Source organism: Eublepharis macularius, chromosome 15, assembly GCF_028583425.1.
Source record: "Eublepharis macularius isolate TG4126 chromosome 15, MPM_Emac_v1.0, whole genome shotgun sequence".
Classification (NCBI taxonomy): domain Eukaryota; kingdom Metazoa; phylum Chordata; class Lepidosauria; order Squamata; family Eublepharidae; genus Eublepharis; species Eublepharis macularius.
Window position 1 is genome coordinate 33,570,882 of NC_072804.1, and position 72,089 is coordinate 33,642,970.

Sequence of the window (72,089 nt, forward strand, 5' to 3'; positions counted from 1 at the left end):
TTAGTCTTTAAGGTGCCACTAGTTTTTCATTTTGTTTTGCTACAACAGACTAACATGGCTACTCCTTTGCAGACAGAAGCACAGACTTCCACTTGGTGGCCGCGGAGAGTAGTTTCCTAGCTGCAATCTGTCTGGTATGGTTGAAGGATTGGATCACATTGAAAAATCGCAAACTGCTGGCCTTAGAGGGATACAAAAAATTATTTGGATGGCATGCATACCTATGGTATGATAAAGTAAAAGCAGATTCTATGTTCCTGCATCACTATATTCGGAGAAGCCTCTTCACAATTTGGAAGAAGTACAAAGAATACCTACAAGAAGGAATTCCCTCCTGGGTGGTTCCATATGAAGTAATAGATCCAAGAACGGTCGATAATGAACAACAGTGTTTAACGTATAAGGAGATAACTCAAATAGAATCCTTTAAAATAAGAATAAGAACGCAACAAGAGATGTCTCCAAACTACGACTGGTTTCAATATAGACAAGTTAGAGATCTTTATTACTCAGACTGTGCGAAGGGAGGGATAAGGATGGAAGACTCAGAATTAGAGAAAGTAATTTTACAAGAAGACCAAAAGGAAATTTCTAAGGTCTACAAAGTGTTGTTAAAATGGTATACTGAAGATGAGACAGTTAAAGTGCAAATGGTGAAGTGGGCTATAAACTTTAACAAAGAAATAACAATGGAGGCGTGGGAATACTTGTGGAAACATACATTGAAAATCACGACATGTACCAATATTAAAGAGAATATTTACAAAATGATTTACCGTTGGTATCTGACGCCAAAGAAGATTGCGCTAGGGAACTCGAATATGTCTAATAAATGCTGGAAATGTAAAAAACATGAGGGATCAATGTATCATATGTGGTGGACTTGCGAGGTAGCTAGGCAGTACTGGGGGGAAATAATAAGAGTAATGAGTGAGATTTTACAATTTCAAGTTAACAAGAACCCAGAACTCCTGCTACTGAACTTGGGAATGGAAGACATCCCAGCACAACATAGGACATTGATATTCTATATGACGGCAGCAGCCAGACTTTTGTATGCGCAGAAGTGGAAAGTACAAGAAGTGCCAACTACTGAGGACTGGATTTACAAATTGCTGTACATGGCGGAGATGGACAAAATGACAAGAAAACTGAGAGACCTTGATCCAGGGCAGTTTAACACGGACTGGGGAAAGCTGAAACAATATTTGGTGAAAAAATGGGAGGTGGGAGGAGAACTGTGGCAGTTTGAAAATTATTGAGGTACACAGGAGGAGAGAAGTGACTATACCGAGGGGGTGGAGAGTTAATGGAAAAATTCTAAGCAACTTTATATGATTTTTAAGTATTATATTAAGTAGCAATAGCGTTGATACTATGAGAATTAATGGGATAGAAATTAACTAATCTATATTTTTTGGAAAGATAACCGTATAACATAGAGTGAATATATACATACATACGTAAATTCAAAGATAGGTCTAATTGATAGACTTAATGGTATATGTATAGATAAAGAAAAAACATATAGAACAGAAGCCTAAGCAAATGACAATAAGTGTGTATAATAAGTATGTGTATAGAAGTATTGGAATTGATGTATAAAGGGGGGCAAATTGTTTGTCCCATATTGAAGAGAATAGAAGGAGTAAGATAAAACACAGGTTATCAAAATGAATATTATTAGTAGTTTTAATGAAGAAGATAGATTAAGAGGATTTTATTTATATGACAATTTATATGACAATTTATATGTGAAAGGAAGTGGAAATAGTGCTTAGAAGAATCTGAAAGTATATTATAATAAACAAATAAAATAAATATGAAGGAGTAGAGCGAAAGTGGATAGGGGGTTGGAAAACTGTTGGAAGTCAATAAAAGGGGGGAAAGGGAGGGGGTTAGAATTAGAAAAAATTAAAGAATGTGATTATAATTGTTATTATATGTTTCTAATCCAATAAAAATTCTTAAAAAAAAAAAGAGAGTAGTTTCCTAGCAAGGAGAGACTGGGGCAGATGTCTGGTGCTCAAAACCTGCTCCTCTCTCCCACTAGGTAAGATGGGGAAAGGGTCGTGAAGGGTGCCATTTCCCCCACTTAAGTCATTTTTATTATTTATGTCATTTATGGTCCGCCTTTCTCACTGAGACTCAGGGTGGATTACACAGTGTGAGATTAGTACAGTCAGTATCAAGGGCAATTTCATAAACTTTCCCCAGGTCTCTTATGGATGCCTTGACTTTTCGACACATGTATTTTAATATTTGAGTCCAGTATCACCTAAAGGACCAACAAGATTTCCAGGATATATGCTCTCAAGAATCAAAGCTCCCTTCGTCAGATACAAGATGAAGGGATGTTCGACAAAGGGTGCTTTAACTTATGAAAGCTTATACCCTGGACATCTTGTAGGGCTTTAAGGTGCTGCTCAAATCGAGCTCTTCTACTTCTACTTGCTCTTCTGCAACACAACGACCCACCTGAGATGAAAGCTAATACCCTGGAAGTTTAGTTGGTTGTTAAGGTGCTACTGGACCTGAATCTTGCTCTTACGCATTTCAATGTATCAGACAGCGCAATGACAGGGCACATTTCCTCTCCGCATAGAATCAAGTGGTTAAGGCAGCCTATCCAGACAGTAAACACGGTTGAATGTGTTTGTATGATGCACCGTGGCCAACTAACTAAATGAAGCAATTACTATCTAATAAATATCAATGAAAGACGTCTCATATAGTTAATCAGTATCTTCAATTTCATATATTCATTTTACGTACACAATGACTGCCAAAGTAACAATACAGAATTCAGAGGATGTCACATACAATCAATCAATAAAAGCAATATAGGTCACAAGAAGATCACAATAGTAAAGTGGAATACTGCAATAAAGACGCTCGTGTGCAATAAATAACAATAAATAACAGTAAGAAAGTGACCCGTGCTTATAGATGTAAAGTGACAGTGCCACAAAGTAGTCAAATAATCCTGTTATGCCATTTTTGCAAAATTCATTTAAAAAGTTTACTCAATCCAAGAGGGGATATTATTCCAGATATGATGTGTAACTGCAACATGTGCACTAGCATTCATGTCCTGTTTCTGATATCCTTCTTCCATGCAGTTATCAGAATGAAAGTTTACAATGCATAGCATGTATAAGGCATACTCTTTAGGCAGCCTAAAAAGTATGCCTGATACTGTTATTTATTGTAATTTATTGCATGTCCTCCATCAGGGTTTTTTTTTCTGGGAAAAGAGGAACTCTCAAGAGGGAAATGAGGAAGAAACAAATGGGATTCTTTGAAATAATATTGTTTTCATGCACTATTGCCGAGTATTTTCAAGAGGTGCCGGAACTCTGCTCCACCACGTTCCCGCTGAAAAAAAGCCCTGTCCTCCATTGATATTTATTAGATACTAATTACTTCATTTAATGTGTTGGTCACAGAGCATTGTGCTTTCTCCTCCTGATTCTTCCATAATTCTCTTTTGTCTGCTTGTGTTTGCATGACAGCTACTAGGTAAGCAAAGCTAGCTACACTGTGAAGGAAACTAACACAGCCTGTTCTAACACACCCTGCTTCAGAAGCCAATCCAGGGCAGAACTGCTGCAGAATAGAGGAAAAACCCCTCCAATAAGGCATAATGGTTAGAAAAGGTTTACTTGGACACATTTTTTTTAAAAAAATAGGGATGTTACAAAGAGCACCCCCATTTTCACATGTGGAACGTTGGAGGGTGGAGAATGGGGGTGCAACAGAAACTGGAAGGGGCTATACCGAGGCTAGGAGAAGTATATCAGTCTGTTGCCCGGCAACAGACACACATTACTGTATCTTGCAGAAGATGGTACTCTGCAGGGAGCTATGGAAGAAACAGGAAGTGGGCAGTGGCTGTGAAGGAAGCAGGTGTTGGTTGGGAGAGAGCGCTTAAAATCTGGAGGTAGCAGGTGAAGGAGGATTCCTTCGTGGGTTGCCTAACAAATTGTGCTGGGGGCAGTGTCATCTTCATCATTGTCATCATTTTACTTCATTTACACCCTGCCTTTCTGCCCTGCTTATATTATTCTCTACTTCTCCGTTTTATCCTCACAACAGCCCTGTGAAGTAGGTTAGGCTGAGCATGTGTGATTGGCCCAAGTTTTCATGGCAGAGTGGGGAATTGAACCTGGGTCTCCTAGATCCTAGTTTGGCACTCTAACCACTAGACCACACTGGATTTCACAAGCTAGTCTGAGAATCCTATGCTACTGTTAAGATTCTGCTACACTTGTATACACAGAACTTTGTCAGTCCTGAGATACCTGCCCTGAGATAATATCTAAAGCTTGAATATATGAATACAATCCTTTCCGACCGATCTTCCTAACTGGGAAGGGCAGAAAATCTGCTTTTCATGTAGAAGGTCCCAGATTTTTATTCATTTATATTTATATTTATTTACTTAGGAAATGTGATGCTACCTCTCCAGAGTTCTGCCAGAGGTGACTAACAATGAAAAACAATACTATAAAATCACCATAAATTAGCCATGTAAAAATAAAACGAGCCATTCAAAACGAGCCATTAAAAATTCATTATCCCTAGCACATGCAATTAAAAAGATCAGCTAGTAGTAGGCTACATAGCATCATAGGGTTGGAAGGGGTCCTCCAGGGTCATCTAGTCCAACCTCCTGCACAATGTATGAAATTCACAACTACCTCCCCTTCCACCCCACACACCCAGTGACCCTTGCCCCATGCCCAAAAGATGGTAAAACACTGTCAGGATCCCTAGCTGAACCAGCCTGGGGGAAAATTGCTTCCTGACCCCAAGGTGGTGTTTGGCGTTACCCAGGGCATGTGAGAAGGGGCCACAAGAACTAAGCACCGGTGTAACCTTCCTTGCCTTCCCTCTGACGATCTGCCTGGGTTCACAGAACCAGCATTGCTGTCAGATGGCCATCTAGCCTCTGCTTAAAATCCTCCAAAGAAAGACATCCTGAGATCATGGAGTGCCACTGCCAGTCAGAGATCTGACCTTGAGAGATCAATAGGTCTGACTCAGCAGAAGGCAGCTTGATTTAGGGCCCAGCGGCGGAGCATCTGCTTTGCGTGCAGAAGGTCCCAGGTTCCCCTCCTGGCATATGCAATTAAAGGGGTCAGGTGGTCGTAGATCACATGAAAGATCCTTCATGCCTGAGATGCCTGAGACTTTGGAAAGCTGTTGCCAGTCTGTATAAATAATACTTACCTTTATGGATTCACGAGAAGGCAGTTACCTTTCGTGGCAGAGCATCTACCTTGCATGCGGAAGGTCCCAGGTTGAAGCTCCAGTATCTTTAGTTAAAAAGATCAGATAGTAAATGGTATAAAAGTCCTTCACCTGAGACCCTGGGGAGCCACTGCCAACTGGAGTAGATAAAACTACCTTCATGGACTGCGGGTCTGGTTCAGTATAAGGCAAGTTTGTATGATCACGCGTCCTGACCTTGGACTTCCCTTCTGTTCTATGAATGCACTTGAAATGCCTGCTATTAATGTGAACATACAGCAACACCTTCTAGAAAAGAAGCAGGCCCAGCTTAGAATTCTTTCAATGTTTGAACGTGCAGGTGGAGACCAAGGCTTTCTTTTTCTCACCTATTCCCCAACCTCCCAGCCCAGCTCCCAAATTAAAACACGAAAAAGTCAAGCACTCAAGCCAACTCAACTGTCCTTCCGCATTCTGCTGATGAAGCCAAAGCCTCAGAGAGCCTGTGTGTCTGATTGCCAAAAGCTTATTTTTAATTCTGTGCTTCTTCTAGGCATCGCATCTACTATCCATTGGCAGCACGATAAATAATGGCACCCCTCACCTCCTCTAAAACACATTCTCATCTGCAGCTCACATATTCCTGGTGATTAAATTAAGAGGCTTTAATTCTGAGCTGGCAACTGGATGCTTTCCACTCCGCTTTATTCTGCAGTGACCCCACCTCCATTAGGGGCTGCCGCACTGCCTGGCTCGCTCTGATTTGTGAAACTCCTCTTTCGAGGAAAATGAAACATTTACTCGCAACCTCTTAGCAATTCCTACACATCAACTTGGTTGTCACAAGGATGACTGAGAAAGTCTTGGCTTCCTGCCAGCAAGAGGAACCAGGCACAGACAAATCATGGTATGGAAAGATGTCTGCTGGGAACCTTTCTAGTTGGACGCTCCCCATGACAGGTTGCACATTCAGGTAGCACACTCAAGCAGGTCTACTCAAAGTGAAGTCCCATTTTATTCAGTGGGCTTACTCCCAGGAAAGGGCTTATAGCGTTGCAGCCTTTTGAGACTCAATGATTTTCCGTGCGGACTAATGATGCATCCCCAATCCATCCAACACACTGCAAGAGAAGGCCCAAAAAAAAAGCAATCATATTGATCCCTAGCAAAATCCAAAATACTGATCCAAAACCAAAACCTACATATCTTTTACTACTATATAAAGGGTGAGCCGTATTGGCGACGACTCACCTTTTATGTTGGTCAGGCGCAGTCCTCCCTAGCCTCTGCAGCCTCAGAAGGGCCTGCAGCAGGCTGGCTCCCGATGGGGCTGGGGACAGGGCAGGAAGCATGAGCCTGCCACCTCCACCCTCCCCAGCCATGTTCAGGCTGGGGACAGGGCAGGAAGGCCGATTCACCTGGGCTGGGGAAGGGGTGGGAAGGGCGAGTTGCCCACACAACCCTTCCCAGCCATGATCCTGCCAGGGCCAGTGGCAGGAAGGGCAGGCCCACTGTCAGAGCCCTTTCCAGCTGTGATCTGGCTGGAGTGGGAAGGGCGAGCCGCCAATGCTGGGGAAGTGGTGGGGTGAGCCGCCCACACAGCCCTTCCCAGCTGTGATCCTGTCAGGGCCAGTGGCAGGAAGGGTGGGCTTGCTGTCAGAGCCCTTCCCAGCCACGATCTGGCCAGGGAAGGGGTGGGATGGGTGAGCTTGCTGCCTCCACCCTTCCCAGTCGTGCTCAGGCTGAGGTGGGAAGGACTGGCCTTCCTGTGCAGCCCTTCCTAGTGCCAATTGGGCCAGGCTCTGGAGCGCTCCTCTGCTCCACACAAGCCAGATTTCTGCCTGCAGCAGAGCGCAGGAGTGCTGCTGGAGCGGCACCACAAGCCCTGGAGTGCTCCTGCCCTCGAAGGAGGGCTGTTTTCTAGAGCCTGTTTTTTTTAAAAACGGGCTTTGTTGCTAGCATGCTGGGGGCCGTATGTGAGATCTCTGAAGTTTGCCAGTGATTGCTTCAGGTCCTTCCCCAGCTTTCTTGCTGTCTGATCCTGGTTTTGGTATGGCACTGGCTATGGCTTCAAAGGGAGGGTGGAATTAGAGGGTGGAATAATTTCTGTGATTTATGTTGGTCATTGGATTATTAGAAATAACGCTAAAGTAATACTTTATACAAAGACCAACCAAAGTTTCACAACATATTATGCAAGTTTCTGAGAGCTCAGATTTTTTAAAAAGTAGCATGGGGGCACATCTTCCAGGCCATAATGTTCAAGCCTCTTTGTCTACATCCCAGCATCCCAGGGGAACAATCCGATAGCATCTAGAAACACTCTGTGCACACTGAATTCAGATAAACATTCAACATAGGATGAACACATGAAGCTTCCTTATACTGAGCCAAACTTTTGGTCCATCAAGGTCCATCTTATCTTCACAGACTGCTGGCAGCTCTCCAGGGTCTCATTCTTTCACATCACCTACTAAAAGATCCCCTAAATTGGAGTTTCTGGGGATTGAACCTGGGACCTTCTGTATGCCAAGCGGATCCTCTACCATTGAGCCACACACAGCCTCTTCCTTAATGTAGACAAGGAAGCCTTAATCCCAGTCCAGTCTCTTACACAGAGAATCCCGCCTGATGGCATCTATGATGTCATTCAGACCAAGGTTCTCTCTACCCGCAACTCCTCCTTTCCCCCCTCTTCCCTTCTGTAATGTTTTTATAAAAATGAGGAAAATTATGTCCTCTTCACAGCATCTGAAGAAGGGAGCTCTGACTCATGAACTCTTATGCTGGAATAAATGTTGTCACTATTTAACCTGCCGCAGGACTTCTGCTTTCCTGAACACCATAGCAAGAAGAATGTGCTCTTCTCCCCCTCTACTTTTCGTGTTTTAACATCTAGCTTTATGAAAAGTCCTGGAGAACTCAGAAGCTTGCACAACATGTCATGCTCTCGGGGTTGGTCTCCCTAAAAGGTATTACATGGATTTTATTTTAAGAGAAGATGTCACATCTGCTCTTCCAACTAGCTAAGCATTCAGTACCCAGGACAAAATAGAAAAGAGTCCAGTAGCCCCTTTAAGACTAACCGACTTTACTGTAGCATAAATTTTTGAGAACCACAGCATCTGACGAAGAATGTGGTTCTTGAAAGCTTACAGTAAAGTTGGTTAGTCTTAAAGGTGCTACTGGACCTATTTTGCTCCTGAAGACTGACACGGCTAACTCCTCTGGATCAGTACCCAGGACAGCTACACAGTATATCCTCTTTCCAAGCGGTCTGTCCTTGTGCCTGGCTATCAGTGCAATCAAAGGATACATACAGTGCAAAATTTAGTAGAAAGCAAACACGGAGTATATTTTTTCTCCCAATAAGACAAATACACAAGTTTTCTTTTCATACCTGCTGAGGATTCAGGGGCTGGAAACTAACTTTAGACTTTGCATCTGACAGCTAACCCAGAGAGTGACAGTGAGACTGACAGTGTATACTCAGGCCTTGAAGACATCTACAGCTCTTTTGATTGGCTAATAGTATGAAGCCCCTGGATTGGCCAAATATGGGATGAATATTACAAACGTGGCCTTCTGACATCATCTTGTCAACAGAGTCGTACCTTCATAAGAATATAAGAAGAACGCTGCTGGATCAGTCTGGTGGTCCATCTAGTTCAGCATCCAGTTTTACATAATGGCCCTTGTCCCAGAGGGCCACTCAACAGGGCATGCAGGGCAAGACTTTTCCCTGATGTTGCTTTCTAGAACGATACCATTCAAGGGCTGACTGCCTCTGGAAGTGGAGGTTCTCTTTAGCCGTCATGCCTCATATCCATAGGGAATGTAAGACAAGCCCTGCTGGATGAGACCAGGAGTCTATCTAGCCCAGGATCCAGTTCCATGCAGTGACCAACAAACAGGGCACAGAGGCCTTCCCCTGATTTACCTCCGAATTTGGGTATTCAGAGGTTTGCTGCCTCACTATACGGAGGCTGCCTTTACTCACCATTGATAGACCTCTCCTCCTCCTCCTCCTCCTCCTCCTCCTCCGTGAATCTGTCTCATCACTTTTAAAGGCATCTGTGCGCATGGCCACTCCCTCCACTGGCAGCGAATTCCACAATTTGATTACCCACTGAGTAAAGGAGGATTTACAATCCCCATATCTCTAGGTTCACGTGCTAATCCTTGGGCCTGGTTCAGCATGGTCCAGTGGGGCAAAACGAGACGCCAATTAACACCAGCAGCTGATCTCTGGGATCCTGAGCCCGCCCGTGCCTCTGGCAGTATTGCAGCGTGTTGCAGAAAGATATTTCCCCTTGTTATGTGGGAGGAAGGATGTGCAACGCAGATGAGGTTGAACCCACTTGCCACGAAGCACAGAGGGACGTTTCTACAGTTGCTGAATTCAACCTGTTCTTTTCACCAGATGAGTGGAAGCCGACCCATACGATCTTTAACATGCTCCCTTGGAAATGCATTCCATAGACATCGAGAAGACTTGTTTCCTGGCATCTGTGCTGCACGGAAGTCAGAAGTCATTACAGAAGTTGCCGTTTCACAGGTGGGGAGATACAGCACTATCCCCTACTTTCTACTCTCCCACATGCTTTTTTCAGGCCCACCTGCAGTTGTTGGTCCCACAATCTGCTTGAGATGGGAGAAAGGAGGTCATGTCCATTGCCAAGACAACTGGGCTGAGGCTTCTTCACATTGGGATGTGCATTCAAAGGCGCACCTTCCTGAAAAGAATGTCGCACCTAAGAACGGCATCAGCATCGAGATATCCATTTGGGGAAAACTTCATGAACAATTTGCCATGTTGGTTCACCGCTCATGCCCATCATTGTCTAGGGAGGCTAAACATAATCTGAGATCTATCACCTGTTCTGACCCTTCATAGTAACTAGTTGGCCAGTGTGTGAGACAGGATGGAGTAGATGGACCACTGATGCTGGAGTAGATGGACCACTGATGGTCCATCTACTCCAGGATGCTGGAGTAGATGGACCACTGGTCTGATCTAGCAGGGCTCTTCTTATGCTTTTATATCCAGCAGTAGACAAACTGAGCTTTGTGACAGAAAGCTAATATAAAATAAGGATAATGGATGGAAGACTCCAATCCAAAGATTCATTCCCATTATTGAGTCTTCTAATTCAATTTTAACAGACTTCAAATATTCATGAGCGATGCTGACTTTGTTAACTTTGATTAGTTCCGTTCCTAACAAAGCAGATGAATGAGTTTGATTAGGTCTCATGATTTTGATCAGCCAGCATGTGAAAGCCAGAGCGGTTAAGATCCAATTTTCCCCGCCGGGAGAGGGGCCAGCCAATTGGAGGTGACGGGATTATGGAGATGTGATGGTATAAAAACAGTGTGCGATCATGCTTGTAGATTCAAAAAACGAAGGAAATCCGTTTGGAAAGAACGGCACAAGGGCTATTTGGGATAAAAAAGGTGGACAGATGCACAGATAAGAAGTGGGGGTGGGAGGGAATGGAGTACAAAAGAACCAGTAGCATCTTGGTATCCCTAATCCAGGCTAAATTTTCTAATAGCTGAATATAACTTGCCTGCCTTCCCCCCTCTCACTGACCTCCATGAAATGCCACTCCTGGGGGACAGGGGACCCTAAGGAATGACATGAGAGGGGTTTGAAGTGGGAAGAAGGAATCAGCAGAAATTTCCCATTCAGTCGGGATCTAATCCAAGACAAGAAGAAGCCCCACCCCTCCACAGACAGCAGCACCCATAAATGGCAAAGGAGAAACTGGCTTTTGGATCTCTCCAAGGCGACAGGCAGTGGCACCAGTATTAGTTTTAAAGCCATATGTGGTAACTTGGCACCTGGATTTTTGCACCTCTCCAAGTGTGTTTCACTGGTTAGACAAAAGAGATTTATGAATGAATAGAAAGATATATTAGGATGCTGTTTTGTCCACTCCATTGATGTTTTTGCAAAAAATCAAAACCATGAAAAACATTCCTATTCTGTTCTAAATTCTAAGCATACCAGGATCTAACATATTCAGGTTACAGTGCAACAAAGTCAAAATAAAAATAAAAACGAATTTTCTAGTCTCATCTTGCCCTTACCTAACCCTATGTCATGTCTGTCCCAAATGGAGCCAAGGAATGTTAAACAACACAATGCAAGGAATGTTAAACAACCAATCGCCAGTATTCAATGTTGCCACCTTCCACTAAAAATGCCACTGTTTGGGGTACAAGGTTTGATAGTGAGAAGGTAAGGAGTGAACATTATCGGGAGAGAGAATAATTACCGAGCAGTTTGCAAAAGGGTCAGTTGAAGCCATTTGGGTGGCTTGTATGGAGAATTCAAGCGGATCCTTCCTTACCCCCACCCCCACCTCAGTCCTGGTGCTGAAACTGTAGCAATAAATTAAATATACAGCCCAAGTGCTTTCCACCTGAAATGTCTGCCTCACTTTCCTTCATTCTAGGGCTGGTATCAATCTGAGGATGGATATAGCTAGATGGGCGGATGGATAGTTAAGACAGACAAGCATGAAAACGCAGATGTGGGGAGAGTGCTAAAAGACAGAAATATGCAACTGGGGAAGACCATGTTCTGCATTGTTTAACCGTATCATGTTTAATACTTTACGCCATGCTACAGATTCCTGTAATCTTATATTGACTGCATTGCTTACACTGTGAAATCTGCTTGGAGTCTCAGGGAGAAAGGAGGACTATAAATAAAGTAAGTAAATAAATAAGGTGAGGAATAATTTAATTGCTGGGAATGTCCTGTATTCACGGGATATGCAACTGTGTGCTTAACGACTGTCCAAGGCCAGACCCTGTCCCATACCCATGTCCCCAGCCCCACCTTCAGGCTGCCAACAGCTCCTATGGCCACCCAGATGACAAGAGGGTCAGCATCGCCTAGCCAGGCAATGCTCCTTGGTGCTCCTATACAGCACCAAGTGGCTGCTTTAAGGAGCTGCCGGCAGCAGCTGCAGTTGGACCAGACCCCCCAGGCTCAGGCAAGCAGGGAACGGGTGAGAAGTCAGAGAAGGCTGATGGGCATGCACACGATTAAGCCTGACCCATATAAAGGGCCAAATGCTAGGCCAGGAAGGGGGCTCTAGGCTGTAGAGGAGGAACTTGGAAAGCAAGGAACAGGAAAAGGATGTGGTTAACCCCCTCGCCTCTCCGCAACAGAAGCCTTTGCTGCCTGGGTTCTAGGCTGGAACTACAGAGGTGGACAGGGCGGAACAAGCCACTGTAGACCCCTCTGGATCCCCGCCATGATAATGCATGAGTGTATGGTTAGTAAGTCTGAACCTTATTAGACAGACAGACAGATATCTGAAGAAGAGAACTTACGAAAGTTCATTTTTAATAAAGGTTAATTTTAAGGAAAAACAAAAGCCCAGTGGCACCTTAAAGATTGGCAACTTTTAATACAATAGGAGATTTCATGAGTTACAGCACATTTTATCAAGTAGATATAAAATGGAACAATGTACTGAGGAATTTTTATGGGGACGGTTGTGTGGGAGGGAGTTAAGGGTTGGTGTGAATCTCAGTGGAAGGGGGAAAGTGAAACGTTCATGTAGAAAGGTGACGTATCCCACTGGATCTTTGTTCTCTTTTGCTATAACAGACTAACGTGGCTACCCCTTTGCAAAGAGACAGGCCGGCCGGCTGTGGCCCATTGGAAGAGCCTCTGCTTTGCAAGCAAAAGGTCCCAGCTTCAGTCCTCCAATTTTCCACTTAAAAAGGTCCCAGCTTCAATCCTCCAATTTTCCACTTAAAAGGACCAGGTGGTAGATGATGTGAAAGGCCTTTGCATGAAACCCTGGAGACCCCTTTGCCAGCCACAGCAGACAAGACTAGCCTTGGTAGACAAGGGGTCGGACTCTATGTAAGGTAGCGAGGGAGTGGTGGTGTTTCCATGGCAGAGTGTCTGCTTTGCATGCAGAAGGTCCAGATTCAGCCCCTGGGGATCTCAGCAGAGCTGGTAAAGCTATGGAGGGTCAGTGGTTTGAGCTGTGGAAGGCAGGTTCATATATTCACTTGTACATATTATATTGTGGAGAGTTTGATAGCTCTGTGGTAGAGAATAGGGTCTGCATGCAGAAGATTGCAGGTTATGTTGCAGGAACCTTCAGAGTCTCAGAGCCAAGCTACAAGTGAAGCCTGACACAGGTTGGACACTTGTCAGCTTCCCTCAGGTTTTGATGGGAAATGTAGGCATCCTGGTCTTGCAACTGTAATGGAGAGCCAAGCTGTAAAACCAGGATGCCTACATTTCCCATCAAAACTTGAGGTAAGCTGACAAGTGTCCAACCTGCGTAAGGCGTCACTTGTAGCTTGGCTCTGATAGGAGCTGTTAGGAATAGCCTTTTTATTCCCAAGACCCTCAATAGTTGATGCCATTAATCAGAGTAGTCTGCCTTGGGCTAGATACAGCAACAGACTAGCTGGTACATACATTTGCTCCCATAGCCCTGCCAAATGTTGTTGGGTTATATTTTCTATGAAGTGAAGCCATGCAGTTGGAAACACCAATGACTGTCTTATCACTCAGCTCAGCCAAGATCCTCTAAGAGAACAGAATCTTTAGAGGCTCTTAGATTGGACAGGGGGAAAGTTTCAAACAGCTGTACGGGCCCACACATATCCACACCAAGACCCAAATCCATGTAATGCGGTCCAACCAATATGAGACAAAATACTTTGCAAGCTTTCGAGTTGATCAGAACTCTTCATCAGGCAGGTAATATCTCTCTGATGAAGAGTTCTGTTGGACTCAAAAGCCTGCACAATATTTTTGTGCTGTGTTGATTGGTCCTCATAAAATGATATTACATGGATTTGGTTTCTTAGGCAGGAGAAAAACTTCAAATTCGGTTGAGTGGAGGGGTAGGATACAGGTTCTCTGCTCCGTACACTGTACACACTGCCAAACATACAAATAGTAACCCCCCCCCCTTAACCCCTTTCACCTCTCCTTATAGACATCATTGCTCAGACTTTTTAAAAAGCAAATACCTTTGCTCCCCTTCCCTGTCCAATCTCCTGGTTCCCATTAGAGCGAGACGCTCCAGCAAGCAAATAATGATCAGTTCCATTTTCCTCCCCAAGGACTGGAGGTCACTTCAGGGTCGCCTCTTTGAAGTCTCAATCTGTGGACCGGCTGGAATTGGCTGCTATCCCAAGGGAGATTTCATTCACCCAGCAAGTGAGGCAGCTTAACTCCAAACGGAGAGCCCAGCCTTTCCTGGTGCCAAACCATTTCTCATAGCTCCCTGGCTCTCCCCCATTCCTCTTATTGCTTTCCAGCCAGACAATGCTGAGATGAACGGAGAAGATGGGAAAGCAGGGGCGGAGTCTTTAAAGCAGGGGCGGAGTCTTTCAGTGTGCCCAGGCAAACCCTATGCAGTTGCAGGAGACGAGCAGACACAATTTCGTCTTAATTTTGCTCCGAGAAATTCTCTCTCAATCCTAGCCAGTACCTTTTCTATTAAGCTTTTTGGTATCTGGTTGCCCTATATAAAAATCCCACCATTTGCTGTATTCTACTGCTGTAGCATAGTGGTTAAGCAGTTGAGCTGTGAATCAGCATTCTGCTGGTTCAAATCCCACTACTGCCAGGAACTAAGCAGGTGGCCTTGGGTAAGCCACTCCTCTCAGCCTCAGCTTTCCAGCTGTACTGTGGGGATAATAATAACACTGACTTTGGCCACTATTCTGAGTGGGGCACTATGTCTAAAAAACCGGTAAATAAGCACTATTATTATCATTATTTATTGTGCAGTAAAGAAATCTGCATGAAGCACGTGTCTCTTTCAGACTCACCTAAGAGCAGTTTGGGATCTGACTTCAGGAGAGACAATGTGGTTTCCGAGTGAGTGATTTTGTATCTGATTTTACGATGATACCAACATCATGTGGTAGAGCAGCAAGTGTCCAGCGGAGACATGAGAGACCACAATTCAGATTACTGTTTAGCTATGACGCTCACTGGGTAATCTTGGACTAGCCACTCTTCCTCATAGCCAACCTTACAGGGTTGTTGTAAGGATCAACTAGGAGGGAGAAAAAAATCCTGCGCTCTTTGGAGAAAAGGCAGGGTAAAATAAAAGACACAATAATAGGATAATGTAGATATAGTCTGGGTATCCCACCATGCCTTTACCACCTTTTTCAGCTTATCTTTACAACCACTCTGAGGTCTGACAAAAAGAGCTTGACTCTTGGAAGCTTAAACCCTGGAAATCATGTTGGTCGGTGCTACTGGACAAGAGTTTTGCTCTTCTACTGCTACCCTCCTGAAAACAACCCTCAGATCTGGAAATCAACTCTCTCTAAAGAAAGCGAATCTGGCAGACGCAACACAACCAATGGGGAAAGCTGCCCACAACCTTCCCATTTTTCCAGATCTCTTCTTTTTTTCTTATTTTAAGTCCCTAGCTCAAAGCTCAGCTCCCTCAAGCCTCCGCTATCAATTGCAACATCCCGTTTTCTTCTCTTTGGTTGTAAAAATTCAGCAATCCATTTTAAAGAGTTGGGGAACCATTTCTGTCCCTGAAGACCCACCTGACCATACCTGGATCTGAAAGCCTACAACACTTACCGATTTATTTGATTTATTTGTTCATACATTTTGATGATGGCAACAGCATGAGAGGGTCTTGAGATCATGATGAGTGAAAAAAACCTCCTTTCCCCCTCTTTTTATTGGCCTGATGAAGAGTTCTGAGGAACTCTAAAGGCTTTCACACTGTTATGTGTGTGCCATTGGGTTGGTCTCTGGAAAGGCTGTCACGTGGATTGTGTTCTTGGCTTTTTGGATCTTATTTTTGGAACAACACTGCTGTAAACAACTTATTTATTCATAGCCTACTCTTCCAAAAGGCTCAGAGTGGCTAACATCATATGGTAAAAACAAAATAACTCAATAATGATATTTTCATACACAAATAAAAATTCACCACTTGATAAAAGAAAGAATAGAGATCCATCACCCCGGCAGAGAGCTTAGCAATGTACAGATTTTACTGTCCAAACAAACAGTTGTGCTATTTCCATGATTCAGTAACTCTTAGCAGAAGGCCATCTGGAACAGGCAAGTTCTGCAGGCTTTTCTGGAATCTCAGAGAGTAAAGACGTGGCATATTACTTCAGGGAGCCTGTTTCTTAACTAGGGTGAGGCAGTCACAGAAGATGCTGACGCCAGCCCTACCAGCTGAAAAGAAGAGTAATTAGGAGCGATCATTGACTTGACCTAAGGATACACAGTTCCATATGGGGAGAGGGAGCCCTCACATCCATGGGCCCATGCCCTAGGGTTTTGATGTAACAACCAGCACTTTAAATTGAGCCCAGGAACAAACTGAAATCAAGGCAATTGTTTCAGAAATAGTGTTGAAACACATGCGGGACTGAATTTTCTTTTGCAAAGGAAGAACCCTCAATGCCTAGAAAATAAGCATGTAAGGGAGGCCAATTAGGCTAAACCTCTTTTTTCTGATCTCTGGTATTCTAAATGCAAGGAACTGTGCTGGGAGGAGCTTTCAATCACGTGACCCCTTAGTCTCAAGTGCTAAACAGCAGACGCAGTTTGACCAGCCCTTGGGGAGAACTGTTCCCAATGGACTTCCCTTCAGAGACTTGATCTTTCCCTAGAGAAGGAGGATGTGACATCTTGCAGTGGTGATGGACTTGCTGATCTCAGCCATCCGATTGGCTAACCATCACCTCCCCGTATCTTTTCCACCCAACGTGATGGAGAGAGAAAGGAGCTGGCACTTCAGTGCACCCTGCCCTGTGGGTGACCCTTCACTGAGTCTGGAACCTTTGCTTGACGTCTCTGTTGATTAATTAGGAGTCATCCCATAATCTGCAATTCAAGCCTGAGTTGATGAATCACACCGACGGATCCATTAAAGCTTGCAATTCTAACATGAAAGCACACAACAGTGAAACACAGGGATAAGAGCTACCTAGTTGGAGGCAGGCAGCTCTCTCTCTCTGTGCATGCCTACTCATGTGCTGAGGAGAGTCACTTCCCTCCCTCCTTAAGCTGACAATCAGTAATTCAGCATGTGTGATTCTTGCCCTATAAAGAACTCCCAGCCTCTTGCCTTGTGAATTGCAGTCCTAAGGATAAAGGCTGAGCGGATTAGAGAGAGAGAGAGAATGAAGGAGTGAACAAGCATCTTTCAAAAGGCAGATTAAGGACCGGAAAGGTGAGGTGCTAAAGTATCTCTTTCACAGGAGCCACCTTTGACTTTTGGCTGTTTACCCAAGCCAATACCCTTGTCCAGGACTTTTTTCTGGGAAAAGAGGTGGCGGAACTCAGTGAGTTGCCCTCGGAGAAAATAGTCACATGGCTGGTGGCCCCGCCCCCTGATCTCCAGACAAGGGGGAGTTTAGATTGTCGCGGAGGGCAATCTAAACTCCCCTCTGTCTGGAGATCAGGGGGCGGGGCCACCAGCCATGCGACCATTTTCAAGAGGTTCTGGAACTCCATTCCACCGCGTTCCTGCTGAAAAAAAGCCCTGCCCTTGTCCCTATGGACTTCATGGCCTGGGAAGAATATTTTGAGCTCATGCTCTCTGCAAATTTCAGTCTGGAAGGAGGGACTAGGAATTATTCCCCCCTCCCAGCCTGTACTGTTGTATGTGGTAGAACCATCCAACCTAGGGATGGTTCTAACGGGACACAAAATGTCCCATAGAAGTTAATAAATGGGGATATGGTTAGCCTTGTAGGCACCCAGTTAATTACTCACTGGGTTCCTACAAGGCTAACCATACCCTACAAGGTTAACCATTCACTGGGTTGCCAATTCCAGCTTAGAAAATTCCTGGAGATTTGGGGATGATTGGGGAGAGAAGAGATTGAGGAGGGAACTTGGCAGGGGTGTGATGCCATAGAGTTTGCCCTCTGACATTTTCTCCAGGGTTCTGGTTTCTGTAGTCTGGAGATCAGCTGCAAATTCAGGAGAACTCCAGGCCCTCCCTTGAGGTTGGTAAGCCTCATGACAGAGTGGTGACTTAAACCTGAATGTCCCAGATCCTACTCCAACCACTACACTATGTTGGCTGTCTTGACTGCCTTGATCTCTGAATCTTAATTCTTATAATACATCTCACACTCCCATAGAATTGCTGGACAAAATAATTCAGAATCAGCTTTCTTTTTATACAAAAAGCAGTATTATAGTCCCCACAATTTCAGACCAATGCTTAGAAGCTTCTTTCCTTTGTCACGGAAGCAACAGGGAGCAGAATAAAATGAGAAGTGGTGTATGCAAATGTGTTCTATTTTCATAATGTATTCTGACAGGACAATTTGGATTTCTTCATTGTAGGATCTGGGTTATTTTCTGGGAAGCGACATGCACTGGGGGTTGAGGAGCTATCCTTGGTCCTGATCGCAGCAAGGATGGGCAATGCTTTCCAGATTTCACTTCAACTTCTTACGCTTTGATTTTTCAACACAGGAGACTGTTAATTTGACCAGAAAACGTAGCTCCCCATGGCAAACACAACACCAAGGCTCACTGTTATTGAGGCATTGTCTGCGCTTTGCTGCTGAGTCACACGTGTGGATTACATTATGAGATAGAGGACAATGCTTGCATTGTAGCATCACAAAGGAAGCCAAGGTAACTCCAGGGGAATACAACATTACACCAGACATGAAGGGGAATCCAAATTTCAAGCATGGGTCCACTGATAGGCGGAAAGTCCTATTCCTCAAGGATGTAGACCTAACCCAGATTCCACGGAGAACTGAGCATCAAGATGGAGTTCACGTTAGACAAGAATCAAAGACATGCATTCTCTGATCAAAGGTAAGGATTCCCATCTCTTAAGACAACCTAGACAGAAAGACCTAGAGATGGGGAATCCCATGGCAAGAGAATATCTAAGCAGAAAACTTAGTACCAGAAACCGAGCTGTTAGCTCAGCCTTCTGTCATGTACAACTTGCACTTCTGCTCTAAACCTCCACTTTTTGGAACAGAATTATTTCCCTCCAATAAAAAGATTTCTTGGGCTTGAAATTGGTGAGGACCTTTACACATGTAGTCGTTTTGCACCTAACCTAAAAAGGGGGAAACCCCAAATCTTAGCAAGCGTAAAGACAGTAAAGAAATGAATATGCTTTTGAGGCTAATTTCAAGCATTATTTCTAATTGGGCATCAGAAAGAATAACATTGAGAAAGGCTCAGAAGCAATAGTCCTGCTGTGGAATGAGCGATTCTGAAACTCAGAACAGACCAATTTGGCTCTGAGGGATCCATCTGATCTATGCAGAGGGATGAAGCTCTCTTCTACTGAGTCAGACCATTGGTGTCTCTGGGTCAGTACTATCTACTCAGACTGGCAGCAGCACTTTGGGGTCTCAAGTGAAGGTCTTCCATTTCATCTGCTACCTGGTCCTTTTAACTGGAGATGCAAGGGATTGACCCTGAGATCTTCTGCATGCCAAGCAGATTCTCTACCCCCGAGCCACAGGTTCTCCCTTATGGACTGGATGACTATGTCAGAGCTGAGCTGTACTCCCTGCCCCCCCCCCACATATCCGCAATGTAATCACCAAGTTCTATGGCTGGACTGCAGCATCCAAGGATGCATCTAAGACCCTGAAGGGGCTTCATATGCTGGTCCCAGCAGCAGCCCCTGCAACAGCTACTATCATTGCCGCTCTGGAATCCATATGGCACATCAGGTAACAAAATGCTGACTGTTATGATGGGGTACATTTGAGTACGTGTGTGCAGGAGTTCTTATTTATAGTATGGTCCCTGGTGGGAAGAGAGTGTATGTTTCAGAAACACACTGCCCCCTCCCTCTAGGATTTCTTGTTGGTGGAAGTTAGGCTACTCAGTGTCAGGACTGAAGGAGCCTGTGTTTAGATTTCACTACCACACTGTCATCAGCAGAAGGACTTTAATAGTAACAACAACATTTGGTTTATATACCGCCCTTCAGGACAACTTAACACGCACTCAGAGCATTTTACAAAGTGTGTTATTATTATTCCCACAACAATCACCCTGTGAGGTGGTGGGGCTGAGAGAGCTCTGAAAAAGCTGTGACTGACTCAAGGTCACCCAGCTGGCTTCAAGCAGAGGAGTGGGGAATCAAACTCGGCTCTCCAGATTACAGTCCTGCCGCTCTTAACCACTACACCAAACTGACATACTTTTTCCATTTGGAGTTCAGGACAGCCTAGTATCCATGACAGCAAGCCACTCATATGGGAGGCAGTAAAAGGGTGTTTGGAAGGGTTCAGATGTGGTGGTGGATAGACCTGGTGATCTCATTGCATGGAATGAGGAGCTGGTTTTGACCCATATTTTACCTCTTTTACTTCCTCCCATAGAATTTAATGGGGACTACTGAGAACCAAGGCGTAAGGTACATACATGCACTCATCTACAGAGCCGCATTCTGGGTACTATTCCTTCATCACGCTAGTATGTGATAAAGGAACGGAATCCAGGCATTTTCCCTATCTTTCCATCCAATAAATCTACCTAGCACTTTTTCACAACATTCTTTGCTGTGACATCCTGTTTGCCTTTCCAGAAACTCTCCCATGTAGATTACATGAAGGGAGGTGAAGATGGATCATCTCTGAGGCCACCTTCTGATTTCATGGTCAAACGGAGTCTCCCACATCCAACCAGGTGTGTTTTCTACTGCACCACACAGCTGACATAGGCCAGGATGCTGATCTAATAGTATTAGTTCATTCCAATTTAAAAATGGCTGCTCCCTGCCTCATGTGTTTGAGATAGGGACTTAACCTATGGGGGCAGCTGGGTCTGTGTGTGCTCAGACCCCAGTGGTCAGGAACGACAGTGTAGAACATCACCCCCTCCCAACCGATAGGCAATGCAAAGCTTCTGGCTTAGGCAAGCACAGTATAAATCTGCCCTAGTCTGGCTAACAGAGTCACATATTCTGTGTGATGCATTTTAGTCCCCCCTTCAAATTCAAACAATGGGCTGCGTAAATCCCTCCACCTTGGGTCTGATTTGGGAAAACGGTGAGCCACAGCTGTAGCCCCAGAGGAAGTTTTCCACTCTTTCTCTCAACCGCGTCTGCTCCCACAGCGGATCTCCAGACCTCAGGATCTCAGCACAATCCTGCCTGCTGATGGAAAACTCTAAGACAACCTTTTTGCAAACCCATATTTCATGCATGACACAGCCAGTCTTACTGGGTTGGTAGCAAGAAAGGAGGAGGTAGGGGAAGAGCTGGAGGCTACGCAAAGGTTCAGTTCCACCTTTTTAAAAGGGGGCTTTGATCCCAAGTTATTTTTTGTTTACTTGCGACACAGCATCATAAATACATCCTAGCTGGGTAATTATAAAGTCCGGACGCATTCCTTAGCCTCCATAAAATATCGGCTGCTTCAATTTGCCTAATTTAATGAGATTGGAGTGTGATAAGGTGATATAAAAACTAGAGAGAGATGATTGCAAAGTACCTTCCCATTTATTCATGCCCTCACTAAAAGCTCTCCTTGCCCCTCCCCCCGACCCCATCACCATAAATTCATCAGGTGTCAATTTCCATTGCCGGCAAAGGACCGGAAAGGGAGATTTTTATTTTTGGCTTCTCTGGGGGTTTTGATTCAGCAAAAGGGTGCACCTATTAAATATTTAGACTTTTTTTTTGTTTCATTAAAAGTGTGTGTGTGTGTATGCTCACATGTGAGAACAACACACACACACACCAGTTTTTGTCGGCTGTGTATTTCATGCTGTGCTAGGCATATAGGGCGAAGTCAGGTTTATCTTTGGTTTGCCTCATTAAAACTCAACATGCTCAGCAGAGTCTCTGAAGCAGAGAGCCCCGGCCCAGCCAGCTTGGAAAGTGGCAGATTAAAGACTTCTGCTGCTTTCCCCTCCAGCTCTTCCCTTTCTCAGTGGCTTCAAGGAAAAGGATGCTAAGTCAGCAGTGAGCGGCATGTGCATAGGAAGGCAGGAAGGCAGGGGCATAAAGGATCCACAGCAGGATCGGAGGCATGTGGCCTCTCTCTTAAAAACGTTTGAATCCCACCCTTCTGCTAAGCAAGTCAAAACAATGCAGAAGGTTTTTCTTTCCCACATTTTATCTTAAATGGAGCTCCACCCATCATGGTCCTATGCTTACTATGGTGCTAAAAACATATTTTCTTCCAGCTAAACCTATCTTACTACATAATTGGGTAAGCGTGTTCAGGATGACTCACTTTTTATCCCTGCGCAGGTGCACTCATGGGGATAAAAAGTGAGTCTCGGCAGCACGTCTTGCCTTCCTGCTGCCATGGCAGCATCCTCAGAGGCCACTAGGAGTGTCGATGCTCCCTGCGCTCCTCTCCAACAGCTGGGAGCCAAGTGGGCATCCTTGGAAGGATGGAAGGCTGAGTCAACCCTGAGCCAGCTACCTGACCCTGGCTTCTGCCAGGATCGAACTCAGGTCGTGAGCAGAGCTCGGGCTGCAGTACTGCAGCTTACCACTCTGCACCACGAGGCTCTTTCCCAGATCCTAGTCTGACCCTTTAAGCACTACACATGATTGCCTCTCCTTGTGAGAGAGTGCCCCATTCTACTGTGCATGAGGAAAATGTAAGGCGGGGTGGGGGGGAGAGCTGCTGATGGGAGAAAGTGACTCAGTGTGTGTTGTGACGGCTTGGAAGCATACTCCAGACACGCTGCTTGGGAGACCGTAGCTGCATAACAGGATGGTCCCATGCCAGTGAGGGAAGAACAAGTCAACATTTTTCTCCCTGCTCTCTCTGGCTCTGGGTACTTCATTTATTTTGATGAAGAACAGCCTAAACAATCATATCTGGATCACACACACAAAACACTCACTCGGGCGGCGCATGATTGAAGTACTCCCACCGCCACCGAGTCCTCTTTCCAAACATATTGGAGTGCACTCCCACGGGCTACAGTTGGCGGAGAGGAAATGTGGAAGGGACATGTGCACCTGATTCTTAGGTTTATAAGTAACAGGAGAAGATATTGGTGCCGGGCTGTAGGCTGGCCTTGTTGAGAAGCTTCAGAAAAGCCATGGGTCAGGAAATCAAGATGTTGTGCAGAAAGGACACCACAAAGCAGAGATATTCAACAGTTGGCAAAGCAATCAGTCCAAAGGGAGCAAGATGCAGGGAAATTGCAGATTGGCAAGGGAGGCTGTAGGGTGACGCAGGGCTAGCCTATCCATTATGCACAACTAGGAGATCATGTGAGGCACCCAAACGAACTCTGTCACCATACACCTGCCCGCAGCGTCAGGGTCTGCTGTGGCAATTGGAAGCCCCAGGTGGCACCTTCAGCCCTAGTGGGTAGCCCTGCTCCTTCCATCCCTCCATCAGAGCCCTCTAGGGTTGCCCAGCTGCAGCTGGCAACCCCTGGGAGTAAAATGGGGTGGGACACCATGCCATCATGGCAAGTCACAGTCCTGGTGGAAGTGGGAGCAGCTTTCTCACGGTGTGTGTGAGGGGATGAGCATGGCCCCACAGTAATTCGCCCAGGGCATCAAAGATGTTGGGCAGACCCTGGGGTGACTGCTTCAGGGGGTGGTGGCGCACCAGAAAACGTTCTGTTGCATTTGTTGAACAACAGTGTCCAAAGTCCATACCCATTACTACTTACTGTTAGAGATGCCAACCTCCAGGTGCGGCCTGGAGACCTTCTGGAATTACAAGTGATCTCCAGATGACACAGATCAGTTCCCTGGGGGGTGGGGAATGGCACCTTTGGAGGGTGACATGCATGGCATCACATCCCGTCTAAGCCCCCTCCCCAAGCCCTGCCCTCCCCGGGCTCCACCCCAAATCTCCTGGAATTTCCCATCCTAGAGTTGGCAGCCCTACCTGTTACAAGAACAAACCTCTGCAATACTTTTCATTAGGACAAACCAAACTGGTACAAATCCGGCTTGCTGTTTTGTGCCTATTTGATCAGTCCTAATAAAAGGAATGACATGGATTTTTTTTTCTTGCTTGTTTATTTTGTATGGATCACTATGGCGGTAAAACTTTTCCTGTGCCTGCTGACATGGCTAGGCTACCATCATGTTTGGGCTGATTCATAAAACTCTGGAGAAAACAGGCTGAGCTCAGGGTCCTCACCCTATGTAACAATCACATGCGATGTGCAAGTTCTCCTCATCTGCATCCGTGGTGCCGTATTTGGATCTTGGGTGTCACATACATGGAAAAGGAGCTTCTCCCTTATCTGCCCCCCTCAATGCCTTCTTCCACACCCGCAACACTTCTGGGAACAACCCATTGGGAAAACATAAGTGTATGCTTGTGACTTTCCTCAACAGACCAAATAGCACTTCCACGGGACTGTATCATGCCAGGAAAATGGGGAAGGCAGAAGCCTCCACTCATTCCATAGCACAATCCTCATCAGGCATCACTTGCATGGGAACTGAGAAGACCCCACAATTAATGTGTGATTGTGTATTATACAGGACACAGGGTGGCGAGACCAGACCCGACCTGCCTTCTCCTCCTTTCTCTCTGCAAGATGGCCAATGTGGTGTGGTGGTCAGAGTGCCCAACTAGAGTCTGAGAGACCCAGGACTGAGTCCCCATTCCACTGTGGAAAGAGTGCTGCTGGGTCATTTGAATTTGCTGCTGTGTCATTTGAATTGGGACAGTGCACATTAGACTGAAAGATCGGGATTCAGCTGGAGTTATCAAGCAAAGTTGGGAATGCAGCTTTTGGAAGAGGGCACAACTGTCACTCTTTGAAAATCAGCTGCAAGATTAGTGGATCCCTTGAAGGACCCTTTTTGCTTCTTCCAGGATCTGGTAGTATATTTCAAGGTAGGCAGGAATGACTATATCCAGTGCATTTTCAGTCAAACCTATTTCTAGGGAACTTCCCGCACAATAACCCTGTGAGGTAGGCAAGAGTAAGAGTCAGAGAATGACAGGCCCAAGGTCACCCTGTGTGAAATAGGAGATTTGAAGCTGGTTTATCCCAGATCCCAGAGTGATTCCATAACCAATACACCTCACTGCGTTTCTGTTGTTTAAGTCTCCAGTGATCTCTCTCCCTCATTGCAGGGAATTAGACACTGGAAAGAGAAAACCCACTCAAGAGAACTGGTAGGTGAGCCCCCTTTTTGTAGTAATATCATGATGACCTGATGCGTGTTGATGGGGGGGACGGGGACAGAGACGCAAGAGGAGGAAGGCATCCATCTTAATACAGGTGGTGACACTCACAAATAACGTCTGTGTTAAACTGAACAGCGGTTAGACTTACTGTGGCTGGCATATGGAGCCAGCAGCTCTCGGGGTGTGGGGAGGATAAATACAGCACAGCAGGAGAGCGGTTCAGTTTCTATGGAAATGGATGTCATATAAGCACTGGGGCCTGATCTATTCTCCCCGTCTCCCTTTCCAATACATTTCAGAGGCTGCACACATACAAGGTGCCACGGAAGCTCATAGATCATCTCATTGTGCAAAAGGCAGCTCAGACACAGAGCTTCCCTCGAAAATATTCCGAGCGGGTTGATGGGGGGGAGGACATGCAAAATAAAAGAACTATATTTGTTTTAATTAACTAATTAATCACTTTCAAACATCCCGCCTTGTTCCAATCAAACCCCAAGTACAGAAAGAAACAACGTGTCCACAAATACAAAACTAGAATGACTTTTTCAACCCAATCAAAAGTGCTCAGAAACAGCGGAGTTAGCCGTGTTAGTCTGTAGTTGCAGAATAGTAAAGAGTCCAGGAGCACCTTTAAGACTTACCAACGTATCAGTAGCATAAGCATCTGACAAAGAGAGCTGTGGTTCTCGAAAGCTTATGCTACTAATAAGTTGGTAAGTCTTAAAGGTGCTACTGGACTCTTTACTATTCTGCTCAGAAACAGGCATAGCCACAAGCCTTCCTAAAGACAGGCAATGATTAAGGGTGGATTTCCCTGGCCTAGGACCTCTAAATGTCCATAGGCCTCAGTCCAATGACCAAGTACACCTCCTTGGCTCAAACAGAGAGAGAGACACAGTTTTGTTCACAGAATCATTGGCCATTGCAATAGAAACATCACCCATCCATTGTAAGAGACCTAGTAACGGGGTTTAACACAACCAAATTATATTTGGGATCAAAGCATCACCAGGATCACCAAGCATTGCAACCTGCCACTGAAATGTCCCAGATTTCATTCTGATGACATGAGCTCTTTGACATGAGACGCAATCTCAACATATTTCTATCTGAATACGGGGGCCACAGAAGCAAACAGGGGGACCCTGAAGGTCAAACTTTTCATGCTCTAATAAAAAGTGAGCAGATTTTACCAAAAATTCTGTTGAGAAAGTCTGGGGAGAATACCCTGCAAGAACCCTTCTCCTAGGATTAAAATACAACGAGCAACATCCAGCATTAAATGGGACAGATCTTGTCAAGGGGTGTGTTTGTGAGTGCTCATTTACCAGCGTCTGGCAGGTGCTCAGGGCATACAACAGTGATGATCACAGTTTCCGTGCTAAATCTAGGCCACACACACGCACACATGGAGCATTCTGTGCATGCAATTCAGAGGTGTGTGTAATCCGCTCTCTCTCTCTCTCTCTCTCTCTCTCTCACACACACACACACACACACACACACACACACACCGAAGCTCTGTTCAAAGTAACTCCAATGCAAATATATTTTGCACATTTCGCTAATTAGCATTCATTTTGCTTTCTTGCTTTTCAAATAATATGAAACGCAGGCACAAAGAACTGGGGGTGCTGCAAGAGGGAAATATGGTGATGGGAATTGTGGGGGGGGGGTATGACAGGCAGGGTCCAGAATTTTTATTCTACCCTGTCCTTTCGGCTCTTCACAGATGACTGCCCAGAAAGCTTATTAGAGGTACCCAGGGGTTTTTTTCAGCTGGAACGTGGTGGAATGGAGTTCTGGAACCTCTTGAAAATGGTCACGTGGCTGGTGGCCCCGCCCCCTGATCTCCAGACAGAGGGGAGTCTAGATTGCCCTCTGCGCTGCAGCGTGGAGGGCAATCTAAACTCCCCTCTGTCTGGAGATCAGGGGGCGGGGCCACCAGCCATGTGACCATTTTCTCTGAGGACAACCCACTGAATTTCACCACCTCTTTTCCCCGAAAAAAAGCCCTGGAGGTACCACACTGCTTCCACATGGATGTATTGCTCAGTGTTGGTCCCAATCTGAAGTGCTGCTTTTGGGGCTTCCGTGTCATCCTCTGTCACGTTCCAGCCTTTCCTCTGCTTTGTCTGCATCTATGCCTTCCATAAAGATCTCCTTGCAAGTGTTTACAGGCTGCATAGACAAGAAGGGGAGCATTTTTGAAGGCTCTACCCACCCTGGCTCCGTTTTCTTTGCATCAGCCCCCTTGAGGCTGCCATTTCCCCCTCCTGCACCAATCAGAGGACTTTTTTAAAAAAAATTGGTTATACTGTTATAGTTTTAAAATGATCATTTTTTTTAAAAAGCCTGCAAAAGCCTTCGGTTGGCACTGAGGAGGGGGGGCAGATGCAAATAAAATGCACTGAAAAGTTTTGTGCGGATGCTGTTGCTATTGAGAATGCCTCTGCATTCGCAGCAGCAATGACAACTACGTGGAGAATCGTAGCCACGTGGATGCAGCCCTTTATTAAAAAATGAAGGGGAAAAAAATTCCCTAGCAATATCATTAATAACCCCGAAAAACATGTTAAAACATCCCACACATTAAAAAGGAAGTTCTTTTTCACACCGTGCACTAGAGCTTGTGAGATTAATTGCCATAAGATACGACAGCAACCCACACAGACAGCTTCGTGTTGTTAGATAAATGCATGGAGGATTGGGTCTGTCAATGGCTACTAGCCAAAGAAGGCTGAAATGGAGCCTCCATGTTCAGAAGCAGCGGCTGAAAGCAGTGGCAGAGCATCTGCTTGGCATGCAGATGGACATACATTCAATCCACGAAATCTCCATTTAAAAGGACGAGGTAGTGCGTAGGTGAAAGACTTCAACCTCTGCCTGAGATCCTGGCAAGTTGCTGCCAGGTGCAATAGACAATGGTGACCTTGGCCGTTTTCACACTACTAACCTGCTTCTGCAATGTTGTGCAAAAACCGCGGAAGATAGCGTCTTCTTGTGAGAGTTTTGCACAATGTCGTGCAAAACTCTCGCAAGAAGATGCTATCTTCCGCGTTTTTTGCGCAATGTTGCACAACGTTACGGAAGCAGGTTAGTAGTGTGAAAATGGCCCTTGACAGACTCTGTAGAGGGCAGCTAGGAAGGGGGCATGGCTCAGCCTCTGGTTAGCATGTAGAAGGTCCCAAGTTCAATCCTCACCAGTTCCAGTTTAAAGAATTGGGTATAGGTGATGCAGCAGACCTCTGCCTGGAGACCCTGGGAGAGCTGCTGCTAGTCAGAGTGGATAATACTGACCTTAGTATGCCAAGGGTCTGACTCTGCTTCGTGCATTAATGTTCATGTGCAGAGGCCATGGCTCAATGCTGCTTTGAATGCAGGGTCCCTGCTGCAATCCCCGGTGTCTCAAGCTACAAGCAACAGGTAATAAGGGGCATGAAAGACATCTACTGGAGACCAGACAGCCGCTGCCAGTCAGAGTAGACAATTCTAACCTAGACAGACCAACGGTATGACTCAGCAGAAGCAGCTTCATGCCTTCATGTTCATGTGGAGGGGCCGTGGCTCAGTCCTACAGCATCTACTTGGAATGCAGAGGGTCCCCTTCCTGCTTCGATTCCTCGCATCTCCAGTAAGAAGGAGCAGGTAGAACAGCAGGATTTGAGTCCGGTGGCACCTTAGAGACCAATGAGATTTTCAGGGTATGAGCTTTTGAGTCACAGCCCCCTCCTTCAAATAGCAGGGAGTAGGTGATGGGAAAGACCTTCATCTGAGACCTCGGAGAGCCCGTGCCAGTCAGAGTTGACAAGACTGACACAAACTGACTAATGGTCTGACACAGTCGAAGCAGCGTCATGTGTGGGTGTGCTTCTGAGTACCAGATGCAAGGAACAAAGCATTTGTCTAGCCTAGCTTGATGCACCCCTCTTGCGGAGACAGAGTGCAGTTCCAGGCACTCCATTGGTCTGATGGATCATAGCCATTCGGTCTGGAAACACACTTGTTTTAAGAAAACTGTGAAAAAAAGCTTTTAAAAGAAAGCTGAGATGTTCCGAATGTTAAAAACCATGATGTTTGACTTGCACAAAGGTTCTATGACCACATAAAGGTTGACCATGAATGCATTTGTATACTGCAACTGGGAATCCACATCGGAGTGTCTTGGGCCAAATCTGAGCCCTGGGAGTATTGCCTGGCCCTCCAGTTGTCAATCCTGGAGAGCCAGTTTGGTGTAGTGGTCAAAAGCGGTAGGACTCTAATCTGGAGAGGCAGGCTTGATTCCCCACTCCTCCACATGAAGCCAGCTGAGTGGCTTTGGGTCAGTCACAGCTTCTAGGAGCTCTCTCAGCCCCACCCAACTCACAGGGTGATTATTGTTGTGGGGATAACAACAACATAATTTGTAAACTGCTCCAAGTGGGCATTTAAGTTGTCCTAAGGGCAGCATATAAATCAAATGTTATGATGATGATGTTATTAAAATGGAAGTTGTGTCTAACAGTGAGGTGGGAGCAGAGTAGGAAAGAGTGCCGCGGCCACCTATCCCTGGATTCCATTTTCAGAGCGGTTCTTCCGGAACCTAATGCTTAGGGGATCCTACCGAGTTTCTGTGGCTAGAACCATGGCTTCACAAAAACATCTGCATGTCCACTGTTCTTTCCTTGGGCTTCTAAGATGAAGCCCACCCCCCAGCTCTTTGTCTTCTGGAGAAGGCAAATGCCACATTGCTGCACCAGGGAACCCCTGGCCTCCTGCCCCAGTGGCAGGTCTCCTCTGAGAACATGCCACTTAACCAAAATGACTGGGTTGGAAGACATCTCGATTCTGCCCTTTACGTCGGAGGAGGCAGCCGTGACCTACAAATGTCAGGCTGATGGGTTAATTAATTTCTGCCTCTAGATCAGATGGAAGAAGATATCACCTGAGACCCTTAATTGAGATGATTATTTCTGTTGCAAGGCTTGGATAATTACTTAGTGTTGTCTCAAAGTTCTTCTCTCCCACTCTCCAAATAAAAAGAAGAATGTGAAAAAGAAGAAGAGGATGCAACTTGAAAACCTCACTGAACAGGTACAGGGTAATGAAACCAGATGAGAGAAGTCCTTTACTACAGATAGTGGAGTGTGGGTCTATTTATTTTATTTACTTACTTTAATTTTATTCAATTTATAGTCTGCCCTCCCCACACCAGTGGGCTCAGGGCGGATCACAACAAAGCTTAAAAACACACTACACAATCAACATTACCATTAAAAACATTAAAAAGTACATATCATTCATTTTCTCCCCATGGCTTACATCATTTTCTCCCCATGGCTTACATCATTCTCCTCTCCTCCATTTTATCCTCACAACAACCGTGTGAGGTAGGTGCGTAACTGGCCCAAGGTCAGTCACCCAGTGAGCTTCCATGGCAAAACAGGGATTTGAAACTGGGTCTCCCAGATCCTAGACTGACATTCTAACCTCTACGCAAAAAAGATCTCTAAATTTAACTGGGGACAGCCTAACTTAGGAGATCACCCCATGTCCCAAATTTGAGTTTAATCTCCCTTCCCTCTTGCTGGTGGGTGTTGTGCAGCCAGCTGTTCCAACCACCTGGTAATTTTGTCTCTTTTAGAAAAAGGGCCGGAAGAGCCCAGAAGCTTGTGTTGTTGCCTAGCAATGGTGGGGTGAATGTGCACACCGCAAGCCACGATGTCTTTCTCATACCCCTTTAACGCTCTGGAAAGGACCATCGTTGGTCTCCAGCCGTGTGCAGGTTTGCACAGGAAACTGAGTGTTCTGATCAGAGCGCAGGAGACTGTGGAGTGATCACAGAGGCAAGAGTGTGGTTAAATGACAGGATCAGAAAACGGGGGTGGGAGGGAGGAGAGGAAAGATCAGAAGAAAGATCTTCCAGATGCTGGGAGCTCGTTCCCTTCGCAAATGAATTGTCAGGATGTGAGAGATGAAAGCCAGCAACAAGATAAGAGCGCAATGCCGTGTCAGCGGAAGGCAAATTTCGGGCCACTCTCCATCTCTGGGTTATCACCCCTGAGAAAAAGATATGAGGTTGGTGGCTTTTTAATTTTCTTTTTTCGACAAACCCCCCATCTTCCTCTCTTTTTGCATGAATAATTGCTTAACAGACTCCTATTAAAAACCCATAAAAGGAAGAAAAGAAATCTGCTTTTGACCCTCATTATCCAAGGGGCAGCCATGTTCCCTCTGAAGCTCTCATTCTAACACAGCAGCAGCAATTATGATCAGGATTCAAAGGCCAAAGGCAGTGAAGCAAATCCAAATGTTAAAGGCAAGCAGCTGGAAAGGATCTGGCCTTACTAACACCAGTTCCTAATATTCCACCTCACTCCAGAGTGATCAAGAGACGTAAGTCAACAGGGCGTGGGCGGGTAAGCAGATGAAGGGGTGGAGCTAAACAGAAAGAGGAGGTGCCTGATTCTCAGCAGCGGCATGGAGCAGGTCTGCAGTGCCATGCTAAGCAGCGCCACCCTCTTCTGTCGATCAATATTTAAGTGAGTAATGCTGTTTAGGGTTGTGAGGTTAGCTTCCATACCAGCAGCATCACCCTTCTTCCGTATAAACAAATGTCAGCGATTCATTCTATGGCAGTGCTTTCATTCCTTTCTAGGATTCCGCTGAGCTGCAAGCACATGGCAGGAAGTCACAGGACATCAGACAGGAAGAGGTGGAACCAGAGTTACAACCTCCTCGGTGTCAAGGACACAACCAAGGACAGCTGACCCAAAGAACTGTGGTCAGGAAATGTAACTCAAGCACCAGGAGGGAGTATCATCGTGAGGGCACAACAACAAAGGAATCTGCTCCTCCATCAAGTGCCTGCACCTCTCTGTCCTGCTGTTCTTCTCAGAAAGTGTGACAACAAAAGCAGGAAGCATGGCACCATCGCTGTCTATACAATGGGACCTTCCAAAAGGCCACAAGCAAAATGGCAGCCCTACAGGGGCCTGAGGTCCAGCAGGAGGGGCTCTGCAATCCTCCTATGGGTCCCTATGAGGGTTGCCGACTCCAGCTTGGGAAATTCCTGGAGATTTGGGGGTGGAGATTGGGGAGGGCAAGGTTTAAGGAAGGGAGGGGCCTCAGTGGGGTATAATGCCATATAGCCCACCTTCACAGTGGCCATTTTTCTCCAGGGGGACAGATCTCTGTAGTCTTGAGATCAGTTGTAATTCCAGCATTTTTTATTTCATTTATACTCTGCCTGTCTCCCCAATGGGGACCCAAAAGGGCTTCTAGCATTCTCCTCTCTTCCATTTTATCCTCTCCACAACAAACGTGTGAGGTAGGTTAGACTGAGAGTTTGTGACAGGCCCAAGGTCACCCAGCGAGTTTCTGTGGCAGAGCAGGGAATCAAACCTGGATTTCCCAGGTCCTGTTCCATTACTGTAGCCACTACACCACACAGTTGGCAACCCAAGTCCTGACCCCTGGAGCCAAACAAACCACTTTCCTTTGGGACACTGACACAAGCCCGCTTTCCTCTACTGATAGTGGCAGGTCTGACTTTGATAGACCGATGGTCTGATTCAGCAAATGGCAGCTTCATGTTTGTGTGTCAGAGAGGAGGGTCCTGCAGGGGGCCTGGTGATCTCAGCACAAAGCATGTACCTCCAGGCTGTTTTCACCACAGGAAACTTTAAGCTCACCCTCTCATAATGATTTGTGTGTTGCTTAATTAAAATATTTATACACTTCATCTTTCCCTCCTCACCGTGGTCCTGAGGTAATAAAATCAGCAAAACAGGAAAGGAACAACTCACGATTAATCATGACAGTTACTCTGGGTCCCATCAACTTGCTTTCTGGTGATCTCCAAATTTGTCAATATTCACCAAATATCTGACCCCTTAGCACTGTTGAGAGCCAACCAAGGAATACAAAGATTCCTGCTGCCCCTACCACCCAGAACCAACCAATCTGTCATAAGAAAGAAAATCACATGACCTGCCCAACTCCATAGGCTACCAGTGATCCAAGCCTCTGGGATCTTGTCCCCCTGATGTCTCATTTTCAATGGCCCTGGAAATAATCCAAGAGACATTTTGCTTAGACCACGTCTCATGTTTCTAGAAGGATGTTTCACAGTCTCATCTAAAAAGATGGCACCTTAATGAGTATCCATCCATCCATCCATCCATCTTCCTTCCTTCCTTCCTTCCTTAAGCCAAAACCAAATTTCTCTCCCAAAATATATCTTGGAAAATAATGTTCCCTTGATATTCTCTGGGTTTTTCCCCAATATTCACCATATATTTGATATTGGTATTAGTTCAGTAGCCTGTCTTCCAATAGTGGCCAGCAAAATACCTCTGGGGAAGCTCACAAGCAAAGTATGAAGTGAGCGGTTGCCCCTTGCTCTTTGCCTGCAGCACCTGAAACTCAGAGGTATAGTGCCTCTGCACACAGAGGTTCCATTTTCAATCGTGGCTAACAACTCTTAAGTGACCTACCCTCTCTGCGTTGGCCTAACCTTTTTGTTTTCAGTCTCGCACAAATCTGATTCCCGCTCTTCCCTCAAAGTCTGGCCTTCTCTTTTCTCGCTCAACCCAGACAGGAGGACAGAGAAGGTTCAGCCACATGGATTAATGTGCTTCTCCCTTGGGCTTCCCATGTCAAGAGTGAAGCAGAGCAGCTGTGCGGAACAAGGACTACACACTGAGAGTTGGATTCATCCTTTCAATACCAAGTGTAATGGGAAAGGGGAGAGAAGAGAGGGGGCTGGCTGTATGGCACTGGGAGACCCACAGAGCTTAGAGGGAAATGAGAAAGTGACTCACAGGGGTGCTTTAACTTGTTGAGGAGGCTGCCGGCAGGCTGTTGCTCAGGAGGGCCACTCGTAGGCAGAAACAAGCTGAGCCCCAGAGATGTTCACTGTGCCGTAGTCGTTCAACTTGAATCAGGAAGATGCCAATGATGGCAAAGATGTCTCATGAGTCATGAGTCTATATACTCTGATCTAACATTTGAAGGCACATGGCTAAACTTGTGCGCAAACTGCAGTCAGAGGAGGAAGAGGGATGTTCTCCGTACTATGTTTGTTTATTTATGTCATAAATAAATAAAAATAAATAAATTACATAATGTGAGATTAGTACAATCCATATCAAGGACGTTCCCATCAACAATGCCATAGGGTAAATAAATACAAGTTTACAAAGACACAGCAACAGCATTAGCAAGAATTCAATACAGAGTTAAAGATATGTTGAAACAGAGCGTAAGCCATTCAGGACTGACATTAGATGACATATAAACTACCCAGTAGGATCATACTTGAAACACAGGTAGCACATAGGAGCACATACTTAAAGCAACTGATAGGACGTACATAATGACTATGGAGGAATTACACAATTTTAAATTTGACAATGAGGACATTGAAATTGTCCAAGATTTTCGATTCCTTGGCTCAATCATCAACCAAAAGGGAAACTGCAATGAAGAAATCAGAAGAAGGACAGAGACATGGAAGAGCAGCTGTGAGGGAGCTAGGTAAGATCCTTAAAGATAAAGCTGTCTCTCTAAGAACCAAGATCAAGATAATCCAAACTATGGTTTTCCCCATTGCCATGAATGGATGTGAAAGTTGGACAGTCAAGAAAGCTGATAGGAAGAAACTTGATTCATTTGGAATGTGATGCTGGAGGAGAGTTTTGCGGATACCATGGACAGCCCAAAAGACAAATAAGTGGGTTCTAGATCAAATCCAGCCTGATTTCTCCCTAGAAGCAAAAATGACAAAACTGAGGCTATTGTATTTTGGTCATGTCATGAGAAGACAAGATTCTCTGGAAAAGTCACTAATGCTAGGAAAAGTGGAAGACAGTAGGAAAAGAGGAAGATCTAAAACAAGATGGCTTGACTCAATAAAAGAAGCCACGTTCTCCAGTTTGCCGGACCTGAGCAAGTATGTTAATGATAGGACATTTTGGAGGTCTTTCATTCACAGGGTTGCCATAGGTTGGAGGTGACTTAATGGCACATAACACACACACACGCAGGATGTAAGGCAACATAGTGGTGAAGTCTATGGTCCCTGACTCATTAGTGAAGCATCTCTTTGAGACCCCCCTTCTTACAATATAGCCCTCCTCTCTGTGTATCTGAGTAAAAATGTATTTCAGCTGTTTTATTTTGAGCCCGGTCATGATTGTGTTATTCCATCCCAGAACCCGGTTTCAACAACCAGGGCCCAGGGCTGAATCCTCTATAGGGACCATGTGGATCGACTTGCTCTTTGGCCATTTTCCACATCTGCTGGCATGGCATGAGTCAATCTAAAAGCCAGCAGACCCAGGACTAGAGGTGGGCACAAACTGAAATATGAACCAAAGTTCGTCATGAACTGGGCCATTTTTGGTTCGCAAACCGGCGGTTCGTTGGAGGGCATTTCTAATGAACTGCGACATTTTTAGGGTGGTTTGTTTAGTTCATTTTTTGACTCATCACTGCAGACAGCCTGGCACCAATCAATCAAATGGACCTTCTGCAGACCTTCTGCTGCCCTAGAAGTGATGTATTCACGAACCAAACAAACCAGTTTGCAAACCAGGCAGTTTCATGCTCGTTTGTGGTTTGTGAAACATGACGAACCAACGAACCGTCGTTTTCCCGGTTCATGCCCATCTCTACCCAGGACTGTATACTCACACAGCCCTGGAATATTGCCGGGTGACCTTGAGCCAGTCATTCCCTTCATAGCCTAACTTACGTATTGTTATGAGGATGAAATGAAGATGAAGAGAAGGCTATAAGTAGGAACACTGCAAGTTTCTCAACCACTGAACACATTCAACCATCGAACTATGCTCAAAGGTGTCAATCAGATATGAGTCAGTCACCCAATCCGTTTGGTTTGTGCTATTCAGCTGAATAGCTCTGAAGCCTCTTGAACTGGTTTGTATCAAGCTCTAGTAAACTGCACATGTGTGAACAACTGCCAGTTCCAACTAATTGGCCGCCATTACTGTCACTAAGTACTACTTAGACTATCAACCAAACGAGTAGAATTTTACTGAAACACAGCATTTATTGATGACTGATTTATATGATTTGTGAGTGATCTAATTGCCTATTTAAACAACTGCCTGCTGAGCAGAGCAGAGCAGTTGTGGTGGGCAGCAGAAGCTCAGCCAAGCTGCAGGAGAACGTGCATGCATGAAAAGCCAATCGCTCTGCGCTGTGTGGTTAGGAAGGAATTTGCTGAAGGAATACAGTGAAGCAAACTGCTGAACACCAATGAATAGCGGGAAGAACGATCAAAGTGATAGTTGAAACACCAAGTCCATGTTTGTGTCCAGTGAACTGTACAGGAGCTGAACCGGTGGGTGTTCAAGCATCCTGAGATGTAAGCTGCTCAGTGTCCCCACTGGAGAGGAAAGTGGGGCAATACTAACTAAATAAAACATTCCAATTTACCCCTGCAGGCTTGGGAAATGATGCTCCAGAGAGAAAAATGAAACATGGATACCAATGAAATAATGGTTTTGTGGAATTATGCACACGCGAGTGTAAAAATTTTGTGCTTTCCCCACAAAAATAGTGTTTCATTAGTACCCACATTTCCATAGTATTTACACACAGAGAAAGAGAACTGCCCCCCCCTTTCTTGATGTTGGCATAAGGGTTGCCAACTCTGGGTTGGGAAATTCCTGGAGATTTGAGGTGGAGGACAACAAAAAGGGGAGAAAAACAACCACCTGCAAACCAAGGGTAACCAAGGAGTTTTGAACAACAGGGAAAAAAACGTGGAAAATATCTAAAACTATGAATTTAAAAGACCAGCATAAAGTTTAATTAAAAATACATCAATTAGATAAAAAACATCATATGGTTCTACATATATGTACTAAAACCTTGTATATGAATAAAAATAAATCACTAATATGCAGGTATAATAGTATAACTAATTGCCATATGTACAGAACCAATAAAATCCGACAAGTTTTGCCTAGGGTTGCCAGGTTCCCTTACCCTCCTGGCGGCGGGCGGGGCAGGGGAGACGGGGACCCGGCGCTTACCTCCACGACATTCCTGGCATGCTCCTCGTAAGGAAAGCAATGTCATTGTGCAAGGCAGGGGAGCATGCATGTGCTTCACAGTAGGCTAATTTGGGCCCCAAACGGACCTGATTCGGCCCATTTGGGGCCCAAATTGGCTCACTGCGAAGTGTGGGAGTGCTCTTTGGGCAATGCAGTGATCAGTGATGTTGTCACGCCGGCCCCAGGAGCACACCCAGGAGGCCCATTCCCTGCCTCCCCCACCCCCACCCGCCCGCCAGGTAAGCGGTGGTGCGGGGGCAAAAGGTGAGAGTGGGAGATCCGCAGCTCCCGCTGGGGGAATGGGATCCCTAGTTTTGGCCCAAAGGCCTTCCTCACAGATAGTACCGTATCAATAAATTACATAAATTAAACATACATGACCTAACACACAAAGAATCTGAAATAGTGGGGGGGGGGGGAGGAATGTGTAAAGGTTAATAATACCTGGAAAATAAGTAGAAAACCAATTATCAAATAAATATATTTCAATTAAATTACTCCTGCTGAGATGAAATTGAAAATAACATGGAATGAATTCCTTAGAATTCTGGCCCAGAACAGCATGAAATGTATCATGTTAGGAGTTGTAATTCCTTTGCCCATAAATCTTTTAAAAAGAGAAATACAGCCAAATTCATCCCAACTGGAAAAAAAAATTAAAAAATATGCCAAATTAAAAAATAGTTAAGGAAATTTCCCTTATATAGCCAGGTCAAGAATATAAAATTCAAGACCAAAGATATCCAGCACCCCATCTTGAATATTATATTTTTTAAATAATGCATCTAGTTTTATCGATTTGAGGGTGGAGCATGGAGAGCAAGCTCAATAGAGGTGTGATGCAACGGAGTCCACCCTCCAGCCAGCCATTTTCTCCAGGGGAACTAATCTGTGTCACATGGGGATCATTTGTAATTCCAGAAGATCTCCAGGCCCCACCTGGGAGTCAGCAACCTTATTGTCATCCCAGCCATTCTGAAAATATTTCTACCAAGTTTCACCATGGTGCAGTTCAGATATAATACCAAATGTGGATGCTACCTGAGTGAACTTCCTCACTCATTCATCTGGTCAACAGGATCTGGCCTAGAGCTGGGGTGGACCCATAAACAAAATACTGGGTAATTAATCCCTCACCCTAACCTACCTCACAGGGCTGTTGTTGTGAGGATGACATGGAGGAGGAAGAGAGAATCAGCCCCACCTTCAACTCCTTGGGGGAAATCTGGGATAAATACGTAACACAGATAAACAGAGGGAGGAAGGGAAGTAGACACTGTGCCAGCAAATGGCAGGAAACAAGCAACAGCCAGAAGAGGTTCCTGACCAGGAGAGCCAGTTTGGTGTAGTGGTTGAGTGACAGGACTCTAATCTGGAGAACCGGGTTTGATTCCCCCCTCCTCCACTTGTAGCTAGCTGGGTGACACTGGGTCAGTCACAGCTTCTACGAGCTCTCTCAACCCCACTCACCTCACAGGGTGATTATTGTTGTGGGAATAATAACAACATGCTTTGTAAACCATTCTGACTGGGTGTTAAGTTGTCCTGGGTGGTATATAAATCAAATGCTGTTGTTGTTGCTATTATCTACACCCAGAACAAGACTTGAGAGTAAATCTATTTTCCCTCAGGGGAGATTCCAAGATTCAGCATTCAACCGAGGGCCCCCTCTCATCTAGAAATAGTCCCCAAAGCCCTCCCAACTCCTAAATCAGCCTCTGAGAGAGGGGACATATGTGAAAAGTATGAGGTAAAAATTTATTGTCCTCACTTAAATAAAACAACTTTGTGCAGACTCTCAGAATGGGATCGTTGCTGCTTCCCCAGTCACAAAGGAAACGAGAAGGATGCTCACACTTTCACATGCACACAAATGTTCTTTGTACATAGATGATGTTTTCCCTTTGAATACAACAGACCCTCCCCACCATTCTTTGTTGGAGACACACTGAGAGCTGCCAACCTCCTTAGCACAACTCTGCTCACAGTCCTCCAGATTTCTTCGCACACAACCTGACAGCTGGCTATCCTCACAAGGAGAGAGAGGGCAACACACCCACACATACACACCCGTGCACATTGATGCCTACTGAGATAGTTATCAAACAGAGATGCCAGCCCCCATCAAGACAGTGCAAACTCCCAGATAGAGATGCACATGCGCGCATGCACACACATTCGCACTGAGGACAATTCACTGGGTGACCTTGGGCTAATCACACACTCTGAGCCTAACCTACCTCACCGGGGTGTTATGAGAATAAGATGGAGTAGAGGAGAAAAGTGAAAGCTGCTTTGAGTCCCCATTAGGGAGAAAAGTGGAGTTCAATTGAAATAAGTAAGTAAGTAAATAAGTTAAATAAATAAATAAATGCCAGTGTTCTAAACGCTTCGCACGTAGATTATCTTCTAGAGGGCTAGCCATGTTTGTCTGCCACGGCTAAAATGACAAAAGAGCCACGTGGCTCCTAAAAGATGAATGGGTGTGTTGGGGCAGAATCTTTCATGAGCCCATGTCTTCGGATCCATGAAGTATTACTTTCCATTGGTAAGTTGCCCTGACGTTTGTTCAGATGGAAAGGTTAAATAAACTTCTTTAAAAAAAATACAAAAGAGGTCTAGAAATTTGCTAACGGTGCAATATTATACAGATTCACACTTCTAAGGCCGTTGAAGTCAATGGCCTTAGAAGATGGTAACTCTGTTTAGGACTTCACTGTTAGGCTTGAATTTTGGAAGACTGGACCCACAGAGTTTGGTTCCTAAGTTCTTCTTTCTTCTGCACTCAGCTGTTTTATTCAAGCCCATCAATGCCTTGAAAACTTTCAATTGAAACCAGGGACTTCAATTGGTGCCAAATGCAGTGGGTCACATATTGATGAAAGTGGGTTACTGTCAGGGCTTTTTTTCTGGGAAAAGAGGTGGTGGAACTCAGTGGGTTGCCCTTGGAGAAAATGGTCACATGGCTGGTGGCCCCGCCCCCTGATCTCCAGACAGAGGGGAGTTTAGATTCTAGACTCCCCTCTGTCTGGAGATCGGGGGGGGGGGGGGCACCAGCCATGTGACCATTTTCAAGAGGTTCCGGAACTCCGTTCCCCCGCATTCCAGCTGAAAAAAAGCCCTGGTTACTGTGATCATACAATGGCAATTTTAACTAGCTATTTGTTTTTATAGTTTCAGGTGGGTAGTCATGTTGGTCTGCAGCAGAACACGAAGTTTTGAATCCAGTAGCACCTTAAAGACCAACACGGTATGCAGGGTACAACCTTTCGAGAATAAAACTTTCCCACTTGTATCTGATGAAGGGACTTTTGACTCGCAAAAGCTTATGCCCTGGAAATCTTGACTAGTCTTCCTCTCTCTCTCTCTCAGCAGCCTAACCTACCTCACAGGGTTGGTATGCTGCTTATTAAAAAAGCAGGGCGAAAGTCCCCTTGAATATTGCACTAAACCCCCTGGAGGAAGGGCGAGAGAATTAATCAGTAATAAGAACTATGAACTGAACTGGTGCTTATAATGTTGCCAGCTGGACAAAAAAGGGCATGTCCCTTTAATAGAGGTTGGATGAGTAAAAATGGGCAGTTGAAGCTTTCTTTAATTAGGCGTGGAGACTGATAGCATTGCCTGATAATTGCTTGCAGATCAAACTGATATTAAAGGGACAACTAAAGGAACTCATTTAAAAGTGGTTATAAAAAAGTGCATCTATTTCAGCCGCCGCCACTGCCCCCCAGTAACACTGACCTACCTTACAGGGTTGTTGTTAAGGATTAAGTTGATAAAGTCTAATCTGCCAGCCAAAGATAAAGCACTAAAGACGGTAATGGGGGTAGAAACATTATCAGCTTGAATTCATTTGCTGTCTTCTTCCGGCTGATCTTTTCAGGAGCAATTCTCTTAACTGGGGTGTGTAAGTGTGTGTGTGTTTGTTCCTCACCAGCAGCCAGCTAAAGTGGCCTCCTGTGTTCTTTAATCACCGAACAACTGCCAGCTTCAGCAATTCAGCTAAGGTTCCGGAAGATTAGTGTGGCTTTCTTGCAGCCAATCAGAGCCTGCCTGGCTTTTAACTAATTCGGGATCTGCTCTGAGAAATGGAGCTGGCACTTAGAGGAAGAGAAGCCGAGCTATTAGAGGAGAACAATCCGGGGGTTATCATGGCTCATGAATTAGCCCAGAAACCTCAGTGGTACTTTCTGCAAAAGGCACCTGGCTTGGCTTCCCTTTTGTCAGGAACAAATTAATCCTACTTTGCCTGCATACCTTGGAGAAGAGAAATGGGAAAATGAGAACCATGCCTTCTTTTATCACCTTGCCGCATAAACAGTTGAAGTTAGTCCTTTCCTTACTAACAGACCAATCCTAAGCAGAATTAGACCCTTCTTAAGCACATTGACTTCAATGGATTTCATAAGGTGTATTGTTGCTTAGAATCGCACTGTAATTGTCCTCCATTTGTGCTATAGTGGAAGACCCAGCCTGATATTGCCCAGAAATATTGTAAGTTTAGGATCGTAAAGTACTTATTGTAATGTATTTCTATATTGCCTCCCAGCTGAAAGTCGGCACTCAATGGGACTGGCCAAAATCAAAATGTAATCCAATTGATAAATAGGGTTGCCAGCCTCCAGGTAGTGGCTGGAGATCTCCCGGAATTACAACTGGTCTCCAGGCCACAGAGATCAATTCACCTGGAGAAAATGGCTGCTTTGGGGTAGGGGGATGGACTCTATGGAATTATGCTGTGCCAAAGTCCTTTCCCTCCCCAAACCCCACTTTCTCCAGGTTTCTCCAGGTATCACCCCCCAGATCTCCAGGAATTTCCCAACTTGGAGCTGACAACCCTATTGATAAATAAGATTCAATAAGAAACATTTCTTAGGGAGAAGCCTTTCTCACCTGGAGAAGGATCAAGGCATGATGGAGCGATGCCTGGACTAGCTTCCTCCCCTTTTTTTGCTGATGGCCCCATAGCCAGCAGTTGAAATCTGGATCATCAGTGATTGCTTGATCAGCATTGCTCAGGTGACAGAAAAGCATTTCAACACCAAGTGCCAGGAAGTCAAGTGCCTCAGATCATGGAGGCAAGGCTTGTGGCTCAGTGGCACAGCACCTACTCTGCATGCAAAGGGTCTCAGTTTCAACCCCTGGCATCTCCTGTTGAAAAGATCAGGGCCGATTCCAGACGGCCCCCCGCCTCGCGAAACGTCGCGCATCGTCGTGCAGAAAACGTGAAATATCGCGTTTTCTCGCGCGAGTTTTGCGCGACATCGCGCAAAACTCGCGCGAGAAAACGTGATATTTCGCGTTTTCTGCGCGACAACGCGCGACGTTTCGCGAGGCGGGGGGGCCGTCTGGAATCGGCCCAGGTAGAAGCTGATGTGAAAAGACCTCTGCCTAAGACCCCGGAGAGCTGCTACCAGTCAGCGTAGATGCAACTGACTCTGATAGCCCACAGGTCTGACTCACCATAAGGCAGGTGCATGAATTCATATGTGAGCTCCTATGGGGAGGGGCCGTGGCTCAACAGCTGAATATCTGCGTTTCATGCCAGAGGTCCCCAATTCAATCTCCAGCTGAAAGGATCACACAGGGATGCAAAAGAGCTCCACCGGAGATCTTCAACAGCAGACAATACTGAGCTTGACAGAACAATGGTCTGACTCAATAGAAGGCAGGTTTATGTAAGAACTCCTATGAGGAAAAGCTGTGGCTCTGTAGCAGAGACCTTGGTTTGGAGGCAGAAGGTTCCAGGTTCGATCCCCAGCATTTCCCATTAAAAGTATGGCAGTAGACAATGTGAAAGACTTCCACCGGAAAGCCAGGGCCAGTCAGAGTAGACAAGATTGGCCGTGATAGACCAAGGGCCAGAACCAGTATAAGGTAGCTTCATGTGTTTTCCCATGGGAGGAGAGAGAGTTTCATCCACTGTGCCTGCCTTAAGGCCACATGAGATACGGAAGCTACGTCATCCTTCTGAGAGCAAACATTTCAGGGTTCCTCCACTCCAGCATAGCAACCTTTTCACTGGCTGACTCGTAAAGGGAAATGTGTCCGACTTCTGATGTCCTTCTCCTTCCCCAGCCTGTTCTTTATTTTATGTTGTGCCTGCATTGTAGGCCATTCTGGAAAAGACCTGCTTATTTATATTTGTCTCTTTTGGACAGCACATAGCAGAATTTAAAGCAGGGATGAGCCAAAACAACTCACTGTTTTGGAAGAATGAAGATATTTTGGCAGCAGTTCCTAAATTTGGCCTTGAGGCCTGTCTGAATACAACCCTACCTACTGTAAGACCATCTTTCAAAGGCACCACCGCAGTTCTAGGTGAAAAAACACCAGCTGAGGCTTATCAGTCCCCCCCCCCCAAAAAGTATATCCCCCCGGGGGGAGGAAAGAGAGAAAAAAATCCCAGATGTGTCCAGTGTGCAGAGGTTCCTGACTTTCAGTATTCCGCTGACATAAATGCAGGTGGATACGCATAACACCTCTCTGTGCGAAGGATGAGATCTAACCACAAGAAAGCAACAGGACTCGGTAACAGTCGGGAAGCGCTGCTGTGTCATATTCTTGACATATGTTTACACAATCACAAGACTGGTTGAACACATGCTGGGAGAGTCAACATTGATTGCGAGCCTTGGGAAATGCAGTGTTGATATCAACCAGGAAACAAATGTCTGTAGGAATCCATGCTTGTTAGAACGGTTAATCTCTACCCCAAGTAGACATCCCATTTCAAAAGTGTCTAACTCCATAGTCCTAAGCACCATTAATACCCTTCTCATTTCAGTGTAGCTGATGGGCTTAGAAAGGCACAGAGCTCCTTACGATGTACTGTAAGACGACTGGGAGCTGTGCAACAGGTTAAAAAAGGGACAATTTCTATCTTATATCATAAAAAGGGACAGATGTGATATGCATGGGAGGGAAGGGGACAGGGTTAGGAAACAGTTATGGTTGGAGGTGTTAATTTGGAAAAAAAAGGAATGAAGCCCCAACATGAATTCATAACCATATTCAGAGGCAGCAAATCTTTGAATGCCAGTGCCAGGAAGCTACATCATATAGGGAAGGCCTTGGCATCTGTGTCCTGCATGCTGGCACGCCCCCAGGGCAACCAGTGGGTCATTGTGGGATGCTCTACCGGATGGACCACTTGTCTAATCTGGCAGGACTCTCTTTATGTTCTTATGAAAAGTGTAGAATCCCATTTTCATTGAGGCTTAATTTTCATTGGGAAGGTCAAATGGTGCCTGAGCTGCATATAAGTCGGGGCGCACATATGTGAATACAAACAGCAACAAAAATCTTTGCACCTAGATACCTAGCATGTTAAGGAAAACTGGATGAGCTTGCTCTCTGACATGCTGACTTTCTAAGTGCAGCATTTTAAAAGAATCTATGGAGATGAACACATGAAGATGCCTTGTCCTGATTAAGACTCCCAGTCTGCCTATGTCAGTCTTGTTGACTCGGGCAGGTGGTGGCTTCCCAGGATCTCAGAGATGTTTCTACTATTTGATCTTTTTAACTGGAGGAGATGCTGGGGATTGAACCTGGGACCTTTTGTATCCAAAGCAGATGCTCTGCCTTTGAGCCACATCCCCTCCCTCAAAGGATTCATGATTGATGCAGGGATCACCACCACTTGAATGAACTTGTACAGTTCTCCATGTATGAGGTTACTGTCTTGGTGAAAACTAATTCTCGATCTGGGTGATCGGAAGTCCTCACTAATGGGAATCAGCTCAGATGTGATAAGAATCAGCAAATCGGAACAGCCTGGGACCAGCCCAGAGGTTTGCAGTATGACAACCCCATTCCCAAGGTGGACTCCTAATGAAAGATGTGATATGGATTTGACCAACAGAGGCCTGAATGCATGGCGCTTGATTTGCACAATTCTCCCTCCCCTACTTCAGAAAAGGGAGCCTGCACGAATTTGGGATGCTTGAACACCCATTGGTTTAGCTCATTCATTTATTTTAGAGAGATTTTTTAAAATGCCACCCCCTTAGAGTCCAGCTCAAGGGGGTTTATGATCAAAATAAGGATCAGTTCCTTATGCCAGTTGTTAGCGGATTTTTCCATCGATTCGTTGACTTGCTGGTGGCTGTTCGGCAGGTTGCTTCACCATATTCCCTTCCTAACTGTGAGGTCAGCTTTGTATACATGCGCATACTCACAGAGGTCGATTGCATTCTATTCCCCCATGCTTTGCTACACTTGGCAGGAAATTGTTTAAACAGACAGTTAAATCAGTCACAAATCATATGAATAAATGTGATTTAAAAAAACAAAACAAAACCTCACATCATTCAGTGTTCATCCAGCTAGCCCTTAGAGACATTCATGGCTTTCAGTTTGTTTGGATGAGCAGTATTTTTGAGCACACACAGTTCTGTAAAAACCTGATGCAACCAAGTACAGCAGGCATTTGAGTTGTTCAGAGCTGAAGCAAACATACCTTAGGAACTTAGAAGCACTGATTGACACAGCAGCCACCCCAGAAAGCCAGGTGGATGTGATGGCTTGGAGTGCATTTGCACAAATTCGGCTGGTACATCAGCTGTGCCCATTCCTAGTTCAGTCAGTTCTAGCCACAATGATCCCTGCCTTAGTTACATCTTGACTGGACCACTGCAATGCACTCTACTTGGGGCTATCCTTGAAGAGTGTTTGGAAGCTACAGCTAGTACAGAATGCTGCAGCTAGACTGCTGGTAGGGCCAGCTACCAGGAACATATGATCCTGATATCACAGCAACTACACTGTCTATCAAAGTGCTCCTGAACCTAATTCAAGGTGTTGTTCTATCCTTTAAAGACCTACAAGGCTTAGGACCTGAAGGACTGTCTTGTCCTATATGTTCATACCCAGGAATTAAGATCATGGGGAGAGGCCCTCCTGACTGTCACGACAAGCAAAGGAGCTCAGTTGGTGGGTGCAAAAGAAAAAGGCTTTTCGGTGGTAGCCCCATGATTATGGAACAATCTCCCTACGGAAGTGTGCCTGACCCCCTTACTCTCTACAGAAAGCAGTCCAAGATTTAAAAAAAAAATTAGTATGGCTTTTGTTTAGCCACTTCTAAATATATGAGTAGCTTTTATCTTTGTTTTAATGTAACTTTGTTTGCTTTATATTATAAGCTGCCTCACGCTCCTGTAGGTGGAAAAGTGGCTAATAAATGTCATATGTAAATAAATATCTTGCGATTGCCTCACATCTGATAGTTATAGTCGAACAGTTGAGTGTTGAATGCAATGCAAAATTCAATGCAAAATGTCAATGCAAAATTCAAGCTTTCCCTAGCATGAATCAGACTGATACAGGATCAGACCTCTGTGGGGAGAGCGGATGGGGAGGCACTTCTCTACCACCACCACAGCAATTTGCTTGTTGCACAGTAAAAATCTGAAAGTCTCTATTGTTAGATATTTTCAAGGAACTAGTTATGATAGCAACTACAATCACTGCCTTTTTAAAACACAGGGATTTATGTTCTTGGTCTGCATCAGTATTAGATGCAGATGTCACTAAACCAGAGGTCTCCAACAGGCATCTTGTGAGCTACCAGTTGCTCACTGGCTGCTTCAGAGAAGCCTGCGCATACACTAGAAGATCCAGGAAAAGATCACAAAAAGCCCTCCTCTAGGCTTTTGCTTTTTAAAAAGATTTTCCTCTGTGCTGCTCAGCTGATAGCTTCATTGCTGCTGCTCTCCTCAGTCCACATTCTACTTCTAAGACAGATGCAAACTTGGTAATGTGTCAGAGGAAAAGGAGAGGAGGAAAATAGCTCAGGATATTTTTCTCATTACTCAGTAGCAGCTCTCATTAAGGAAAAGGTTGGAAACCCTTACACTAAATAGCTTGGAACAATGGCTGAAGCAATGAGCTGGCCAGAGACATCAATGCTCCTTCTTTAGAGCAGAATTTCATGTGACTTGAAATATGACTGGGTGGATGGGGAGAAGCGAGACACTAGGCCCCTCCACGGCCCTAGGGCCACACCAAGCAAACAGAAGCCCCTTCTGCACCGGGGACATAATTCCTCACTTTCCCTGAAGTCAAGTCAAAAGGCATCGAATTGGCTTGTATGTGGCCATTCACTTCTCTCTAAATCTCAATATTAAAATCTTTATTATTGATACCCAGATATTTAGCCCCCTATACAATATTCCCACCTGTGCCAAAGCAAAAAAAATAAAAAGGGAACTTCCCCCTCTGCGTTCAAACCAGCGATTCATCGATCCTGTGCTTGACTCAAATATTTTTTTAAAAGAGGAAAGAGGGGAGTGGGGGAATAAATAAAAAGAAGGGAAGGGGGAGTGGCTAGTTAGACAAGAGTAGCCAATCACAACACAGTGGGCTAGCAGGTGGCAGGAATGGGGGCAAGAGGGTAGAACACCAAAAATGGAATAAAGAGCATGCATGGGGAAACAGCCTACCACAAAACGTTTTTTTAAAAATGGGTATAAACACTCCCAAGAAAGCCAGGGAAAAGCTGCATAGTGGCCAGAGAGACTACTCATGTCAGCAAACCTTTTTCAGATGGTCACGAAGAACCATTGCAGAATAGGAAGTGAACTGGTGAAATTGACCTGTGCAGACTTGGCTTGATTAAGGCTTCTTTCTTTCTTTCTTTCTTTCTTTGCTGTCAAGTCACAGCCAATTTATGCTGACCCCATAGCATTTTCAACATTCAGAGCATGTTTGCCATTGTTTGTTTCTGTGTAGCGACCCTGAACTTCCTCGGTGGTCTCTCATCCAAATACTAACCAGTACTGACCCTGCTTAGCATCCAAGATCTGACAAGCTCAGGCTAGCCTGGGCTATCCAGGTCAGGCATGCTTCTTTCTAGAGATGAATTAATTTAATTGGCAAAGCCCATCAACTGAAGCTTTGGTTGATTAATCAGACAGCGCAAAAGTGAACTGGCATGGAGAAATATTTAATAAATGAGGCTGAAGCTTAAGAGTAAAATTGTTTCTTTTGAGTCTATTTTGATGCCTATAATAAAGAAAATTAATCTTTTCCTTCTACCTATGAGTGGTGGTTTTTGTTGATTACATTTCTCCAATTCCATCAGGATCTCAGAAATGTACCTCCATTGAGGTCTTGTTAGTGTGCAAATGAAACTATTCATTACTCAGATAAAATGAATTATGCTCAAACAGCTCCGAGTTGGGCTCACGTCCTGCTTACTGGTTGTGACCAGGCAGGTGATCATTCAGTGAACAGTTTGGATGAATCCAGATGAATTTGCATGCTTACACACACAATTAGACTTTATTGCAGCCACCTGTCTGCCGCTGCCTCCAATTGTTAGAAAGCATATAGACAAGAGGAGGGAGGGAGGGGAGAATCCCTTTGAGATGTTTGAGTTTAGACTTACTACCTAGGTGACCCTGTGCGCCTGTGTCATCTACCCAGGGACCCAGCTAACCTTGCAACCAATTCTTGTGATTATTTCTTGAATAGAAGCAGACCATGCAGACTAACTGATGTTAGTCACTTAAAGGATGCATCCTTTAAGTGTGTAGGCCCAAAGGGGGATGACGAGCAAGCAATTCTGTGCTTTACCCAAGTTAGTCAGTTTCATAACCCCAAAAGAGACCATCACCTTTTTCTCTGATAAACGGTTTAGTTCTTGAACTGGGCAGAAGAAGCCACCCTCTGCAACAACCAAGTAGCTGTTGTACAGGCATGATTCTGCATGGCACAAGGGTGAACTGGAGACTTTACCATGGCACATTGAGGTGGTCTAACTGAGTGCTTACTTTGCATGCAATTGAGGGCGTTTGAGCTTGTGGGAATTTGTGTGCAAGTTCTCAATATGGTCGATTAAAAGGCATTTAATTGAACCTGCACATTCTTAAATTGGCCAGTCCTCCTTAAAAAGTTCTGCAAGCTCTTTTTTTTTTATTAAGACAGACCAGAATTTGTGGTAGAGAAATGTGTTCTCTCTCAGGCTTCTTACAAAGCAGCCCTTGGGAATGTCACAGCCAATAGGAACCAAGTCTCAGGAAATAAAACGAGCTTTGACACAGCCGGCTTCAACTCATCCAAAGAGATTTTGTGGCTCATCCGAGCTACCATGCTCCGTTGAGTCATGTCTGTGGTTGAGCTATTAAGAAGCTGTGATATCCTCAGAAACTCTTTGGGACAGATCCTGGCAGTTCCCATTCAAGCAGCTAAAGGGCATTCCTTTTACAGCCTCCAAGCACCACCTGGTATGATCATCAGAGACAGGGAGAGAGACCCCTTCACTGCAAGGTGGAGGTGCTGTTTCCTTCCCACCAGGATGCTGAGCGTTCTTGGCTTTCTCTTTCCTAATCCTAGAGTCGAGCACAGCCGATGCTTGGTGCTAATTTTTTTTGGCATGTCAAAAAGTGTCCCCCCTTTGGCTAATTTTTGGCACTTATTGTGAACAGATTCATGCTGTTTTGATGACGTTCTTCCTGGTGCCATTTCCTTCCACCTCTGCCTTCACTGCCCTTGCTCTCACTTGCCCCATACAGGTTTTCAGTTGTACTGGCTGCAATGACACTCCCCCCCACCCACGATGTGGTCAGTGACATCTCAATGCTACGTCTGCCATGACACTTGAACCAATTGTTGAGGGTTGCTGCAACTCAATGGACTAGATGGCCATATAGGCAAATGATGTCAGGACAACAGTAATAATGCTTAGCATTTCTAAAGCAGTTTTAGAGGGTTCCGAGCATTCAGCAGAACTGAGCTTGCTGTAATCCTTAGCACATCCATGTATTCACACTTTGGAGATAGGAGAGAGAGGGTGAAAGAGACAGACTGGCTTTAAGGCCACCTAGCAAGGTAAAGTTCAAACCAGGGGGTTCCTTGAAGCATAGCTCTTAGCCCTTCTGGGTTCCCACTCTCATTCAAAGACAAGGAGCAAGACTGAGTAGTAAGAAACAGAAGCTGCAGTCAGAGAAGTCCTCAAGCAACATCAAAACAACAGCAATACGAGAAAAAGTCAATCCCTCTTTGCAAGGGGAGAATAATTTGTTTGACAGTGTTCAATGCATTTTTTTTGGAAGATGCTACTGAATTGGAGAACATTCAGCATGGGTTGAAAATTAAACTCCCCCAGATTCTGAAGTGCTGTGGAAGCAAGGGGTACACAGCAGTTGGGGGGCTACATTATAGGGAATCACAGCTGGAGATGCTGAGAACTTCATGGGGAACATGCTTGGCAGGCGATCATGTCATTTTTAATTAGTTGACCCTTGAATCTTCTTGCCTGCCAATAACTGACTTGAGCAGCTACCAATCAGCTTTGCAGTAGCTGTGTTGGTGGAATTTCACTTCCTTCCCACTTGTGGAAGCTTCTGCTCCTGCACGGAAGGTGAACTCCATTCTCCCCCAAGGAACAGGGAAGGTCATGTTAGGTAATTCAAGAACGTGAGCAGGACTGGGACTCCTCTAAGGGTGTGTGAAAATGCACATGTGCAAATGACATCACTGACATGGCCTTAGACTAAGGTTGCCAGCGGAGCAGTGGCAACTGGTGGCAGGTTAAGGGGCAGGAACATGTAAATAGGCACCGTAGCAATGGTGCAACATCACTTCCAGTGCAAGCCAGGAAGTGATATCATCACATTGGTATGATGTTTTAAGGTTTCCCCGAAACTCTGGGTTTACCATAGAACTCTGGTAATGCGATGAAGTCACTTCTGGGTTTGCACTGGAAGTGATGTCATGACACCAGAACAGCACAGCTATTCCACCCTCATTTCCCTGCCACTCTAGGGAGCACCAGTGAGCGATCAGGGCTGCCGTTTGGGAGGTCTCTCGATGTAGCAACAGACCTGACCACCTTAACTTTAATACTAGGGGATCAAGGACTCTCAACGGGTTGCATGAGCATGTGCATGCACATGAAGTACTGCCAGTTGCACCACACTATTTCAGTGTGTGAAAAGTAACCCACCAAACAGGTTGAAGTGGAACCAATAGGTGCTTGAGTATCCTTGATCACACCCCAAATCACTTCCAAGCCTAGACACATTGGGTTAGATCCTATGGATTGTTCTGCTAGCAGAAACTCTTCCCTTTGATGGAAGGATAATTCCCTGATGCAATACGTGTCAGGGGAAAACTCCTTCTGCTGGAGAAAAAGCCCCTGCTAGTGGAATGGGTCCATAGGATCCAACCTATGAGAAGATGAAAGACACAAGTATTAATAGTAGCAGATTGATAGGTGGGTGCCTATTCTTTATCTCGGGATTCTGGTCTTGCCCAACCCAGCTGCCCTCTGTGTCAGTTACATCATCCTATGCCCAGTAAATTGGTCCCATCTTTGGGCACATCAAAGCTGCCAGAGGACAGAATAGCTACACAGTGCAAGGACAAGATACCTGGGAAACAAAGAGGAATTAATTTGTACCACTTATAGATGGATCTCTGCAGTTGGGTCAACTCCGAGAAGGTTAATGCCAGCAATAACCAGATTGGTCGGCCTCCTTCTAACTTCTCCTTGAAAATCCCACCCCCCATAAAAACTCTGCTAATGAAAACGGCACCATCATCACTTCTCCCCACCCCCCGGCCCTGCACACGCATCGGCAAATGCTGAACCACAGAAATGGATCCTGACATGATTTTCAATCAGCCTTCAATTCATCTCTTTCCGGCCTGTTGGCTGGGGCGGTTCGAGGGGCCCTTTTGTCTCGCAGTCACCCGAGCAGTGGAGCCGGCCGCTCTCATTATCCCTTTGAAATGCTCCTTGTTGCTCATGCAAATGTTTTGAATGTGCTGGGAAATTAATAATATCCTAGCGCTTGGGAGAAACAATGGAAGCCGCATAGAACAGCTGAGTGGGGGGAAACGGAGACGCTCGCATCAGCAAAGCGAGCACTGGAACTATTTTGATAGGTAGGTCAGACCGGGAAAGTTGGTGGCTCGGGTGGTTTGGGGCCACGTTGCGCCAGATCAGAGCTAGCTAGTAAAGAGGAGAGGAAAAGGTATCTGTTGGGGCACAAGTCACATTGACAAGATCAGGGCTGGGGAGGGAAGTGTCAGGAGGACAGGTTCTAAGCAGAATTTGGACCATACCCGGATGGAGCCACAAGCACCAGGAAGACCCAATTCATGCAGAGGCTCAAGAGTAGTTTTACTCTAGCTTCTTCTCACAGTGCTCTTATGAACAGATCACCTGGCAAGAATCTGAGCCTGAATCAAGGCATCAGATACAGAATACGCCAATGAAGTCCTGATTGCAGAAGACAGGAGGCTGTTTCTATGTTCCGACTCCCTTGCTGCTCTGGTAACATAAAGACAAACAAGACAAAACTGAGGCGGACTGGGAAGACGCGTGGTCCAGGTGGAGGGTTGGTAAGTCCTGGTTGGAAAATTCCTGGAGATTTGAGGATGGAGCCTGGGGAGATCAGGGCTTGGGGAGTGGAGGAAGCTCAGAAGGGATGCAATTCCGTAGAGGCTGCTCTCCAAACCTGCCATTTCCTACAGGGGGATTGATCCCTGTAGTGTGAAGAGCAATTGTAATTTGGGGAGATCTCCAGGCCTCACCTGCTTGTTGGCAACCAAAGAATCCAAGCTGAGCTGCCCTTGAAGCTCTACAAGCCAGCACTTCAGGGGCCACTCATTCAGACCCCGTTGCTTCCTGACCAATGGTTGCTGCTGAAGGATTTGAGCCAAGTTAATTCCCATAGTGCTGGCAGAGGTATTGGGGCTTGACTCTACTTTCTCCTGGACAGCAACAACCCTCCAGGACAGTAGCCCGTGGAGAACCTTCCCTGTAAGTTAAACTGCCAGTCCACCCTTGAAACACACAAGATGAGCTGCTTGACAGTGAAGAGTAGAACGGATGGGACAATAACACTCCAGGGAGGAACAGAATGGACAGTATCTTGACCCCACCCCAGGCAGCCACCTGATCCATCCCCAGTCTAAACGCCTCCAATCTAAATCAAGTCAGGGACTTCAACTGGACAACAGGCGAACTTGGATCCTGCTTGTACGAGTGCCAGGCTTCCCGTGTCTCTCTCCCCACTGCTTCTAAAGTTGTGAACTTCCAGGCAGGGCTTGGCATTCTCCTAGAATTATAAATCCTTTCTGAACTACAGAGATCAATTCCCCTGGAGGAAAGGGCTGCTTTGAAGGGTCAACTCCACCCATGCTGAGCTCGCTGCCCAAGCTCAGCAAGCACGGCCCCCAAATCTCCAGGAATTTTCTAAACTAGAGTTGGCAACCCTACCTGCACCTCTATGCACTAGGGTCTTAGACCTATCTGCTAATCAGCCCCTCTTCTGCCACCCTTGTTACAATATCACTAAAGATGGGTTCCTTGGTTTGAGCTTTGGCTTGCCCTCGGAATGCTCGGATCTGCTCCAGTGGGCCCCCCAAACTGGGACCCAGTCCAGCAAGGATCCAGGCTGGCAAGAGCAGGCAATAACCCACTGAAGAGAAAGAACTCAACCCACCTGCTTGCTCAGTCTGAACACATGCCCCCACCCCCCAAATTCTTCTGCAGAGCTAAATGAAGAAAGTTTAGATTGGGCAATTTTCACCTATGTGCAAAGCGTGAATTAAAACACTCACCATTTCTGGCTCGATTTGACAAATCTCTCCCTCTCTTCCCCAATTAACTGTTGGGATGCTAAAGCACATACACGGCAAGGATCTGAGGCACCTCAACTCCCCAGGGGGGAAGAGAAATGTCTTTACTTCTAGAAAGTCATTCAAGGCACATTTTTAAACAAGGCCTTTGGGGGCTTCATATAAATTGCTGTCTCTATTACTCTTGCTGCTTCATGGCTCGCCAGAGCTGCATTTTAATTAGTTTCGTACTTTGCACGGATGGGATTTTATGACAAAGGCTTTTCGGTGAGCCGCCTGGAGTGTAGGATGAGGAAAGAAGTAAGGCCATTTGGGTCGGGGAAAAGAGAACGTTTTATACATCAGAGAGAGTAGAAGCCCAGGAATACCCAGGGAGAGAGAGAAAGGTTTAGAATAGAGTGGTACTGGATGACTCTGGTCGGGCCTAATTCAGATACAGGAGTGCACTTAAGAAGCCATTTTGCTTATTATAGCTAAAAACTGGAAATAAATAAGGCAAATTAGCTCTGTAAATTTGATTATGACTCTTGATTATCAGAGGTTTTAGAGATGTTGTTCACTTTAAGTTTTAAATTTTTGAGATGGAAGATAAATATGTTGTATAACGTAATAGATATAATATAACTAGTAGAATATAAGTTATTACAGTCAGTACTGAAATCTTGTTAGGATATATACTTTAAGTATCCTACTATATAAAAGGCTAAGCGTATTCAAGACAACCAACTTCTTACCCTGGTGCACCTGTTGTGGAGGGAAGCCCAGATGAGGCAGCCAGACCTCCGCAGAGTAGGTGGCAATGCCTGCCCTCCGCCTTCACCCAGCTGGGATCAGAAGCAGAGAGGGTGGCAATGCCCAACCCCTGCTGGGATCAGGAGCAAAGGAGGTGACAATGCCTGCCCCCTGCCTTCACCCAGCTGGGATCAGAAGCAGAGAGGGTGGCAATGCCCAACCCCTGCCTTCACCCAGCTGGGATCAGAAGCAGAGAAGGTGGGAATGCCCAACCCCTACTGGGATCAGGAGCAAAGCCGGTGACAATGCCTGCCCCCTGCCTTCACCCAGCTGGGATCAGGTGTGGAACAGGTGGCAATGCCCGCCTGCCCTTCACCCAGTGTTGTGGGCTCTGATTCCTCGGAGGATGAAGACCTCATGGAGGACGACAGGGGAGAGTGTATTCCAAGCTCCTCAGGAGTCAGCCACATGGAGGACCAGCAGGGAGTGGAGCAGCAGGAGCCCTTGCCAGAGCAGGCTGAGGAATCCAGGGCAGAATCAGAGACAGAGGCTGTTCCCTTACCTGCACCAGCAGTTGAGACCAGGGAAACATCCCCACCGAGCTCCCCTGAACCTGAGAGGCAGCGTAGGGTGCGGCAGCATCTTGTTGTACAGGAAAGGAGACGGAGTGTGAGGCTTCAGGCACTCAAACAGCAGCGTAGTGACCTTGAGTCCTAGCAGGATGCAGCACTGCCTTGGAGGTGATTGCTCTTAAGCCAGGACGCCCTTTCCCTCATTGCAGAAGCACCTGTGCAAAGACCCTCCCGGCTCTACTGCGGCCCAGCTCTGTTCTATCTGCTCTCTCGGCTCTGACCTTTTGGACTTGGCTCTCTGGACTACGCTCACTGCTTTGTTCCCTGGTTGGCTTTGTTAAACTCCAGACTTTAATGAGGCTTGTGTCAGACTCCCTGCCCGCATTCCAGCACACGCAGCTAGGATCAGGTGCGAAGCAGGGGGCAATACCCGCCCTCCGCCTTCACCCAGCTGGGATTAGGAGTGGAGTAGGTGGCAATGTCCACCCCCACCATCACCCAGCTGGGATCAGGAGCGGAGCAGGTGGAATTGCTCATCCCCTCTTCACTCAGCTCGATGAGGAGCAAAGCAGGTGGCAATGCCCGCTTCCCCCTTCACCTGGCTGAGATCAGGAACGGAAAAGGTGGCAATGCCTGCACCCCACCATCACCCAGGTGGGATCAGGAACAGAGAAGGTGGCAATGCTCACCCCTGCCTTCATCCAGCTGGTATCAGGAGTGGTGCAGGTGGCAATGCCTGCTCCCCTTCACCCGGCCAGGATCAGCCACGGAGCAGGAGGAAATGCCCACTCCTCTTCACCCAGGCAGGATCAGAAGCGGAGCAGATGGCAATGCCCGCCCCCCTTCACCTGGCTGGGATCAGGCAAGGAGCAGGTGACAATGCCCACCCCCGTCACCAAGCCACGATCAGAAGCAGAGCAGGTGGCAAGGCCTGCCCCTTTAGCCGGCAAGGATCAGGAGTGTTGCATGTGGCAATGCCCGCCCCCCTTCACTTGGTCGGGATCTGGTGCAGAGGAGGTGGCCATGCCCCTTGCTTTCATCTGGCTGGGATCAGGGATGGAGGAGACGGGAATGCCCGCCTGCCCACCTTCCCTTTTCTAGAGCCCGTTGTATTTTTCCCCCCAACAGGCTTTGTTGCTAGTATGCATATAAAAATAGAGATAAGTGTAAGAATTAACACTGGTGCAATAGTATTTTTTAAAAATATATATATTATTAATCATAGGTTGATTGAATAATGAGGTTCTCAAGGAGAGGAAGTACATTTGCGTTGTTTATTTGAATAAAAACATTTTAAATATTATATGATCACTGTATTTTGATAGTCCTTGTAATGCACAGTGTGTAATCTTGTCTTTTTAAATTTTGTTCCCCCTCCCCTTTTCTTTTCTGTACCCCTTTACCTATTTTAAAAACAAAAAATAGATTACGAAAAAAAGGAAACCCTGAGCATCTAGTTAGCTTCCTATATCAAATCATTTAACTCCTGGCAAGAGGTACACCGTGACCACAGATAACGTTCTAGATTTGTTAGCGGGTATTGCACACAAGTAATACAATGATGGAGTCTCTGCTTCCATTCTAATGCTTTATTAACAAAACATAATTATATAGCCATCTTAATATCAACTCAGTCAAAGAAAATCATAGCATCCCTTATAACTACATAGAACACTTAAGGGGAGTGATTACATGAGTCCAAAAAAGTATCTTACCCGAAGATAAGAAAGTCAGAAGCAAGTGGCCCCTTCTAAGAGGAAGCTGCCTATCAATTTAGCTTGTCATATTTATAGGGTTTCAAAACCTTCTCTTAACCATAGCTGTGTCTGTTCCACTTTAAAGGGTGCGCACTTTTGGCTAACTTACTACCTTATAACTTCAATCACCAGACAAGGGTTTGGGGAAAGGAGGAACTTCCCGGCGTATAATGCCAGTGCCTGCACCCTCCAATGCAGCCATATTCCCCGGGGAACTGATCTTGATCATCGGGAGTTCAGTTGTAATTAGGGTTGCCAGGTGCCCTGGAGCCCAAACCGGAGATTTGCCAGGTCCCTTTCCTCTTCCGGCAGGAGATTGGGAGCCTGGCACTCACCTTGCAGCTCAGGGTGTTTTCTTTTCTGTGCACGCGCTATGCGCGCACATACTCCCAGATTGCACAAGGTCACTTCCAGAAGTGACATCATCGCGCGGGGGTCAAAGACCAGCCGGGAGCACTCCTATACTCACCAAGGACTGGATCAGGCACTGCGAGGTACAATTCTCTGCAAAACGGACCTGATGTGGATGCAGGAGTGTGCGGCTCAGCTTGGGGCATGTGGCGCAGCTCAGCTTGGGGTGTGTGGTGCAGCTCAGTGTGTGCACCTCGAGCTGAGCCGAGCCACACCGTGCGCCCCAAGCTGAGCCACGCTGCACAGCTTGGCTTGGCTTGGGGCATGCAGTGCAGCTTGGCTCAAGGTGCACGGTGCAGCTCGGCTCGGGGCTCGGGGGAGCGTGCCCTGGGGGAGCGTGGCCCAGCCACCCAAGTGAGTGGGTGTGGGGGGAGGAAGGTTGGGAGCAGGGGATCTCCACTAGGAGATCTCCAGGCCACACCTGGAGGTTGGCAGCCCTAGGGGAGGGACATCAGCAGTAGGGGATGGGGCGGGGCTGAATTCTCAAGCAGTGTGGGGATCAGCAGCAATTTTTATATGTATTATAACTATGTGATTTTATTGTGATTTTATATTGTATTTAGGTCTGATGTAACCTGCCCTGAGCCCATTTGTGGAGAGGGGGAGCTAAAAATTGAGTATAATAACAACAACAGCTCCGGTGCGTGGGCTTTAGAGCAGCAGGACAGCGCCTGGGGCGGCTGGCTGCAGGGCAGTGGTGACTACCAGCACGCCCCCCCTGCCCCCCCAGGACAAGGCCTGGAACAACTGCCTTGGATTCCCTGCGGCTGAGACTGCACCCAGGCAGAATCCACAACATTTCTGAAAGTTAGTCTTTTTCTTTCCTGGTACATCTCTTTCAGCTGCAGCCTTCCACCTAATCGCACATAGAGAAGGGGGAGGGAATCTCACTCCAATCACAGAAGTTTTTTAGCTTTAAACTGGATTGCTAAAAGGTAGGATGCCAGTGACCTGGTGATATATGAGTCCTTATCTTGTAAAAGAAAAGAAAGGCTCTGATTAATATCTGTGAGCTCATTCTTCTCAAGTATCAAGGTAATCCACCTCTGTCTCTGCTCGCTGAAATTGGGACATTCAATAACTAGATGCGCCATGGTACCTATCTTCCCCGTATTGCAGAAACTCCAGTGTTCTTGAAAAGGGGACTCTCAAGCAACCTTTCATTTCTGTGGTCAATACAGCATTCAATTTAGCAGCCAAAAAAATCTCGACATCAGGGAACTGTCGTGGACTTTAAATATGCTGGTAAGGTAGCTGGAGGTACAAGTCCATTGTAGGCAAGGGAACATACCTTTCTTGCTCGCAGATTTGTGCTTCTGGAATCCTGCATCAGTAGCTACCCTTTGGAATATGGTTTTCCCGCTTCCTATCAAGAGTATTAAAACTGAAGTAAAGCCTAATTGATCCAGTCTCTGATCGATCAGCCTTTTCCATTTACTCTAGAAGGGATCTTCTCCTAGTCCAAAAAGTTTAGATGTATAGTAAAAAAGAACCTTAATTCTGTGTCTAAGGCTGCTTTCACACGTCCTTAATGGGACGGCCTGCCAATGGAACTCTGGCAGGTTATCCCACTCATTACACATGTCATTGTTTCCCATGTGTGAGCAGGTCATGATGATCCTGGGTTTTAAGCGTTTTTTTTGTGAGACCTATTTTGGTCCATGTTTATTTCTGATGCAGGTTTTCTGTTCCATTATCCTACCATTTCAATGTATGCAGGGGCTTTTTTGCACTTCAGAAGAGACCTCCCACAAATCTCCAACCCCTCCTCTTGCCATTACCTATCCTTTAAACATTACACATGAGTCTGGCTCGCATGCGCAATCGTATAATCCCCCTTTTAATTTTTCTAACGATCCTTGTGCTATTATAATATCTACGTATGCAAAGGGAATCATACTGCAGTGCTTGCTACAATGGATCACTCAGCAATTGGACTATCAGCCTAGGGACACTACTGAGAACGGAATGCCATTTCTGATTTTGTTTTTATTTTTAATATGGAATTGCGCTACTCTGCTGTTCGCATATTTATTAAACACTTTTGCATTTAAAACTTTGAATGAGATCAATGGTAGAGAATAGAGTACTACGCATGCGCAGTTTCTACAGACGCTGAAAGACAGGACAATGGTATAGCTCAATCCTACATGTGCTATAAAAAAAAAGAGGAAAGTTGGTTGGGAATGCGCCAATGCCATTTGTGACAAGGCGCAGATAAAGAAAGAGTTTTCTGTTTTTGGATCTTTCTTTTTTGCAGCAAACAGCCACAAAACACGCATGAGAATGATGCAGGTGAAACGTTAGTTCTCGAAGCGGATCGGGAAGACGCAGCTTTGGGACACGGAAAACCTGAAAAAGTTGGAACATGTGGAAGCAGCCTAAATGCCTTCCAGCCAAGCTACTGATTCTAATGAAGGGACTGCAAATTCTTGGTGAAATAGCTATACCGGGGACACACTGGTAACCTGGTTATTTTTCTCAAGAATTGAAAGTCAGTCAATGGTGGAGAGGCCGACCCAGAGCTCTGGGCTTAGGCATTACCACTAGCTTAAAGAAGGAAATTTCACAAAGGTAAGGCTGATTAGAAGCCACTGAAATACTAGCTAGGCCAGGGCAGATCATGAGACAAACCACCACTTCTACAGGGTCTTTCAAGGCAGTACTGGATCTTAAGTGCGAGTCCCTAAAGGCCTCTTTTTTTACGTTACTAAGAGTCTCCAACCAGTAGCTCACCAGGAATTTCATGTATCCTCTAGAAGGCCCAAGAGAAGACTGAGAAAAGATCTGCTCCAGTCTTCTGTTTAAAAGACTGACATAACAGCATATATGTTTCTTTAAAGAAGGTGCCTAGCCTCAGCAGACAGAGAACAGTGCTTAATGGGTATAGTTAAAGGAAAATGGACGGGGCAGTGAATAACCCATATGTAGGAGTCTAGAAGGAAGAAAATCTAGAAGAACAAATCATAGCTGACAGGAAGCAGCAGAAATATTTCCCATATATGGTCTGCTTTTTTTCTGTTTAGTTACCTGTAACTAAACAACCTCTTTGTTGGACTTCTTTGCACACATACACCAAGTCCCTCCCCTTTCTTTCATTCCCTTCTCGTTCTCTCCCGTTCTAACCTTTCTTTGCCCTCTTGCAAATACCTTTCTTGATTTGGGAGGGTAGCTGTGTTAGCCAGCTACAGCCCAAAGGAGAAAAGTGCCCCTTGAAAGATGAACAAATGAGCTGTGGCTGAACTTCAGCAAGTGTGCACTCACTTCATCAGATGCACAAAGTGTTACATTTTGATAGAAGCTTGCCCTGATGCTTGTTAATATAAAAAAAAGTTAAATGAATCTCAAGAGCTAAAAAAGGGAGAGGAATGGGACTACATGTCCAAGACCAGCAGGACTTCTGGGGAGGGACTGTGGCTCAGTGGAAGAGCCTTTGCTTTACAAACAAAAGGCCCCGGGTTCAATCCCCAGCATTGCCAAAGAACCAGGCAGCAGGTGGTGCAAAAGATCTCGGCCAGAGAGGCTCTGCCAGTCTGAGTAGACAATACTGACCTTGATGGACCGAGGGTATAAGGCAGCTTAATGTGTGACCTTATTTTTGTAATAACATCCTGATTTGTGAGTTGGAACCGGGAAAGCACACAGGGAAACTGAATCACTCTCTACAAGTTTCCGAGGAGTCAGCTCTGGTAGTCTGTAGTTGCAAAATAGTAAAGAGTTCAGTGGCACCTTTAAGACTAACCAATTGTATTGTAGCATAAGCTTTTGAGAACTACAGCTCTCTTCGTCAGATGCATTTATAGCTCTAATTATAGATGCTATAGTTATAACATCTATAACTACAGCTCTCTTCGTCAGATGCAGCTGACAAAGAGAGCTGTAGTTCTCGAAAGCTTATGCAACAATAAAGTTGGTTAGTCTTAAAGGTATTACTGGACTCTACTATTCTCTACAAGTTTAACTTCCAATCTTCCCCTCAAGCAAGGCCAGCAGAAGAGACCCTGTTTTCTGTTGGGCTGCCAGCCTCCAGGTGGGCAGAGATCAATTCCCCTGGAAAAAATGGCTGCCTTGGAAGGTGGATTCTATGGCCTTATACTCAGCTGAGACCCCTCCCCAAATCCCACCCTTCCAAGTTCTACCCCCTCCCCCAAATCTCCAGGAAATTCCCTACCTGGAGCTGGCAAACCTAAGTTGAACAATCACATAAGGCACAGGGATTTCTTTCAGATGACCTTTGGAACTCATCTCCCCTTTCCCTTCCCACGCATTCAGGACCTCTCCTAGCACCAAAAGAGAGATAACTGTCCATTGATTTTTTAATGTCTCTTGTAACGGAAGCCATTTCTGCCCAGGGTATTCCTCATCAGCACTGTCAGGGGAGAGACATGGAAAGTGCCAAAAAAGTACCTCTGGGCATTTTGCCTGGCATCATTGGAGGACACACATCACTCTGATCCTTTAATTACCTTTACCAGGATCCTTCTCAGAGCTTCCTTTGGCTGGCAACATCTGTTTTTGCACAGAGACCTAGTATGCAGCCTAGGAACCTGTTTTTCAATGCCAGGGACCCACCCTGAAATGTGTGCTGTTATGTTCAAGATGCGAAAGGACCTCTGAGCACATGAAAAGTGTTGTTCTCACCAGGGCTTTTTTTCTGGGAAAAGAGGTGGTGGAACTCAGTGGGTTGCCAGCACAGGGAGCAACTCTTTGTGAGAGGTAGTACCCCTGGTACCACATGCATGTGCGCAAAGTGTTTGCATGCTCCCAGGACCACACAATGACATCACTTTGGGTCAGCTGAAACAAGGAGGAAGTTTTTTAAAGTTTAAATCACCCTCAGTGAAAATGGTCACATGGCCCCGCCCCCCCTGCTCTCCAGACAGAGGGGAGTTTAGATTGTCCTCTAGTTTATTTTCATTTTTTCCCTATTTTTAGTCAATGGTTCTGGATCTTCCCTTCTCACTTTAGAGATTCAGGTTTATTGTGTGCTCATGTTGTATGTTGTATGCATATATAAAGCCCATATAAATGCAATTTATATGGGATTTCTATATGCAATGTAAATAACAGATGATTCACTGGTGTGCAAATACCATTTAAAATGCATGCATTGTCCAGACGGAGGTATTCCATACACAGAATGCAGATGTGCTGTGCAGCAAATTGATCCAGATTAATTTATTTAGATATTTCTTCCTTAATTTTCCTCCCAAAGGGGACACAAAGACACTTACAACATCATCCTCCCTTCCTCCATTTTACCATCACAACAACCACCCTGCAAGGTACGCTAGGTTACGGGAGAGTGACAGACTCAAGGTCACCCAGCAAGCTTCCATGGCAGAGTGGGGATTTAAATCTGGGTCTCCCAGACCTTTCAAGTTGTCACATCACCCTATTTACTACATCGCACTGGTTCTTCGACCATGGGCTCCAACATTTTTCAGGGACTCATCTGAGGTACCTCTGTCCTCAAACCAGAAGTCACTACATAAACCACCCCCCATATACACACTGTTACACATTGGTGGATTGTTCAGCTCTACCATTCATATTTGCCATTCATTTACACCCATGCTGCTTTAAAACCCAACAAGGCATTTGTCCCCTTTTCCTAAAGATCTGCTGCAAAAACACAATCACCAACCCATCTGTTATCAATAGTTCAAAAGTCTCTCTCAACAGCCGGAGCAGGAAAACTGTGCACTAGATGGACAGCTTAGCATTCATGCACCTGAGTGCACATGCATGTGATCTACAGGCAAAATACAACCACAAAGATACACCTTTGGAGATTTAACTGCCAAAGACCAGGAGAAGAAACTGAATGCCAAAGAACTACCGTTCTAGCAACACACTAACAACATTTTAATACAGCACCATTCCCCCCGCCCCCCCCCCACACTGAGCATCAAATTAGGATAATAATTTCCCAGGGACTACCACCAGAAAGCATGGGCTCTCCCTATTAAATAGGGGTAGTTTGCACATACATGGCATAAGCAAGTGAGCCATGCAATGGGAGGCAACCAATAAAGCAAGAGAACAGCTGGGCTGCTCCAAGCAGGATTGAACCAAAGTATTTGTTGCCCAAACTATCATACACTCATCCTGTCCTGGGCCCCTGCCGCCACCTGCACAGGAGCTTGGCAATGGATGGAAGCAGAGCAAGCCAGGAAGAGATGCCAGTCATTTTCCGTACCAATGACGGTTGGGACCAAGTTGAGCCCTTGAGGTTGCCTGAGTGGCTTGGTTGAAGAAACTGGCTCTGCCAAGAGGAATGAATCATATTGGTCACTACGAACAACTAGACCACATGCTTCAAAGGTTACTGATCACCCAACATGCCAGCTGGAAGAACAGCTGAAATATTCTGTTGTGAACTCTTGCAATTAAAGGGCAATCTTGAGATGTGAAACACAGATGGATACTTTGGGAAGGAAAATTAAAATAATTTTCTGGCTTCCAGCCCAGACTGTAACCTCTTAAAGGATGAAAAGGAGCAGGTCTGGGGAGGAGCTGTAAGGAGGAGTTGCCAAGAACGGGGGGCCACTGTAGAGAAAGCCTTGCTCTTGCTACCCACTGATCTAAGTTCAGGTCATCTATAGCAGGATTTCATGCAATGGCCTCAGAAGGGAGATCTTACAAGGTCAAGGCTGCTTAAGGCTTTAGAGAGAAGAGGCAGGACCTAAAGCTGGGACTAATTATTGCATTTATTGTTGCTTAAATTTCAATTTAATTTTTTTTTTGCATAGCGGTCATAATGCAACAGTCCCATGGGGATCGCCAGTTCTGGGAAGGACTCCATGCAGCCAGACACACATTAAGGAGATGCAGGGTTACCACTGAAAATGGCATCCTCGTGTTCAGTTCTCCCATAACATGTAGTAGCGCTTCCTCTTTGGGTATCCTAATGCCATGTACAGTGAGGAGCAGAGGTGGGGCGATTCATGATGGTAAATTGCTTCTACGCATCATGGGAGATTCAAGGAGAAAATAAGAGGCCAGATTTGGGGGGGGGGCAGTCCCAGGACTTTGGCACGAAGGAGGCCCAACTCAGAGCAAAGAAGTATCCAGCAAAATGCATTTAGCACACAGACTTTTTAAAAAGCTTGAAGCAAAAAGAGAAATATTAATAAATTAGATTTTAAAACACACACAGGGTCTAATGGGTTCCCTATGGTTTGAACCAGCTTGAGGCATCATAGACCAGTTCAATCTTCGCAGCTGCCTTTGAATTCCCCCCTTTATATTCTTGCATTTGCTAACTGCTCTAGCCTTAGGGATTCTCTAAAATCCTTGCCTCTGGATGCTTCAACATCCCTTATGGGTGACTCTCTTTACATACACAGGAAGATGCTTGCTAGGTCAGACAGAGATGCAAGGTCTTGCTTCCAGCACTGGCCTGCGGGAAGGCCACAAGCGGAGCAGCCACCCCCCCTTTTTCTCCAGCCCTCCCCCCCCCTCCTCAAAAAACCTGGTATCAGAGATATATCGCATTGCTCATTTTGTGGTCCCGTTTAGCTGAAATGGCTAACCGCTGCTGCAGGGTCTGTCCTCCCTGAATTTGCCTGAGCCCTCTTTCAAACCATGCGGAACCACTGGCCCTCAGTGCTTTGTTGTGGCTGCCACTAAATTAGGCACTGTAAGAAAAAAAAATGTCCTTTTTGTCGGCCCTGAAGCTTCACGGGCTGACCCCAAGTTCTGGTGGTACAAGGAGAAGCATCACTCCCTGGGCTCGCCTGCAGTATTTTACAAGCGTTTGCTGTCCTTTCCCCTTAGCCCCCTCCCCCCACTAAAGTCCCCCATGCAATTGAGCCTGATCTTCTCCCAAGAGGAGAGAACCAGAAAACCATTCACAAACGACTTTCCACCTAATCATAAGGGACTCACCAAAGCAACTACAGAGACTGAACTTTCGGGGAGCTTTTTTGCTGTTTTTCCACCTTCTTCCCCAAACCTTCTGGGGCCTCCCCGACAGCCCAACAGCTTCTTTCCTACCGCTCCAGATCCGCCGAAAAGCCCCACATCTGGATCGGCTGAGCATAAAAGAGACGATCTGCTTTGCCACACGCACCTTCCCACTGACATCTGTCCACCCCGGCCAGAAGAGCCGTGCCCGCTCTCGGCGGGGTCTTGTGACACCGCTGCATTCGCTGGGGCCTGGGGCGGGGGCGCATTTGCGGGCAGCCCCCTCCCCGCTGCCACGAAGCCTTTGCAAGCCGCGGCAACTTTGTTCCTCCTTCCCTCCCTCCCTCGCAGCGAGCTGAAAAGAGCCCCATCTCGGGCCTTCGGGGCGACGGGCACCCCCCTCCGGAGAGCGCTCCCTGCAAGCCGGGGAAGAGGCAGCCGTGCAGAGGCTCGTCTGCTGCCCTCTCCTCAGCCCGGCGCCAGCGCACCGGCGGAGCTTCAGCAACGAAGGCACGGCGCCGCGGGAGCAAGTCTGCTCAACGGCGGCAAGAGGAGGGAGAGATGCCGGGCAGTTTGGCCGACCCCCGCTCGACCACTTGCCAATTCGCGATCCTCTCTTGAGGAAGAAGGGAAAGACCAGCAGCAGGAAAGGGACCGTCGAGGGCCCCGCGGCAGGGAGGAGCGGGTGTGTGCGGGGGGCGCGCGGCTCGGACGCTCTTCGCACGTTCCCTCCGCTGGGTCCCCTCGGGGGGATCTGCAGGGTCCCCGGGCCAAGCGCGGCCCCGCCAGCGGGGCTTCGGTTGAATTGCACAGCGCGACCCTATGCGGCTTTGCTCAGAAGGAAGCCCCGCGGGCTCCAGCCGGGCTGGCTCCTGGGGAAGCGCTCCTCGGCTCGCACTGGAGACCGAGGGTGGGCCACAGCGACCTCCGCCTCCCCTCCAGCGCCGTCAGTAGCGCCGGGCTGCCACATGGCCCAGTGCTGGGCAGCCCCGATCCGGAGCGCAACGTGGGAAGCCTCCGGCGTGCCAATGCACACGCCCTCTCTCCGCTCCGCTCCCAGCGTGGCCTGCTGGCTGCCGGGGCCACCCCCCCCGGAGGCGCCTCCCCGCCCGCCCTCGCCCTCCCCACCGCTTCCCGGGATGCCCCCACCCGGCCGGCCCCGAGCCGCCCTCTTACCTGGTCCGCCTGAGCCGCCGGCTGCGCCGCTACATGCCTCCCGCTCCCGCTCAGACCCAAAGACTCGCCCGCTGCTCGGGTCCCCTCTGGCAGCAGCCTCCGCCCGCCTGTCCGCCTCCCTCGGCGGGGCTGCCCGCCGCTCCTGCCGGCGCCGGAGGAAGGCGTGGAAGGGGCTGCCGCTCCAGCCCTGCACTGCAGAGCGAGGGGTTAATGGGCAGAAGCGGCGGCGGCTCCGGGCGCCTTCCCGGGCTGAAGCGCCGAGAGAATGAGCGGGCGGGCGGGCGACGGAGGGGGCGACGGAGGAGCGGCGCGAAGATGCGGAGGTGGATTTCCCAGGGAGCGGGCGGAGCGCCGCCGGCCCTGGGGCGGGGAGGGGGGTTTCTCTCGGCCAGCCCCGCGCCAATCGCGCCGCCGCCGCCGCCCTCCCCTGGCTTCTCTGCAACCGGGAGCCGGCGGCTGGCTGCCAAGGCCCGGCGCCGGAGCCCCCGTTTGGAGGGGGCGCACATGTCGAGGGGCTGCTCAGCCGGGAGGGGGCAAAAGACAGGAGGAGAGCAGCCGAGCTCACGGAGGGCCCGGGGCAGGATCGGGGCCGTGGAGGAGGAGGAGGGAGCGGCGAGTGCTTTCCCCCTCTCCCCGGCCGCAGCTTGCAGCTCAGGTTTTGGGTGGGCAGGGGCGGAAGACTCGGGGCCCAGGAGTCGTTCCAGTCCCTGGAGCACAGAACTGACCTCTGGTGCACGTGAAGGGGAGGCATTCTCACTATTGATTTATTTATTTCATTTGTGCCCCACCTTTTTCCCCAATAGAGACTCAAGGTCGTTTTCATAATGTCTTTCTCCTCCGTTTTATTCTAACAACAACCCTGTGAGGTAGGTAGGTAGGTTAGGCTGAGAGTGTGTGACTGGCCCAAGGTCACCCATAGGGTTGCAAGCTCCAGGTTGGAAAATTCCTGAAGATTTGGGGATGGAGCCTAAGGAGGGCAAGGCTTGCCAGGGGAGGGCAGCGGGTATAATGCCACAGAGTCCAGCCTCTAAAGAAGTCATTTTCTCAAGGAGAATTAATCTCTGTCACCTGGAGATCAACTGAAATTCCAGACCTCCAGGCCCCACCCCAGTGAGCTGCATGGGGATTCGAACCTGGGTCTCTTAGATCCTAGCCCAACACTCTAACTCCTACATCGTGTTAGTTTCATTGGCCTAGTGCCTTTTAAAACTTGACTTTCCTCCAAGCAGGTTAAGATGGCATACATACTTCTCCCTATGCCATTTCATCCTCACAACAACCTTGTAAGGTCGATGAGGCAGAGAGAGGATAACTGGCCCAAGTAAGCTCCCATGGCAGAATGGGGATTTGTACCCAGGAGATGCTAGTCCTGACACAACTACACCACACTGGCTCTCATCCCCATAATCAAAAGCAAAGGGGACCAACAGGGACTCTTTTGAGGTCAAGCAGTGTCAGAAGAGACTTTGGGGCAGATTGATGAAACTTCTGGCACTGATTGGGTGAGCTGCCCTGATGTCATAGAGCAGTAGGGTTGGCTGCCATTGGCTGAAGAAGAGGTGGAGATCTAAGGAACATCAGGAAACTGCTAGAAGCAGATGGGGAAAGAAGATGCATGTCTGCCACCCAAAGGGCAGCAGATTTGGGAATTTTATAGCAAGCCTTGTACAGGGATTGGCTCTGTAGACTCACTTGACTCATGGGGGCGGGGGTGGTAGTGATACTGATCATGGCTTGAATTGCCTGCAGTTCCCTTTGCTGACCAATAGGCAGATGATAGAGCAAGGACAAAGGAACTACTTGGAGATCTAGAGTGGCCGATCAGAGCAGGGGTGCAGTGGAGTGATGTTGTATGGGGAGGATTAAAGCTGCAAAGAAACTAGGAAGAAGGGAGAGAGAACCCCCCTCCCTGGAGCCTGAGAGAGAATGGGAAACTGGGGAAGGGGTGTATGGCCAGCTGCTGTAGAGATGGGGAAGGCTGAAGATTAGCCAATGGCTTAAAGTCACCTTCCAGATCTGTACCATTTCTGTAGTCTTTGCAGTGAGTAGCACACATTCCTTCCAAGAAAGAGCATGTACTAGAGGAGGAATCTCTCGGCATTATCAACCTCCTGTAAAAGAGGGCTGCTTAAAAAAAATTTTTTTTAATTACTCTAGCTAATTCCTCTCTCTCTCTTGGAGTATTTTTTTCTTCTATATTGTCTGAGATGCAAAAAAATTAAGGCAATTGCTCATAAATGCTATGCAACATTTTAGAATTATTGTTTATTTGAGTCTGTTGCATTTTTAAACTGTTTCTCAAATAAACAGTTAAAGAAAACAGGAGAGAGGAACGTGCTTGGTGACGCCATGCAGAGGAATTTCGGGTTCTGCTTTCTAGAGAGAGAAGGAGCCCTCTGAAGCATCCCCTGAAGGGCTGGAGCTCACATGAACCCGATACCATTCATGAGGACAGTCGGGGGCATTCCCCTGTTTAAAGAGGGAAAAAGGGAACCTGGTTGTTCTCTCAGAGGTCAAGGGCTTCCAGGGGCCAGGGGTGTGGGTGTCAAAAAATCTGGGGTCTGGAAACCACCCAGATGTGTGTGAGGGATGGTGGTCCCAGGTAAGTCCAACAGGTCCCAGCTCTCTTGTGGCTGGCTGGTGCCGAGGGGTGGAGAAAGCACACCATGGTTGCCTAGCAACACCACTTCAGCAGAAGCGCATCCTGCAGTTGCTGAGCAACAGCCGCCTGCTACCCTTTCTGCTCAACAGAGATGGAAAATGGTGGTCTGTGTTCAACTTCAAAAGGTTGAGGTGGGTTGTAAGATCCCCCCCCCAATCTTCTCAGGGTTGACCTTTACTGAAGGGAATGATGCAGTGTGGTGGGCTTTGGAAAAAGGATCCAGAGCCACAGAGAATCCACCCCCTGAAAAACCTATCTTTGGGCTTTCCCCCATTTACCCCTCTGAGCCACAGGCCCTCAAGTTAAGGGATTAAGGAACTTCAGCTTTCCCTAAACTACTATATTCCAACTAGGTCAGAATATCTGTCCTTTTAAAAAGAGTTTTGATTGGTATCAATCAGATCAGTCCCGTTAGGCCCAAGCTCTTCAGGGCTTGGGAGCTAAGCAGGGTCAGCCATAGTTAGGATGGGAGACCACCAAGGATGACGGGCTGCTATGCAGAGGAAGCCAACGGCAAACCACCTCTTGCCTGGAATGCACTGTGGATGGGGTCGTCGTGAGTCAGCTGCGACTCGATGACATGTTGTTCTTTGGTTGATATTCAGTAGATACGGTGTCACCTCCCTCCAGCTCCCCCTCCCTCCAGCCAGACCTTTCCCTATTCCTGCCAATAGTGATAGAAACTTCACCTGTGGAATACGTGCCCAAGAGTTCCTCAGAGCTCTTAAAGGGACAGAAACTGTGCCCTGGAAGAAAATAGCAGCCTTCACTCTGCTGACCCGAAAAAGCATTAATTCATTTCATTCATTCAATCAATCAATTTATGCCCCACCTTTCTCTCTAATGGGGACCCAAAGCAGTTTACATGAGTCTCCTCCATTTTTGTGCTCACAACAGCCCTGTGAGGTAGACTTGGCTGAGTAGGTGTTTCTATGGTAGAGAGGGGATTCAGACCAGGGTCTCCCAGATCCTAGTCTGACACTCTAACCACTGTACCACACTGGACCTCTTTGGTTTAATTCAGAGATTAATATGTGGGATTTTCTCTGCAGAACTATTATGTTCAATTCAATGGATCACATTTATGCTGGATGAAGGTCTATTATGTTGCAGCGATTCCAAAGCCATCAGCAGCCTTGCCGTGAACTTTTGGCCTGTAAGTAAATCCCTGTTACTTCCATATATGCTTGGGACAATTTCCTCAGTCAGAAATATTCAGGAATGTTTCATTCATTCATTTGAAACATTTCTGAGCCACCTTTCCAGTGGACCTGCTTGGGGCAGCTTACAGACACCAAACAGCCAAAAAAGTAATTAAAATTAACACACACAGTATTAAAAACATATGAATGGAGTTTAGTGTGGCAAAACGTGCAGATTTTCACTGGCTTAAGCAGCTTTAAAATAGCACTAGACAAATTCACATGGGAGAACTTTCTTGGCAACTATTAGCCCTGACAGCCAGGTGAAGTCTTTATATGCAGAGGCAATATACCTGTGTGTGCCAGATGTTGGAGGGGAGGGGATGGGACACAGACCACAGAGGAAAGAGTGCCCAGCCAGAGGCTGTATCCCCACCAACTGCTGTTTTAACACTTTGGAGCTGCACAAACCTCCTCCTTGGCTAGAAGTCCAGTCAGAAATAAAAAATCATATACTTTCCAGATTGTGATCAATCTCCTTCACTACTGAGGTAGAGGAAGGTTAGATTCCAAAACTGTAGCACCAGTGCCAAGGGTGACCCAGGTTCTTCTAGTTCAGATATGCATGTTTTGAGGTACGTGGGCATGAATGGCTGGGATAGGCAAGAACAAATTAGACTCGACATTCTGAGGTTGGGTTGACTGTAGCAGGGTTATGGTTAGTGATTTGGGGGCCCAGTGGCACAGAATCACTTCCATCTTCCTGCCTGCTCCAGCCCCAGGCCCCAATCACCAGGACCAAGCAAGGACTTGCCCTGTGTGAGGTGGGTGGGAGCTGCTACCACCACTGAAAGTTGGCTGGCCAAGCACCAAATGGAGCAGACACAAGTGGTGACCACTGCCAAGCTGGATGAGATGGGTGAGAGTGGCAACAGGAACTTGTTCTTCTTTCCCTCCCTCTGGTGGGAGGGAGGGGACATAGGAGGTTGCTCCCCCAGGTGCGGGGCATGGGGCAGCTGCCCTGCTTGCCAGTTGGCTAAAACCACTCCTGGGGTACAGGGCCATGGGTGGCATCCCAATTTGGGGCCTGGAGCAGCTGCCCCATCTGCCCTTTGGCTAAAACCATCCCTGCAAAGTAGACAGGTATGAACGCCTCTGAGCAACTTTCCAGTGCCTCTCTCAGACATCTCACTCGAGCCAAAGATTTCACATTCACTTTGGAATTTTGCTTCCAGCTACATTTTGATGGCACCACCGATCACTACAGTATTCAAGAAGTTCCATCCTTTCTGTATTTTCACAGTGATGTCTTATATAAAGTTTGGTCAATGGGAATCGTGGGTTGGTGATTTCTCCCCCCCCCCCCGCCACTCAGACTGAATGAGCCTGAAGGATCACAGTGTCCTCTAGTGGTGACCGTACCACTTTGCTCTTCCTTAGCAATGAATGGAGCTGCTTCATTATGCGGCTTGTGGGCGTTTTCATTCATGCGTACTTTTTGAACTAGCGCTTGGCATTGTCAGCTAGGTGCCAGAATATATTTCAAGCCCCAGCATCGTCCCCTAGAACCTATAAAGTGATGGCAAGTGCCGAGTGACTCTTCTGCACTTTTGATGTGGTCTGAGAGAATTTGGGGATAGACTTTGGGGTGGTCTTTGTATTTTCAAAGAGTGGATGCCATCAAACAAGGG